The sequence below is a fragment of the Cavia porcellus genome, unplaced genomic scaffold, assembly GCF_034190915.1.
Source record: "Cavia porcellus strain 051 isolate PalLab524CR breed Dunkin Hartley unplaced genomic scaffold, mCavPor4.1 scaffold_1, whole genome shotgun sequence".
Classification (NCBI taxonomy): Eukaryota; Metazoa; Chordata; class Mammalia; order Rodentia; family Caviidae; genus Cavia; species Cavia porcellus.
This window is the reverse complement of record NW_026947484.1, coordinates 18,578,943-18,651,031: the sequence shown is the minus strand read 5'-3', so window position 1 is coordinate 18,651,031 and position 72,089 is coordinate 18,578,943.

Genomic DNA, 72,089 nt, shown 5'->3' with positions numbered 1-72,089 from the left:
ACAAGATAAAAAATTGAGTTTTTTTTATTATTTAAAGAGAAGAAAGGAAATTAAAAAACCAAAGCAGTAAAAGGGTACAAGTAATACAGAATTTCAAGAAAAAAAATATACAGTAAGAAATCACTAGTTAATAGGTTACATATTGTCGTCTTAGAAACAGTTGTCCAAATTATAAATTTAAAGCATATAAAGTATACATTCATACAGTGAGATTGCAGACAGTTCTATTCAAAGATCCAACAAAAGCTCAGTAATATGGTTTTCCATCCTACACATTCAAACATACATGCAGTTATATCCCTTAGACCACCTTCCTTTCCTCTCTTTTTTTACAATAACAATTACACTTTTTAGGTTTTATTACTCCCACAGTTCTTATTACTTTATTTTTGAAGAGAATAAAACCAAACGTGACTAAACAAAACAGAGTCAGTTAGAACAGAAGGATGGGCATAGTACATGATGCAAAAATAGAATACCAGGGGATCAAAAGTGGTTACCATTGTGCCTCTTGCTATTTTTAAAAAGAGTTGCCTATATCATCAGGTATAATAGAATTGACCAAAACAGTACAGAACAAGACCAGTAAAACCTACACTGGAGACCTTACAGGACTTCAAAAGAAGATAATAGTTAAATCATAATGGGCATCATAGTAAATCTTATTGTCATCAAAGTGGTTGCCTATACCCTCAAACTTGATACTATCAAACAAAATAGAATATAGTAAAGTCAGACAGAACAAGATGGGGAGAGCGATACTGGGGTTCAAATCAGGTTAATAGGAAAACAAAAAAGTTACTATAATATATCCCACTATTTTTTAATTTAGTTTTCCCTTAATTGAAAAAAAATAAGAAAAAATAGATTAATTAAAAAAGGGGGATATTGAGATAAAAGAGGATATTATATAAACAAAAATCGAGTTTTTACAAAATGTTATCTACAGTGTCTAACAACTCACAAAATGTTACTTAAAATATGCAAAGAAACAGCAGGAGAACAAGCAAAAAAAAAAAATAGTCAATGGAAAATGATCCTGTGGTGTAGTGCACTTTAGATCTAGCAGACAAGAATTATATCTTTAAAAGCAACTGTAATTCCTGTGTTTAAAATTTTAAAGGAAGCTAATAAGTGAACAGTTATCATCACTGTAAAGAAGTGGAAATTATAGAGAAACCCCATGAAAATTTTATAATTTTTTTCATTTGTGATGTGAAAAATTGACTGGACAGATAAAACTTTAGATTACAAATTGCAGAACCAAAGAATCACTTGCCCAATTGTACAAACTAAATGAAATCAGAAATAAATTGTTTTAGTTAAGAGAGTCAACTGTTCTAATATCAAAGGATCTTATTGTGTGTGTGTGTATAGTTGGAATACTAGTAGAGGAGCAATAGAATGGAGAAGAAAAGAAATTATGATTGCAATACAATGGCTGAATATCTTAATCCCATAAAAATATCTTAAAATAATATGTTTAAAAATCTCAGAAAACCCCAACTGGATTAGGAACAGTTAAAACCATATCTGGGCAAATAGGTGTCATGCTGCTGAAGTTAAGTGATAATGAGAAAATCTTGAAAATAATAATAGAAGAAAAGAAACATTACAAACAGTGAAACAGTGGTAAGAATGTGGCTGATCTCATTACAAACAGAGATAGACAAAAGTCAATGGAAAAATAGATGTAAAAATTACAGACACAGAATTCATGATGTGGAAATAATTCATAGCTAAATGTCAATAAAGACATTTTCAGATAAACAGAGAATTCATGGTCAATACACACATTCACATTACGAATACGCCAAAAAGTGTTACTTAGACAGAATAGAAATAACACCAAGTAGAAGCTTAGAAATACATAAATAAATGAGGAACATAAACCATAAATATGGGAGAAAATCAAGAATATTTTTCTTTTTTTTTTTGGTCTTTTTCTTTTTATCGGTACCAGGGATCGAACTCACGACTGCCTGCTTGCAAGGCAGGCGCTTACGCCGCTGAGCTAAATCCCCAAGAATATTTTTCTTTTCAAATTTTTCCAAAAGGAAGTTGCATGTTTTTTGCAAATATTATTAATATTGTGTTTGATGTTTATACCAAATGTTGGTTTAAAATGACAAAATATCTTAAATTATGGTGAAGAAGTTAGAATGGATTATGCTTCTGCAAGAGTTTTTATGTGATGTGCTAATATTCATTTTAAGCAGAATATGATAAATTACCAATGCTTAAATTTAAACCTTAGAGCAAGCAATGTAAAAAAAAAATAACAAACAGTTGTTGCTAAAAATCATTAAAAATACAATAGTAAGAAATGCCCAACTGAGTCATAAGAAGATTGTGAAAGTGTAATAAAAGGAAAAATGGTAGTTTGGACTAATAGAAAACAAGGATCTGGGTGTTAGACTTAAATCCAGTGTATCAATATTTTGATTAAACAACTCAGTTATTCTCCTTAAAAGGCAGAGATCATCAGAAAAATTGAACAATCTAATATATACTTGTATGTTGTGGATTTCAGCTCCACATTGTCTCTGAGTCTGTTCTGCTGTAAGTTAGACTTGTGTGAGCAGCAGAGTTCAGTCAAACCTGAAACAGGGCCAGTTGTCTGCCTTCTCCTGGCGTCTCAGTGCGGTCAGGCTAAGTATCCGTGTCACGCACTGCCTCCTGGTCACCACCTCCCCAGAACACAGTTGCATCCGGCCAACTTGACTTGTCCTGCTGATCCACACGCTGCGGGACCGCACAGGTACATCGCAGTGTCCACCCCGCAGTCAGTGGAACCCATGGCTGCTTGCTAGGGTCTGTCAATTACATTTCTCCCTAAAACTGTTGAGTGACACCCCGGGTTGCAGTAAAAGCCTCAGCCCACAGACCCTTCTGTCTTTTGCTGCCTGCATCCGGGTTGAGTGTTTGTGGCCCCATCAGCTTCTCTTGACCCTATGAGGTGTGCTGTCCTCTGTCCAGGGTCTGTGAGTCACACACTGCTTCATTTCCTGTGTTCTGTCTCACCTGGCCAATACCGGTAAGCCCGACTTCTTCCCTCTCCTAACCAGAGAGCTGTTTTGAGAATAGGGATAAACTGGACACACGTCAGACAAAAGCCACAGGGCATGTGTAGTTTACCCAAGAGAGGAATACCTGGGAAAAGGTCAGACCCAAGCCTCGGCTGTCTCTCAGCATACGGAAGCATTCCGGGAAAAACACACTTCAGATACCCATGACCAAATAATTCTGAGCCATCCAGCTAGGGCTGGAGTTCATAGACACTCTTGTGAGACAGATGTCAAGATCAAATTAGAAGAACCACATAGCACTGTCTTTGAAAAAAATGCACTTGAAATATAAGGATGCAAACAGGTTAAAATTAAACGGGTGAAAATTGATATTCCATATAAAAATAAACATCAAATAGCTCGGATTGCTCTATTCATTTCAAACAGAATAAACGTTAGAATGAGGAATATTATCACAGATAGAATGGTATCAGTGACAAAAGGATAATGCATCAGACAGAAAATCATCCTAAATGTGCTTGTGGCAGTGACATAGCTTCAAATACAGAAAGAAAAGTGATAAAACTAAAGGGAGGAAAAAATTCACAGTAATTGTAGATTTTTAACAATTGTGAATCATAAAATAGGAGAAAAATCAGTCAAGATACAGAAAGAACATTTTACTGGCTTTAATGGAGCAATGGGAACTGAACTCACAGCGCCTTACACAATTAGAAAACTTCACAAAAGCCATCAACCAACTGCCTTTAGAAACTGAGCAACCGGAAGACCAGGACTGTGACACGGGACTTCTGTGTGGCCAGCTGCATCTTCCTCGTGGTTTTCTGCCTGGAGGGTTTTCTGAACTGTTCAAGGTAGACTATCTGCAGCAGAGCTGAGGGTCTCATTCAGTAGAGGAGAGGAACTGTAGTCCAAGGAACCTAAGCTGATTGAAATTTGTTGAACAAAACCATATAGAAAAAGAGCTTAGATATTTGCAAAAGGTTATCCTTGAGTCTGTTGCTAACTGCTGAGTCTGCACAGGCAAAGAGTGAAATAATCTGAATTCAGGCAAAAACTGACAAGGGAGCTACTGAGCGAACTGTTTCTAGAACTCAGTCTTGTCTAGCAGATCTCTGAGTTGTGACTGGTTTGTCACTGCGCTTCAGGGCTCTTTCTGGAGACACCAGAAAGCTTTTATTTGTACAACAGCCACAATTCCTTCAGGTAAAAGCTGATCTAAGACCCACTCTAACAAAGCTAAAATTCAAAACTTGAAATATTCAAGCTAATTGACAAGAAACCTATTGCTTGCAAGAACAAAAGTCTGATGGCCAATACTCTGGAAGGACATCCAGCAATAATGAAAGGAATACAAGACAGAAAACCAGTCAATAATTGTGACAAACCCAGAAATACGATGTACAGAGAGATAATGGAAGTATAAGACGAAGATTTTTAAATGTTTATTGTGAGTGTGCAACAAGAACTATAGAAAGCAAGAAGATAATGAGAAAGAAAGAAACGAGAAGTAATCAAATGGAAATACTAAACATGAAAAGACCATGTCTGAAATATATTAAAATCACTTGGTTCAGGGCAACATTCTTGATAAAAATCTTTCAGTGGATTTGGAATAAAAGTTATTTTCTTAGCCTTACACAGTGCTATAAAAATACATAGCTAAGCCCTGAGCTCAGTGCCATAAGTGGCCTGCCTGGCAAGTGTGAGGTTGTGACTTTGATCTTTGGTACAGAAAAAAAATATACCTATATAAGAATATATCTATATCTGTATATCTATATATCTATACATATATATCACTAACATATTTTTTGCTGAAGGACCAAATTTTGGCCCCATTAAAATTAAAATAAAGCAAATCCACCAATTGTCACCACTTCTCTTCAATACATTTGGACAACTGAGAATGCAAAATAGAGCCAGAAAAAAAGAAAAGAGCATTATGAACTCAAAAGAAAAAGAAAACCCTATATTTATTTGCACAAGATATGATTATATTTGTAGAAAATCCCAAGGAATGCACAAAAACAAGACATAGACAAACTACTGGAACTCTAAATAAGTTTAGAAAATTTATAAGGCAACAGGTCAATATGAACAATTAACTGTGTTTATATACAATTAAAAATTAAGCTAATTTATGATTGTATTGAATAGACAAAAACACATAAATTTTGAAATGCTTAATATATTTACACTGATAATCTTTTAAAAATTGATGAGAAAAATAGGTAGTGACAAAATAGAGAAAAATATCTTTTGGAGTTGGGAGAGTCACTATCTCTAAATTGATTTATAAATCATTCAACAATTCCTAACTAGATGACAAAGGAATTGTTTTTAGATTTTAACAAGTTGACTCCAAAATAGGTATGGAAATATAAGTAACCTAAAGTAGGCAAAATAATATTTAAAAAAGAACAAAGGCAAGAGACTCACATTGTCAAATTTTAAAAGTTACTATAGTGCTATAGTAATCAAAACAGACATTGATACAGAATAGAGAAATAACAGTGGAATGGAATGAGACCTCACAATAACCCACTAATATACGACTACTGGATTCTCAACAGTATCACAATGATAATACAAGGGAGGAGAGAAAAGTCTTTGAAACAAATATTAGGATAGTTGGGTAGGTACCTAAAGAAAAATGAAAGTTAACCCTTATTCCACACCATTTAAAAAGTCCATGTAGAACAGAGTTATTTAGAAATGCTACATTATAAATCTTCTAGAAGAAAACAGAATAGTTCAAGGAGTTCGAATAGTATAAACTGTACTTTCTGAAAAACTTCACATCGTAAGTTAAAAGGGAAATGAATATATAAAGTTTATTTATCGTATTATTTAAGGCCTAGACTACTAATAAAAACAAATTACTATTACAAAGCGTGATTGGAAAATACGATGAATGCTTAAATTTAAAAAGTATTACAGAAAAAGACACACTATCACTAATTTCCCCTTCATTTCAAATACATTTATCTCAGCAACCTTGCCACGTTCTGAAGCAGTTCTGAAGTTCTCTGCCTTTAGTGTCGTTAGTTGTACTGTCATAGCTGTCTTGTTTGATGCAAAGTGTTTACTTTTCATGTCATTTTGCCTTTGGGGAAGAGCCAGAAATTATGGGGCATGGTGCCATTGCGACGAATAAGGTGGATGAGAAGACAGCATAATTTTCTTGTTTGTTTTTACGAGTCTGCTTCCCATTGAGTGACACTCAGAAATGGCATTCACTACATTTTTAAATCATAGTTTGTAAAGACACTCACAAAAACTTGCAGGACTGCTTCAGAAAGTGACGGGAATGATGGCATAAATGTACTCAGAGTGAGGGAGACTATTTTAAGGAGGAAGATTAAAAATTTGTCTTTCATTGTAATAAATTGATTACATTTAAACATTTAGTGAATGTTTTGATCACCCCTGTAGTACATGATGACACGGAGGAATAACATATCTTATGCCATATGAAAAAACCAACAACAAAAATATTTATGTTTTATTGAAATTATATAGAATTGTAAAAAACACAATCCAATCTACAGGGTCAGAAAGCAGATTAGTAAAATGCCATGGATAAAAATAAAGATGAAACTGCATAGATCACAGGTTCTGGGCATGATGGGAGTGTTCTATAGTTAAACCAAGTTTACACATTTTTCGAAATACTTACCGTGCATTTTAAATGGGTTGTTTATAGCACGTAAATTGTACCTCAGTGAAGCTGATTAAAGAAAATCCAAGGAGATGAAAATACTGACCACAACCTAGAAAAGAGTATTCATAAAGTATATCTGAAAAAGGAATGAATACAAAATTATCATGAACTCCTCAAACTAATACCAATTTTAAAATAGGAAAAAAATCAAAATCAATGTACAAAAGAAGACATTAATAGCCATTAGGGACATTAACAAGTGCTTAACATTAGTCATTCAGGAAAAACAAATTACATTTTAATGAGATGTTACTTTATTCCCACAATGGCTATCATTAAAATAAATTTGGCAATCCTATGTGTTCGGCACACGTTTCTGATAGAAGTGTAAAATGGATAAGCATTTCACAGAGCTGTAATTAAATTCAATATACATAACTCCAAGATCCAAATTCCACAGCCATGCTTTTTTCCCCAGAGAAATGAAAACACACGTCCCCACAAACACTTGTGTACTTATGTTCATGGCAGCTGTATTCACAATAATGAAAACTAAAGCCACCACATGATTGTTGAAATGAGAATAGACAAATAACCTGCGGTATGTTAACAAAGTTAAATGGTATTCAGAACAGAAAAACAAAGAACCAGAGATCGTAAAAGAACAGTGATTTCATTTGTACCGAGGTCCAGCGCGTGTGAGACACCGTCCTAAAGGAAGCAGGGATGTGGCGGTAGGGGCAGGAGGAGAGGACCTGGAGAGGAATGAGAGAGGAATTCCTGAGACAGCCATCTTCCCTGTAGACCGTCAAATCACTGGCCCCTGCATTTCATTCCATTTCTTTGCCTTGCCTGAACTCACATCCTCGACCTCTCTGCAGTATTAACCCCTCTGTGAATGCCTTTCCAATGGCCATTTGATTTCTCTTCCTTTTATGAAGTGTACTTAATCATAACGAGAACAGCATCATTACCAGTTTGTCTTTTCCAATTTGTTAACTCTGTCTCCTCACTGGGTAGAAGCTTCCTTGAAAGCAGCAGTTTTCCTTGCGCCTCTGTTTCTCTCACAGAGCTGAGCAGTTGGTGTTTGTTTTGTTATTGTTTTTGCTGCACAAACCTCTTCCTCATCTACCGAAACTGCAGGTTTGGGTGGTGCAGTCCTCCATACAAGCAAGGATCTTCCTTGAATATGATAATACACTATTTCCTCTCCCATTGTTTCTTCTTTCCTCCTGCAGTCCATTAAAAAGTAAATTAATATGGAACAAAAAAGCTGGTTTTCTAGGCTCATGGAGTGGGGCGTGTCTTAGGGCTTATTCATATATTTCGTGGATAGCAGGATCTAGGATTTAATTATTGTTCTAACCGGTCGCTTAGTAAATATTAAAAAGTAGTAGGGTGTTCAGTTTAGATATGGAGGCTCTGAAATCTAGGTTTCTCCTCCAGTGTATACCGAGACTACAATATGCTCTGTGCCCCAAAGAGACAGCTAGAGAGACTGTTGCAAACACGATAATGAAGTTCTTATTGCTTTTGTCTCAACCTCGGTGCTGCCTCCCCATCCTCACTCTCCCCTGTTCTTCCTGAGCATCCACTTCCTTCAGGAGCCTGAGATTTTGAAAGGAGGCAGGGGTGGGGGCGTGGGGATGGTGGTGACTCTTGCATACAAAGGAGAATTTTGAAATAAAAAAGGAGAATTTTGAGTCTGCAATCACAAAATTTTTTCTGAGGAACCAGGCTTCACAGAAAGAAAAAACATGTTCAAATTCCTTCAGCTGCCATTAACATAACGGGAGCTGAGACCGACTGTTTAAATCACAGAGTCTTCCACAGTGTGGAGACGAGAAGGATTCCTCCGCTCAGCCTGCACTGTGCAGCCTGCTGCTCCCAGGAAGATGGATGGGACCGGTCTGTGCTTAAGCACCATGCACGACAGAGGAGGAAATGAAAACCGGTCCCTTCTTACCGAGGACGTGCAGAAAGAGAAAGGAGACAATAAGAGAAGAATTAGATTTTGCTCCCGAAGCCACCTCATAATCTACTGTCTTCAAACAGTCACCACTTACTCTTTTTTGCAGATTCTGTGGATCATCTATTTGGGTTTGCCTTGCTGAGGTACTTTAGGGCAGGCTCATTCTTTGTCTCAAACATATGACTACGGAGATGTTGGAGGGACTGTTGGCCTGCTGACCGAGATGGCCTCAGCTGGTTTGACCCACTGGCCTCTTTTTTATTGTGTTGGCATCCTTCAGCCAGCCACTGTCCAGGACTTGTTCAGGCCAGGGAGCAGTGTGCCAAGAGAGAGGAGCGAGGTACACAAGGTCTTACAAGGTGAGAGGCACAAAGACACAGCATCAGTTCTGATACTTTTTATTGCTCAGTCAAGTCATAAATCAGCCAGATTTAAGGGGTAGAGAGAGCTCACCTCCTGATTGGAAGGACTTCAAAGCCATGCTGCCAAAAGAATAAACAAGTAACGGTGGACATTTTTGTAAACATTTTTACCCCAAGGGTCATGATCTCCCACTGCTTTGGACCTCTTCCTTCTGATATTGGAGGGTGATGTTAAATAGAACAAGAGGATTATGGAAGCCACAAGACTCATGGTTTGGTGTCGATTTTATTTTATTTGTATTTTTTTATTTTAAAGAGAAAAAAAAAAGCCCAGAAAATTAAAAGGCAATCAAACAAACAAAAGCCAAATGACAAGAATAACAACAGCAATAATGAAAAATGACAGCAACAAAACAATAGTGACACAGAATCTCAAAATAAGATGTAGGAGTTTAACAGTGGTTGCTGTATCACATTTTGTTACTTTTTCCCTAGCACTGAGCTGGGGGGACCAGTGGTATGAGATTCTCTGGGGAAAAAGGATGTTCTGCGTCTAAGCTCTGAGCTTTCTTGATGATGACTGTGGATAGTGTCCAAAAGGGTCAGCCTGACCTCTGGAGAGATGACCAGGACAGGTCACGTTCTAGACAGAAACCCTCCAGGTCATTGTGCTGGCCTCAAAATGCATCTGTGCTGAAGTCTGCAAGATGAGAACTTGGGCCAGGCATCAACTAAGCATCACAACCAGACCTCAGGGTGACGCCATCACAGGGGTCCAGCTGGGCTGGGTCAGCAGGGACATCACGGTACCCAGCCATAGGAGAAGCCAAAGCACAAGCTCTCTGCTGCAGCTATAACCAGTAGTCTGGAAGACTCCATGTCTGCAGACACTGGCAAGGACGCAGGAAGGGCTTTCTTCCTCAGAAAGTCACAGGGAGCTTCCTGTCCACACATCCAAGGAAGGTGGGAAGGAAGGCTCTACATTCACCTGAAAGACCTTGCTCAGACCAGGAGAGGTGGAGATTTTACTTAAGTTTCTGCCTTGTGCAACTCAGAAGAAGCTATGGGAGAAGACTAGATCAGAAAACTTTTGAAATCTACATTTTCTTTGTATAATTACTTTAACAAAAAGCCTGAAGTGGAAGAATATTGATAATATTTAATCAATTTTCCTTTGCTACCCTCAACTGTGCTCAGGTGAATTGATCTTTTAGGTAAAGCCCACACTTGTCACTTTCAGTTAATAAAAAGTCTAATCCAAATAGCTTCATTGTCTTGGAGGGAGAAAGTTTTCTTAAAGAATCTATGAAGCATATTAATCATAAAAGAAAAATATCAATAAATTAGATTCTATTGAACATAACTTTTTTCATCAAGAGCCGTTATTTAAACTGCTGATCATTTATTTTTATTTCTAGTGACTTGTGTGTATGCTAAGGCACTCACTATTCAGAACAGCAGTGTTAGATTAGAACTGCGCAGTATCCAGCCTCACTGGTACCTCCAAGAGCTGGGTGAGGCAGGAGTTGTGGGACCCTTCGGTGGCCACCATTCCATTCCATACCCTGCTTTTCAGCCAGTGACCACTGCATCCTTAGTTTGCCTCCCCAGGCTGTCACCCAATTCACCATCTAGGATACAAATCTGGGGGTGAGGGCGCGTAACCCAGCTTCAATCCATACCCCAGGCTTCATTTGGAAGATTCTAACCCCTACCCTCACTGTGCCTTTGAATTTCTGAGGCAAGAATCAGTTTGCTTATTGTTGTTATTCTTTGGACTGCTAAATCAGTTATGATTCATCCCTCTATTCCCCAGCCTTCAAATTTCTGTTGATAATCTGACCTGCCTTCATCTCCTCTGTTCTCTTGTGTTTGGACAGAGGCACCAAATTATCCCTTTACTGTTATTGAAAGGGGTTCAGGATGGAGAAGAAATAAACATATGTGATGCATCTGCCTTACTCATCTACACATATTCTTTCTTGCCTTCTTGAAAAGCCTTAAGTTATATAAAAAACTTACCTGCAAAAATCAGTGAGCACATAACAATTCTACTTCTCAATAAAAAACAAGTCATTTCTTCCATTTTGAACTCTTCAGAAATGACCATAATCTAATGTGATTCAATGGACTAAAAAGCTTTTTGTGCTCCCAGTAGTAATTTAGTTAAAATAGCAAGTGTGTCCTCCAATGGGGTCAGTTAGCAGCACCTGGTTGCCATGGTTACAGCATTATAAAAATGGAGTAAATAAGTAATGAAATGATCCATCCTTCTCAGCAGCAGACACTTAAAATATTCACGTATTTACAGGTATTGCCGACGCACTGAGTTTTCAAGAATATCAAAATAGATCTTTTTTCCTAAAGAGCACAGCTTTGCTTCTGGCAGTTGAAAAGACTTAAATAAATCAAATTCTTGCTTTGACAAGCAGATTCTAAAAGAAAACTAAAGTATGACTTTCCAAGACTTGATTTTAGTTTGTTCTCCAAAATCATTCACTGCAACCCCCCAAAATTTTGACTTTTTAAAAAAATGTTATTAGTTACAAATTGTTTGGTGAATGTGTCCTAACACTTTTTCTCTATTTACATTTAATATTAATGACTATTAGTGTCCACAGGAGACTTATCTCATGCTACTACAGATGGAGACTCATTTGAAATACCCGGGATCTAAGCGATATATATAGCTTTCATCAGCCAGCCGATCCTTTTCCTCCAAAATCCTCTGTACTTCAACTCAAAAGGCCTAGAAAGTTCTGATGCTTCATCAGAAATACATAGTAAAATTTAAAACAGAGCATACGAGAAGAGAATGAATTTTGAAGTCTCAGAGAGATACATAAAGAAAATATAAGCAGATTCATTTGTTTTCCTTTCCTTTTCAAATGGAGGAAATTAACTAATTGGAGAAAAATTCCTTGCCTGATTAAAGCAGTTGCTATCCAAGACAATTAGAAAGGTTCAGATCTAAGTAAATATTCCACCAGGGACTCACCTGGGATACCAGGTGAAAAATCTATATTTTAAAACCGAAATTAGAGATCATGACTTCGCAGTCTGTTGGTCCCTACATGAAAGGGATATAGGCGCGCCCTCTGGTGGTGAATTTAACAATGATACTAATTTAACAGGTAGTATAGTTGAGCCCAAAGCCCTGGCTAAATTTAAAGGATGATTCAATTTCAGCAAAAAGCATCCTCCAAGTTACCATTCAGCGTCTTTCCAGGCTACAGAGAAGGTATCAGGCCAAGAAAAAATATTTATCCATTTTTTCCAGAGTCACTGGGAGCCTGAAGCAAGAGGGTGATTCACAAATCCGGTGATAATTTTTCACTCACACACTCTCTGAGTCCCCATGGAGGGAGATGGCAGGGGATCTGGCAGGGGAAGCTTTGCCCTGAGGAGCCCACCTTGTCTCTACCATCTCCATGGCCCTCAGGAGCAAGCGGAACCTCCTGTCCCTGTGCACAGTCTCTCTTCCCCTGCATGCAGCTAGTGTGATTTTGTTTTGTTCTCTTAGCTCTGTATAAGGCTCACAGTTGTGCGCATGATGTGTACTTACCCTTTTCGAAGGGAAGCAGAGGACAGAAAAGAGAAAAAACGTGGGCAAACAGGTGGCCTTGTGTGTCTTCTCCCATTTTAATTCACAATACATTTTTAAAGACAATATCACAAAATGGCCCAGCTTTTTTGCACATCTTATATTTTGCCTTGGAAGGCATGACACTGAAAACTGAGCAGACTGCCTATGGTAAATTCTCCCTCGTACAGTTTTTATTTCATAGTTCAAGATTTACACTCGTTTAAGATCTAGTCTAGTTTGTATATCATACAAAATTAGGATGAAGATCAAATTCCTTGTTACTCAAGAATCAATCCTTCAACAGCCCCTTGGGTCAAATTATTTAATTTATCCTGAATGTAGTTACTAAAATAATTTCTGTAGGGCATCATTGAAAGGGAAAAAGGAAACATTTTAAAGCTTCAATGTTTTTCTGAAGTAGCCAGAGATTTAGCTCAGTGGCATAAGCACGTGCCTGACAAGTGTGAGGTCATGAGTTCAATCCCCAGTACCAAAACAAACAAAGGAAATAAACAAAATAAAATTTAATTGGGAAGCATATAGTATCTTGCAAAATGATTGTGTGCAATGCTAGGCGCCAATAAATGATCCCATTACATTTTAGATTCTAATAGTAAAATATTCTGAATTGCCTTGATTTTTTTCTTCTCAAAATATTTTAAAAATTACAGTTGGTTCCTGTCTATAGAAATCAATCAAGCAAGCAAAAAAGCACCTGTGTTTGATATTATTATGACTTGAGGACTTAATAAGGTCGATTCTATCAAACTAAGATAGACACATATGGAATCATATTCTGTCAGAACCAGAGAAAGACAAGAAAGTTGTTTTGATGAGAATTGAAATGTAATCTTCCGCTTATTCTCCACCTTGTCAGAAAGGGAAGAAACTGAGAAGCATATAATTTAAAATTCTGCCTTTCACCTCATCTATAGCAGAACTGTAAAAGATCAGGGATGGAAGTCAAAGTTGGTGTTTCCAGGAGACAGTGGCGCATCAGAATAACCCTCAGCGCTGGCTAGAAATCAGGTCTGTGCAGCTAAGCCAGCCTGGTGACTCAGCCCTCCAGTTTCCCGTGTCTCAAGTCACTTGTGCTTTCCTGATTCCCACCTGAAAGGAAGAAAGAGCCAGAAAGCCAATCATTAGCCATGCAATACTTTAGCTGGCCACAGACATGGTCATTCCACTCATATGGGATTGGCCAGAACTAGTTAAATGACTCCGAATGACTTCAAGAGAGCAGAGAGGTAGAACTACGCATATTCAGAGTCACAGGAAAACTGCCCATGAGAAATATTTATCATATGGTGCTTTTTCACTTATAGCCCTCCTGTTATTGTAATAATGTCATGCATTTATTTGCTTTCTCAGTTCTTGTCAATCTTTACCCCAAATTGTAGTCTCTGAGATCAGGATTTTTGTTCTGTTTTTTCACCAGTGGTAGTTACTGTGCTTGGCTTACAGTGTACACTGAAAAACTGTCCATGAATGAATGAATGAAGATAGAGGGCTATCTCATAGTTTTCAGACAGTGAGAGATTTAAATTAGGTTAATGGCAAAAAACCTAGACACAGTAGTTGTTTATTCCTCTAGCTTGGGAAAGTTAGATGATTAAACATTTATGTAGCACCTGTATTTTTCAAGGCTCACAAAACTGATTGCATCCATATAATCACACCTCAGGTTTGCAGTATCTGCCTGTACAGAAGATTAAAAACTACTAGAATTTTGTCATCTAATGATAAACCGAGGTGATTATCTGCTTTATGGAAGGTTCATTTTTTTTTCCAAGACAGTGCACACTAGGACTCCTCTCAAAAGCAGTCTCTCCAGGAGAACTTAAAATATGATTTAATTTACACACAAGCCTTTAGGAATTCAGCTACAGAGTCAACCGTGGTTACAGTAATTCTTTAGCTCAGTAGAGATTCTCAGCAGGAGGGAGGAAATCCAGTCATAAAAGTCTCAGAAACCATCTTGCTTCTTTACCGTATCTCATCTCACTTCTAAACTCCCTCTAGTGACCAAAAAGTAAAGCCCACTGATATTGTTAGAGAATAATACAACCGTCAATTCGAGAGGTGCACACGAAACATTTTGAATATTATTTTTAAAAAGGAGTCATAATTGCATTAAGTTGAAAATGATTTCTAAGTTTTTTTTCCAAACACAGTATGGTATCTGACAGGAAATAAACCCAAATGATTTATTTATTCACTATAGAAATTTTGCTAATACATAAGGGGAAAAAATGAACACAATATAGACACACAGTCGATAGTCAAACAGTACTATAAGACATATAGTCCATGGAAAGATTCCCGCTTCTATGCTGTCAGTCAAAGTCTTCTCAGTGCTTTTTAAAGGTCCAACTGCTTAATTTTGAGAAAAGCAGATAAACAGAGTTGTATATATACATCTTCCAGAGTGCATATACATAAAAATAATGGCAGAGAGGCCACAACGAATGGAGTAGAGAACAAAATGAAGAAGACAAACTGACAGCTACTGACAGAAAAAGAGCTCAACAGAAATGAGGCAGAGAAGATTGGATGATAGGAACAGCTATTTTGGAGAAAATGACATCTTAATAGGTAATACTGATTTAGTATCATCTTGTTTTGAAGTCTCATCTAGCTTTTGTCCTTCTGTCTCCAATGGTCTAAATAGGCTGTATCTTATTGGATTTTATTATGTACGATAGTATAAGCAAAAACCTTTTAAAGACAAGGAGATTATACAGAAACCATTGTTCATTTTCTGTTAGTCGATTTTAAATACTCTGTAATGCTGTCATTCTCTTGAATGGTTTTACATTGTTTTGATATACTTAATGCTACAGTATACGAAGTTGTACTCAAGGATTTCAAAGAAAGAGACAATATGGTAACTACTTTTAGGTTAGGATTATCTGATGGTGAAACACTATTCTGCTTAAATGGTTATGTTTTGATCTGCCCTGTTTCGCTGTTATGCCCTCTTTTTTCTCAATCTCCACTCCATTATTTACTTTTTTACTTTTATCCGTTTAATTAAAGGGAAAAAATAGCAGTATATAATATAGTAACCCACTTTGACTTTCTATTATCTCGATTTGAAGCCTTGTATTACTCTCACCATCTTGTTTTTGAGTGATGTTCCCCTATTCTGTTTTGCTGGATAGTATCAGGTTCGAAAATTTAGGCATCAGCTGAGAAGATAATGAGATTCATTATAACACCCATTCTCGTTGACTTTTATCTACTTTTGAAGACCTACAATGTCTCCAATGTTTTGGTTTTGTCGGTTTTGTTCTTTACTGTTTTGTTCAATTGTATTACAACTAATGATATAGGCAATTCTATTAGAGATAGCGGGAGGCATTATGGTAACCATTGTTGATCACCTTGTATTATGTTTTTATATTATCTATTATGTCCACCCTTTTGACTTGACCGATTCTGTTCTGTTATGTCACATTTGGTTTTACTCTCTTCCAAAAAAGCAATAAGAACCGTGGGAGCAATGAAACCCAAAATGTGTAATAGTCATTGTACAAAAGAGAGGAAAAGAAAGTGCTCTAAACTATATAACTGCATGTATATTTAAGTGTATAAGATAGAAAATGATATCACAGAGTTTTATTGGATCATTGAACAGAACTGTTTGCAGTATCATTGTTGGAATGTCCACTCTACAAGCTTTAATTTTGTGACTTGAACAATTATTTTTAAGATGGCAATATGTAATCCATTAACTAGTGATTTCCTACTGCGCATTTTTTTCTTCTGTAAATCTGTATAACTTGTACCCCTTTAATGTTTTTTTTCTTTTCTCCTTAAATAAAAAATAAAAAAAATAAAATTTTGTGTAAGACACCATAGAGCAGTGGTAGTGAACCTGTGTATGATATGTGTGCTGTTTATATCACTGAAACCTCTGATACTGTGTTTTGTTTTTAATATATGAGCTGCTTTTGCCTTGAATTGAAATGCTGGCACTTTGAAACAAATAAATGGGTTTTGAGTTGCAGTTTAGGCTCTCGGTTTCTAAAAAGTTCACCATCATTCCCATAGAATGATTACAGGTGACATTAATATACTTTATATTTTAAAAGCTAAAGTTTTAAAATTTTTCTATAAAGAGGTAGTAAATATTTGAGGAGCTAGATATACTTAATCTTGATTTAAATATTGCACTATTATGAATGCATCACTTGATTTAAATATTGTACACTGTTTAAATATAATACAACATCATGTTACCGATTAATCTGTACACTTTTATGTCCTCATATGGTTCACTTCAGATAATTAACTAAAACATATTTAGTGGAGTGTTAAAATTATATGAAAGTGATCAAATTATGTTCTATAATTTGCCTTTTGCAGTTGGTCTTAGGAATACTCTCATATCTGCCTCTCTCTGTATACCTATTCTTCCATTTGATTGAACTCTAATTTATCTTTATATTCTCATTGATAGATTTTTAATAGTAAAAATAATGTTACATTGAACAATCTTTTTTAGGGGGAGTACTGGAAATCAAACTCAGACCTCATGCTTGCCAGGTAGATGTTGCACTACTGAGCTAAATCCCCAGTCCTACATTGAACACTCTTATATACACAAAAGCTGATAAAAATGTAGTACATTTAAATTTTTAAAAATTAATGAACTAAAAGACACATTGTAGTTAACCCCCTCGTAGTACCCCTTTTACTTGGAACACACTAATCCTATCATTCTTGCCTCTTTCTGAAAATTTGTTAGTTCTTTGTGAGTATCTTTACAAGGTGTAATTAAAAATATTTGATGAGTCAAGTGTTATTGTCAAGTGTTATCTAAGGGAAAGGGATGCTTGTAAAAGCATTATTGTGAGTCTTCATTTTATTCATTTATCCAATATGGTCCCACAAGACTTCTAGCTCTTCTCCAAAGTCAAAATGGTCAAAAAGGTAAATACTTTGAATTGATTCAGGACAAAGAATCAGTCATGACAGAGAATCTAAAGACATGAAAGAAGACTTCCAGAATTGCTTCAGAAAGTACAAAAAATTCTGGAATAAATGTTTTTAAAATGAGGGACAGTGTTTGGATGGGAATTAATGGCAATGTGTCTTTTAACATAATAAATATTTGAAATTAAATACTCACCATAGGTTTTGATCACATCACATATATTTCTTGACAGAATAATTGGGTATACTCATTGGTAAATAGAAATTTCTGAATCAAAGGATACAACATTTGTATGTGGTTATTAAAATATTGTTAAATTCTTCAAGATAGGTATATCAGTTATTTTTGTAAGTATTAGCTTTTTATTACCAACTTTTGAATATTATTAATGAGACCAGTAATGAGAGAGAAATAAAGAAACATCTAGCTAATTTAGAACAAGTCCTGATTTTTTAACTTATAATAGGTTTTACCTAAGATTCTGAGAGACCATTTGTTTAATGTAGGTACTTTAGCCTAACACAATTCTGGGTGGACCATAGGTTAAAAAAAAAAAAGGTGTACAGTTGCCTTTGATATACAAAGGTAAAGGAGATTCTTAAACCTTTCAATAAATAAAAGCTCTGACATTAATTTAATCAAATCTATGGTCAAGTAGTGATAAGAAACAGAATTTGAAATAAAATAAATTTTTTGTTCTGCATTTTACATGAGACATTGAAATATTCCTATTAATACTAGCAATGTACTCACTGGAAATTTTTAACTACATGTTACATATACAGTAATACCTCAGTTCATGAATGTTTCACTTCACAAACAATTTGGTTGTAAACTGAAGCATTAGGCAAAATTTTGCTCCTGTTTGCAAACTCTGAGTCACATGATGAACATGACTGAAGTCATCTCTCCCAGAATCATGGAACAAATTAAGTTCATGAACCAAGGGCCTACTGTGCTTTGGAAAAAAAATCTTCATTTAGTAAAAACAATTTATTTAATTGTCACCAAGATTTCAGAAGGGCATACCAATTTTAGTTCATACCTATTTGGTTTATATCTGAAAGATACTGTTGTTAGATAGTTACTGTCATTTATACTTATTGTATGCTTTTGTTTTATTTTTGTTAAAATCAAGCAGTGATGTAAACTATCTCATTACTACATTACTAAAACAGCTATGAAGATTCACAAATGAAATGGAACTAAGTTTTATTTCAAGAACCTATACGTAATATTTATTCATAATATCAACAGAGGCTCACCTACTTGTCTGCTGCATACATTAGAATTCAGTCCCTAAAAGCAGAATATTAGCTAGTTTTGGAATGTTACAGAAAATGCCCACATATTTGTACTCATAGTCAACCAAAACTGTCAGGTAAAATTAATTGACCTTTATTTAGAAGTTTTCTGAGAAACCCATTTTCATAATCTTCCTCTTTTAAAATGAAATATTTAAAAACATATAAGACATTGACCCATGGATCTGTCCCCTGCTCCCTCCCGAGCTCTATCAACTCTATCAGCCTGCTTGGGTTGTCCATTAAACAATGGATATGGATTTTCTCAGAGTATGGGTTACCACAGTCTGAGATCAAGAGGTTATCAGGTTTAGATTTTCTCCAAGCCTCTCTCTTTGGCTTGCAGATGGCTGTCTTCTCACTGTATTTACTCATGGCCTTTCACTGTGAGCACCTCCCTGACATCTCTGTCTGTCCCAGTCTCTTTTTTTATAAGGACACTAGCTAGATCAGATTTGGGCTCAATTAATCTTAATGACCTCCTTAAATATCCCCTATCCCTCATCATATTCTAAAGTACTGAGGGTTATGATTTCAACACTTCAATGTTTCTTAAAATAATCCACAGTATTATGGATCATCTGGGGAAAAAAGAATTTTCCTAGGCCTGATGTTTAGCAAAAGTCTGTAAACACAAGCAAGCAAGTATGTGGACAGCATGGAATAGAAATTGTCATCTTTCAAAGCCAGCCCAGCCCCTGAATGCATGCAGGGTACCATCTGGACTCTCCCACAGGCAGACAGAGCAGGCTGGGAGAACCAGTCAACCACACCCTGGAGAAGCTGCGAGTGTCTGGAGAAGTCTGCCCTGCACCCCAAGCCTCCTGGGGAACCTGGATTAGTAAAAACCTAGATGCCTGGCCATCCCCACACACTGTGGATGGGAAACCAGTGCAGGAAGTGCCTGCACCCCACAATTTGCTCATCCAGAGGAATCCAGCAAAATGTCAAGATGAGGAAGCAAAAGGCAACCTCTGGCCTCCAGCCCAAACAGAACAAGTTCGTTTCCTCATGGAGGAAAGTGGAAGTTACACACCTGAAATTTCTGGTATGATGGCAACTGAAGTAAAGAAACTACTTCATGAGACTGTAAAAGAAATCAGGTCAGAAATAGTATCTCAGGTAAAAGAAGAAATCACAAGCATAATAAAAAGGCTGCTGAGAACATCTAAAAAACAAATAGGTTTAAAAAAAGTGGAGCATAGGAGGATGAGGGAAACCTTGAATGAACAACATAGAGAAGAATTGGAATGGTTGAAACAGACTCAAAGAGATAACCAGGAAATTAAAAACTCCACTGAAGGCTGGCAATATTGCTTGAAGGAAACTAAAGATAGACTTTCAGACCTTAAAGGCAGGATGGCAGCTAGCAAAAGGAAAGATTTCTTTAAAATAACAATGAACCAGGAAATAATAATTCTATGACTACAAGACGATACAAAGAAAAATTTTTAAGAATGATAGGTGTCAGTGAAAAAGCAAGAATCAACACAAATGACATAAAGAGTCTATGGACAGAAGTAATAGCAGAGAACTTCTTAAGTATGGGCAGAGGACCTGACATATAGATAAGTCCATTAAACAATGGCATCTTGAATTACAACTAGTCCTAACCAAAATAAATCTATACCCGGACATATAGTAATCAAGATCCCAGAAATTCAGCACAAGAACAGAATATTAAAAGCTGTTAGAGAATAGAAACAGATCACCTATAAAGGAAAACCCATCAGAATCATGACAGAGTTCTCAACACAAATTATTAAGTCAAGAAGAGCTTGGAATAAAGTATTTCAAGTTCTGAAAAAAAACAATTTCCAACCCAGATTAATCTACCTTGCAGAACTCTCTTTTAAAATTAATGGAGAAATAAGATATTTCCTGACAAAGAACAACTGAAGGAATTCATGACCACCAAATCAACCCTAACAAGAATAATGAAGAATATTCTAGAGAAAGATAAAAATGACCACAGTCCCAGGAACAGAAGCAGAAGCAGAGTGGGATCACCAAATGGGGCAGACAATTGAATGGAGAGGAAAAATAGTGAGCTAATGGTGGGAAAAAAGCATGGTAGAGATGAACCAGTGCATGTGGACCATAATGACTAATGTAGCTGGCCTCAACTCACAAATAAAAAGGAACACAGGCAGAGTGGATCAAGAAATAAGATCTATCAATATGCAGTATACAAGAAACACATTAACATGAAAGGAAATTCATAGGCTGAAAGTCACAGGAGAAAAAGCAATACTTCATGTGATAGGGAAACCAGAAAAAAGCAGGGGTAGCTTGCATATCAACCAAAGAATGGATAAGAAAGATGTGGCATTTTTGTACAATGGAAAACTACTCAGCTATAAAGAAGGATAATCATGAGGCTCTTGTAGGTAACGGGATGCAACTTGTGATCATGCTTTTGGGTGGAATGGTCTGGGCTCACATGTGTGAACATCATGTTGTCTCCCTAATAGAAAAACCTAAGGAGTTAGTGGTATCCCAAATGCACAATAGATATTGTGAAAGTAAGAGGAGGAAACAGTTAAAAAGGGAAGATGATAGCCATTGTTAATTCCGTATTATTTTGTTTTAAAATCTTATATCACTTTCACTGTTTTATTTTGATTGGCTTTATTCTGTTTTATTTTGTTTAGTTTTATTCTCTTAAAAATAAAATTAAGACTCCAGTCACCATTGAGAACCACCACACTGCCCTGGGACCTTGGCCTATACAGCCACATGCTTCCTGTGTGACTCCAGCTGCCACTGAGGAGTGCCACGCCTCCCTGGGACCTTGGCACATGCTCAGCAGATGCTTGCATCCAGGGGATACTCCCTATCTCCTGGATCTAATACTGCTGTTGATCTTTAGCTCACACCTTTCCCCCAGAACCTTGGACTACAGTGGAATAACTGTGCTTGCTTGAAGGGAGATTCAGGAACTGCCTCACCCAAACAAAGGATCTCAGCAGGCTCCAGTCAGTGTGGTGAGTATGCTCCTAAAATAGAGGTGCACAGTGGGTGAGTAGGACCAATAGTAAAGCTCCCTCCAACTAACTGTAAGACATTGGTGAGTCTGACAAGAGTATGGGTGACTCCTTCCTGCACACAGAGAACATCAGGCAGGGTAAGGAGTGTGCCAATAAGGACTCCCCCAACTTGGAGAAAATCAAAAGGCCTTATGAGACACACAGGCACACAATAGGGACAAAATGGGGCCTCAGCCGACACACACACTATAAATAGGGAGATTTGGTGACCTGAAATAACCTTAAGATAAAGTAATAGCAGGAACTAAAAGTTGACCTACATCAATACTACTAGGCTTGTCAGCCCAGGAAGAATATAGGACTCACCCAACAGGCCCTGCAGTGGGAAGCCAGGTGACTGGCCCACCTATTCATTGAGGACCCAACAATTGGACCAACATCAACCTTACATTAGGACCACTAGCAGGATTGAAGGACCAAATATTAACTCGAAAGGGGAAAATGGCAAAACAAAAAAGCAAAATTCAATCCCAAACATCTAGTCCACCAGGAGCAAGTACAGGAGACATTGAAATATAGGACTTCAAAAGTAACACACCAGAAATCTCTGAGAAGATAGCAAGTGAAATTAAAAAAAACCTCCATGAAGCTATAGAGGAAATAAAATTAGAAGTACTCTCCCATGTAAAGATAGAAATAATAACCTTAGTAAAGGAGTTGCTGAGCACAGCTAAGGAAGAAATAGAGAATAAAAGTATAGGAATGTGGGAAACTGATTGAAACCTTAAATGAGCCATATAAAAAACAGGCGGAATGCATGAAACAAACTCCAAGAGACATCCAAGAAACAAAACTCTATTCAAAGCTGGAAAAACCATTTAAGTGAAGCTGAGGATAGGATTTTGGACCTTGAGGACCGGATTGAAATTAATAGTCATGAAAGGATGGAACTTTTAAAAACAACAAAGCAGCATGAAATGACAATCCAGCAGCTTCAAGATGATTCCAAGAGCAACAATATAGGCTAAATAGGCATCAGTGAAGATGAAGGAGTCACTGCAAATGATATAACTAAAATATTCACAGAAGTAAAGCAGAAAATTTCCCAAACATGGGGGAAAATCTGATATGCAGGCAAGCGAGGCATATGGAATGCCAAACAGTTGCAACCAACATAAATCTACACCTAGACATATAATAATTAAGATCTCAGACATGCAGCATAAAAACATAATATTAAAAGCTGTTAGAGAAAAGACACAACTCACCAATCAAGGAAAGCCCATTAGAATCATAGCAGACTTTTCAGCACAAACCCCCCAGGCAAGATGCACTTGGAGTGAGGTATTTTAAGCCCCAAAAGAAAACACCTTTCAACCCAGACTAGTGTACCCAGAAAAACTTTCATTCAAATTTAACGGAGAAACAAGATACTTCCATGACAAAGAACAATTGAAGAAATTCACATCGACCAAACCAACCCTAGAAAGAGAATTGAAAGACACACTAGGTAGAGATAAAAATGACTACAATCCCCAGAACAAAAACAGAAAGAAATCACCAGATAGGACAAGCAGTTAAATAAGGGGCAAAGCAGAAAGCAAACAACTGGAACATCACATGGCAAAGTCAAGCCAGTACATATCAGTTATATCCATAAATGTAAATGCCTCAATTCACCTAACAAAAGAAATAGGCTGACAGAATTGATCAAGAAGCCTGATCCCACAATATGCTTTATAAGAAACACATCTGACCCAAAATGAAATTCATAGATTAAAAGTCAAAGGATGGAAAACAGTATTCCATGCAGCAGGAATCTCCCAAAAAAGCAGGGGTAACTATTCTAATTGCAGACAATGTGAACTTCAAACCTAAAATGATTAAAAGAGATAAAGAATGTCACTACATACTCATTAGTGGAAAATTTCAAGAAGAAGAACTAACAATTACAAATATATGTGCACCAAATACAGGAGCAACCAATATATAAGACAAATACTAATGGACATGAAAAACCAAATACACAAGAACACAATTGTAACAGGGGACCTTAATATCCCATTGTCACAATGAGATAGATCAACTAGACAAAAAATAAGCAAATAAATAATAGAACTGAATCATACCTGTGAGCAGTTGGACTTACCCAACCACATCAGAATACACATTCTTCTCAGCTGCACATAGGACATTCTCCAAAATAGATAATATATTATCTCAAAAAACATTCTTAAGTAACTGCAAAGGTATTGCAATTATCCCATGCATAATATCTGACCATAGCACACTGAAATTGGAAATTAATGGCAAAAGAAATTGCAAAACCTGCATAAATACATGGAAATTAAATAACAACCTTTTGAACAAACAGGGGGTTGTTCAAACCCAACCAGATGAAATTAAAGAAGAAATAAAGCAATACCTACAATTCAATGAAAATGCAGAAGCAACATACTGTAATCTGTGGGATGCCATGAAAGCATTCTTAAGAGGGAAATATATAGCAATAATTTGTGATATCAAGAAAACAGAACGAGCACAAACAAACAACCTACTGCTTCATCTAAAGCTTCTAGAAAAAGAAGAGCAAGTTAAACCCAAAGCTCATGGAAGAGAGGAAATTGTAAAGATTAAAGTAGAAATCAATGCAATTGAAACTAAAAAATTAATGAATCAAAAAGCTGGATTTTGAGAGAATAAACAAAATTGACAAACCTCTAGATAACCTTATAAAGAAAGGAAAAAAACCCAAATTCACACAATAAGGACTGAAAAGGGGGAAATTACTGCAGATCCCATGCAAATTCAAAAGATCATGAATACCTATTTTGGAAATCTCTACTCACATAGAGTGGAAACACAGAAGAAATGGACAGATTTCTAGAAACATATGAACTACCAACGCTCAACCAAGAAGATACCGTGATTTTGAATAACCGAATATCAGCCATTGAAATTGAAAATGTAATTAAAAACTTACCAACAAAAAAGCCCAGGTCCTGATGGATTTTTGCTGGATTCTACAAGAAATTTAGAGAAGATTTGATGCTAATACTCCTCAAACTCTTCAATGAAACTGAAAAGGAAGCAATCCTCCCTAAATCATTCCTGGAGGTAAGTATTACTCTGACACCAAAACCAAAGACCCAACCAATCTCACTAATGAGCATTGATGCAATGATTCTCAATAAAATACTGACAAATAGAATGCAGCAAATCATCAAGAAGATTGTACATCTTGACCAAGTGGGATTCATCCCAGGAATGCAAGGATGGCTTAACATATGCAAATCAATAAATATAACACACCACATCACCAGACCCAAAAACAAAAAGCCACATGGTCATCTCAATAGATGCAGAAAAAGTTTTGATAAAGTCCAACACATGTTCATGATAAAAACCTTTCAGAAACTCTGAATACATGGTGTGTACCTGAATCTTACAAAGGCTATTTATGGCAAACCAACAGCCCATTATACTAAATGGACAAAAATTGAAAGATTTCATGTTAAAATCAGGAGCAAGACAAGGATGCCTACTATCACTACTGCTATTCAATATAGTTCTGGAAACACTAGCCAGGGCAAGAGGGAGAAATAAAAGAAATAAAGATAGCAAAGGAAGCCGTTAAATTATCACTATTTGCAGATGACATGATACTATAGATAGAAGACCCCAAAAATCCATTAAAGGAATAATAGAGGTAATAAATTCAGCAGTGTAGCTGGATACAAAGTCAAAGCTCAACAATCAATAGCATTCCTGAACACAAACAAAAAACTCACCGAGAGAAATTATGGAAATATCGCCCTTCACAATAGCATCTAAAAAACTGAAATATTTAGGAATCAGCCTAATAATTTAAAAGACCTACAGGCTGAAAATTATGCTATACTAAAAAAGGAGATTGAAGAAGATATTAACAATGGAAGGATATTCTTTGCTCTTGGCTAGGAAGAGCCAACATTGTGAAAATGGCCATATTCCCAAAACTGTTATACAGATTTAACACAATCCCACTCAAAATACCATTAACGTACCCTCCCAGATCTAGAGAAAATGCTCCTAAAATTCATTTTGAAACAGAAGAAACCTAAACTAGCAAAGGCAATTTTGGTCAACAAAGGCAAGACAGAAGGCTTCTCAATTCCTGACCTGAAACTATACTACAAAACCACAGTGATAAAATCAGCATGGTACTGGCAAAGAAATAGACCTGAAAATCAATGGAATAGATTAGAAGATGCAAGAACAACAACAAAGACACTCAGCCACTTGATATTTGACAAAGACATAAACATGTTCACTGGAAGAATGATTGCCTCTTTAATAAATGGTGTTGGCAAAATTGGCCTCCACTTGCCAAAGACTGAAACTAGTTCCATACCCATATGTACAAAACTGAAGTCTAAATAGATCAAAGATTCTATTAAAACAGAAACACTAAATCTGCTGGAAGACAAAGTAGGCAGAAGTCTTGGAGACACAGGGGAAGGCAGAGAATTCATGAACAAAATGCAAACTGCATGGAAACACTTCAGAGAATCAACAACTAGAATCTCATATTACTGAAAAGTTTCTGCACTTCAAAAGAAATCACCAACAGAGTGGAAAGAAAACCCAAAAAATGGGAAAGAATTTTCGCCAGCAACCCCACAAAGGACTTGTATCTAGAATGTATAAAGAGTTGAAAAACGTCAAGCCCCCAAAATTCAAAGACTGTCTCCAAAAATGGGCATCTGAGATGAAAACACAGTTGTCAGATGAAGATGTACAAATGGCAAATAAATGCACGAAGAAATGTTCACCGTCACTGGTCATATGAGAAATGCAAATTGAAACAGCACTGAGATTTCATCTCACTCCAGAAAGAACAGATGCCATCAAGAAATCAACTGATAACAAATGTTAGTGAGTCTGTGGGGGGAAAAGGAACACTGCTCCACTGTTGTTGGGAGTGTAAACTGGTGCAACCACTATGGAAATCAGTATAGAGAATTCTCAGAAGACTAGAATTGGAAGTTCCGTTAAATCCAGCTATTCACCTCTTGAGTGCTTTCCCTGGAAAACTGAAAAAATCATATCACAGTGATGTATGTGTATCCATGTTCATAGCAGCACAATTTGCAATAGCTAAATCTTGGAAACAATCAAGATGCCCATCAACTGCAGAGTGAATGAAAAAGATATGGTATTTTTATACAATGGAATATTATTAGCTATAAAAATGGATGATCTTGAGGCCTTCATAGGTAAATGGAGACAATTTGAGACTATCCTTATTAATGAAATAAATAAGAATCATATTTATAAATATCACATTGTGTCTCTAGTGTAAAAAGTAATAAGAACTGTAGGAATAATAAAACTCAAAATGTGTAATTGCTATTGTAAAAAAAAGAGGAAAAGAAAATACTCTAAAGGATATAACTGCATGTATGTTGAAGTGTGTAGGATTGATAACCATATTACTAGATTTTTGTTGGATACTTGAACAGAACTGTTTGCAGTCTTGCTGTTTGAATGCCCACTTTGTATGATTTACTTTTGTAACCTGAACAACTATTTTTAAGAGAACAATATGTCATTTATCAACTAGTGATTTTTTATTGTTTATTTTTTGAATTATGTATTATGTGTACTCTTTTTCTGTTTTTTCTCTTTAAATAAAATTAAAAAATATATATATAGGTTAAAATGTCACCAGGATGTAATGTTCTTATTACTGAAAATAGTCTTTGTACTTTTTCTAAACAAGTCTCTAGAAATCTAAAAGTATTTTTAAGAAAGTTTTTTTGATCAAAAATAAAATAAAATTATAAAAGAATGATTTGGATATACAGATATGGTTGTACTACATTGTGAAGGTATGAATACTACAGAATTGTTCACTTTAAAATGGTTATTTGAATTTTGGCCGAATTCATCAGATGTTAACAACAACAACAACAACAAAAATAAATTGTCATTTTTGTCCTAAAGTCTATGATATGCATAATATCACACACTAATGTGAGTACTGTATGAATCTTTATTCTGTGATTTATTAACTTAGATTCTAGTCCAAATACCAAACTCACCTTTTTGGTCTTAATCTACTCACTTTTAAAATGAGAATACAAATTTTGTCTCCCTCATTTGGATTACTCAGGATCAAATGAAAAAAAAATGTATATATGAAATGTTTAAATGCCCAGCATATGATGTTGTATGAGTCTCTGTTGTTTCTGTTGCTGTTAAGATTAAGTTAATCTATATTGGATAAAAGAATATTTCTATCAAGTGAGAATTAGCAAAAAATGGTGAGGAGGATGGTGTATACAGTGGTGCCTTAGACTGCAAACTTAATTTGTTTTGCTATTTTGGGGAAGAAGGCTGCATTTTGTTTGAGTGGAGAAGACAACCATGGTTGTGTTTGTCTCCCAGTGCCAACTTTGTGAATTGAAGTAAAAATTTGCAGAATGCTTTGGTTTGAAAACCAAATTATTTGCAAATAGAAGCATTTGTGAACTGAGGTATTACTGTGTAAGACCAAGGTGGTAGCAGGCAAGGTGAGTTTTGTTTTCATTAGGAACACAGTGATATTTCAGGGGCAGGAGAGGGACATTGAAGCAGCGGCTTGCAGTAGGACAATTTGACCAGATCATTGTGACATGACATTTTGACAGAGATGACATGTTGATTTATCATATTATCATAACCATATAAAACAGCTGCTTCATAATGTAAAACTCCATCTTTTCTAAGGTGTACAAAGCAGATGTGCCTGACTGCTTCCCAATTCAGAGGAGCATTACTTCTTGATTCTCCTTTTCCTGCCCTATGCCTAGCACATGCATTTCAGTGTTGGGACATTTTTACTCTTTATCATTTAACTAATTATAAGTGCTTTTGACATTTTGTTGAAAAACAGAAGGAATTGTTAAAAATTCTTGTCATGCTTTCTATTGCAGTCTTCATGCATGGCTAGGTGTGTGATGGCTCCCTCACCACCTATAACCCTTCAAAACCCTTCAAAGAAGCCATGGCAGGTGAGCTAGTTTAGTGCAACTGCATTAAGGTCCTGAACCAAGATTAATTCTGGACTAGCCATGAATCAAAGGTAAAGACAATTCTCCTCAACCCCTGGACAAGGCACAGTTATGGATCATTGGCTGCCTTTCCTCCTTACTGCCCCCTCTGGAGCTGGGGCGAATTGTTGTCTGCCCCTTCCCCTTGACCTTCAGAACTAGGAATTGTTGGCTGCCCCTCTCCTTTGACCCTCAGACCTAGGAAAGCCCTGGATTATTGGCTGCCCCTCCACCTTGTCCCCTAGACCTGGGACAGCCATGGATTGTCAGCTGCCCCACCCCCTTGACCCTTGGATGGAGGAAGGCCCTGGATTGTTGGCTGATCCTCCTCCTCCTCACCCCAGACATAGGACAGCAGAAGATCACTGGCTGCCCCCTCTTCCCCCTGAGACCTCAGATGGCCATGGATCATCAGTTGTCCCTCCTCCTCCTCGACACCCAGACCTTGGGCAGCAGTGGTTTAACTTTTCTGGGCTGATGGGAGACTCAGTAACCCTCATCCACCAAGAGGACCTCAGTGGGCTTGCAACAGTGTGGTGAGCTTTGCCCTCAAATAGAGGACCTCAGTGGGAAAACAGGAGCAACATCAAAGTCCCCACCCCCCAGATGTAGGACCCTGGCAAGGCCAGCAAGGGTGTGAGTGAGTCCTTCCTACATGCAGAGAACATCAAGTGGGTTGAGGAGAGTGCCAATAAAGCCTCCTCCAACCTAGAGGAAATCAAAAGGGCTTGCAAGATGCCCAGTGAGACAGTAGGGTCCCAGCTGAGGCAAATACTATAGCCAGGTGGATCTGGGGAGCTGAAACAACTTGAGGCCATGCAGCGATGGTTTAACATATGAGAATCAGTAAATGTAATACACCACATTGAAAGAGCTATAGGCAAAAATTACATGATCTCAGTAGAAGCAGAAAAAGCTTTTGATAAAGTCCAACACTTGTTCATAATAAAAACCCCACAGAAACTCAGAATACATAGTATCTACCTCAATTTGATAGCTCATCTATGACAACCAATAGCCAGCATCATATTAAATGATCAAAAAAGACAGCTTTTCTTTTTCACTCTAAAGTCAGGAATAAGACAAGGATGTCCACTATCACTGCTCCTATTTAATATAGTTCTGGAAACATTAATCAGAGCAATTAGACAAGAGAGAGAAATAAAAGGAATAAGGATAGCAAAGGAAGAAGTTAAATGATCGCTATTTGCAGATAATATGATAGTGTACATAGATGACCCTAAAAACTTCATCAAAAGATTACTAGAGTTAATAAACAAATTCAGTAGTGTAGATGGATACAAAGTCAACATTCAAAAGTCAATAGCATTCCTGTACACAAACAAAAAACTCACTGAGAGAGAAATTATGGAAAGAACACTTTTCACAATAGCATCCAAAAATATGAAATACTTAGGAATCAACCGAATGAAGAATGTAAAAGACTTATGTGATGAAAATTATGCTATGCTAAAAAAGGAGACTGAAGAGATATTTAAAAAATTGAAAAATATCCCTTGTTTTTGGTTAGAAAGAACCAACATTGTCAAAATGGCCATACTTCCAAAATTGTTGCACAGATTTAATGCAATCCCAATCAAAATTCCATTAATATACCTTACAGTTCTAGAGAAAACATTTTAAAATTCATTTCAAAACCTAGAATGGCAAAGGTAATTCTGGGCCACAAAAGCAAGATAGGAGGCATCTCAATCCCTGATGAAATTATACTACAAAGCTACAGTAATAAAATTAGCATGGTACTGACAAATAAATAGGCCTGAGGATGGATGGAACAGATTAGAAGATTCAAACACAATTATAAAGACACCCAGCCACCTGATATTTGACAAAGGGGGTAAGCATGTTCACTGGAAGAAGGAATAGCCTCTTTAATAATGGTGCTGGTAAAACTGGCTTTCCCCATGCCAAAAACTTAAACTAGACCCAAGTCTATCATCGTGCACTAAACTAAAGTCAAAATGAATCAATGATCTAAATATTAAAACAGAAACACTAAATACACTGGAAGACAAGGTAAGCAGAAATCTTGAAGACATAGGGGCAGGCAAAGAGGTCATGAACCAAAGGCAAACTATACAGAAAGTACTTCAAAGAATCAACAACTGGGATCTCATATTATTAAAAAGTTTTTGCACTCCAAAAGAAATTACCAACAAAGTGAAAAGAAAACCCACAGAATGGGAAAGAATTTTAGCCAGCATTTCCTCAGACAAAAGGCTTATATCCAGAACATATAAAGAACTGAAAATCATCAAGCCCCTAAAATTCAAAGACTCATTCCAAAAATGGGTGTCTGAGATGAACACACATTTCTCAGATGAAGATATACAAATGGCAAATAAATACATGAAGAAATGTTCACCATCACTGATCATTTGGGAAATACAGATTAAAACAGTATTGAGATTCCATCTCACTCCACAAAGAATGGCTGCCATCAAGAAGTCAACCAATAACAAATGCTGGTGAGGCTCTTGTGGAAAAGGGAACACTGTTCCACTGTTGACTGGAGTGTGGACTGGTGCAGCCACTGTGGAAATCAGTATGGAGATTCCTCAAAAAACTAGGATTGGAAACGTCATTAAATCCAGCTATTTCCCTCTTGGGTATTTTCTCAGAAAAATTGAAAATGTCCTGTCACAGTGATATATGTGCACCCTTGTTTATAGCAGTGCAATCTGTAATAGCTCAGTTTTGGAGACAACCCAAATGCCCATCAACTGCAGAATGGATGAAAATGATGTGGTATTTTTATACAGTGGAATACTCAGCTATAAAAAGGATGATCTTGAGACTTTTATAAGTAAATGGAGGCAATTTGAGACTACCCTCATAAGTGAAATAAATCAGACTCACATTTGTAAATATCATATTGCCTCTGTAGTGTAAAAAATAAATAATAATACTAAAAAACTGAAAGAGTAATGTCTAAAATGTATAATAGATATTGTAATAATGAAAGGGAAAGAAAGTGCTAAAGAACAACTTGTAGGTGTATGTATATAACTATGTATTTTTAAATGTGCAAGATGTATAACTACACTAATAATTCTGTTAGTTTACCAAAAAGAATAATTTGTGCTATCACTGCTTGATTATCTGTTTAGTTTTTATGCTTTGATTTTGTAAATTGAATGACTATATCTATGATTACAATGTGTAATATATTAACTAATGTTGATTTTTTACTGTTATTTTGGAAATTCTGTATTATTTCTACCATTTTTTCTATTTTGATTTTTAAAAATAATAAAAAACAAAACAAAACACAAAAGAATAAGGATAAAGTGGATACCTTTTCACAACAAACTGTCATTTTCAAATTGGCACTACCAATATCATTAAATCATTATCTAGCCTCCAAAGAAAACATAATAAAACACACCTTTGGTAAATGATACTCATTATAAATTTGAAAAAGTGTTGATGGGTAGAGTTTCATCAATGAGCTGTAGGAGAGCTATCATCACTCATTTTTTTTTATAACAAAACATATACACACTTGGGTATTGTGTACACATAGGAACGCATTTTGGGAGTCATTTTCTGCAAACCTTTATCTTCTGCATTCAAGTTCTGTCCTTTTGTAGTGTTGCTTTAAGACATAATAGACATATAACTGTACGTATTTATGGAGTATGATGTATTATAGCAGCATAGACATGATGTACAATGATTAGATATAACTGATATGTCTATTACCTTAAGCAATTCCATTTGTGTGCTCTGGGAACATTTAAAATGCTCTGTTCTAGCTATTTTGAAATATGAAATAAGTTACTGTTGACTATAGTTACCTTACTGTGCTAAAGAATATGGAAGTTCTTCCTATCCAGTTGCAAATTTATCTTTTAACCATCCTTTTCCGCTCTCCCTTGTCAAACTCTGACAATCACTATTCCAGCTACTTCTATATGACTGATGTTAGCTTCCCCTTACAAGTGAAAAGATGCAGTATTTGTCTTACTGTGCCTGACACATTTTATATAATGTCCTCGAGGTCCATGCGTGTTGCCCCAAATGACAAGATTTCATTGTTTTTCTGTGTGGGTTCTGAACAGGACAAATCTAAGAGGCAGTGAGTATAGGAAAACTGCACATCTATACGTTAATGAGAATCTTTGATGCCAAAATTTTTCTTGTATGTTCTTAACCAAATGGGAAATATTTTAAAACTTAAGAAAAAAATGCTAAGTCAGTGTTATTTAATTGGTAATTTAAAAATCAGTTGATTTCAGGGCAAATTTATGACACAAAAGTCAACGATAAGGGGCTGAAAATTTGAAATACTCCTCTGAGTACTTGTTTCTGTTTTTGGAAAGTGGAGAAAGCAAAGGTAGAGACAGGAGTGTTAAGCTATAATGACGAGCTTTACTTTCCACACACCTGAGGAGAAGCAGGGTCACACACAGAGGCTGTGTTTGTTGGCTAAAGAAAGTGCATCACTCTGTCACTGCAATGTCAGGTCACCCCCTCTTTGATCTTTAAATGTTTTTGGGTTGAGCTTCTCTGAACCTAATTTAATGGTCCAGAAAAAAGTCCCTCCCTAAAGTGTTTCCCAACTTCTTCTGCGAGGCAGTCCCTACCTGCCACAGGGCTCAGGGAGAATGAGCTCATTGCTGCATCTCTGATCAATACTGTCTCCCAGAACTCTCAGGAGCTCAGGGAGAGGCTTTTCGAAGGTGATCAGACCATGAGATCTGCATTGCTCTCTGTGATGGTAGGAGGTGGGACCTGGTTGGAAAGGGCAGTCACGGGGGGTGGTCTGGGAGGGTGTACCTCTCTCTCTTCAGCATCTCCCTTCTTCTGTCTCCTGACTGCCAAGAATGGTCAGCTTTCCTTCACTCAGGCCTACTCACCACACCCTTTTTCTGTAGGTACCTGCTGACCAAAGACTGAAAATAGTAGTCTAATGAGTCTCTCTTCTTTAGACTTCAGGTGTAACATATTTTGTGCCTGTGATGAGAAAACTGACTGAGGCACTTGTCTTTCCCTGCTCAGCCCTATCGTCCTGCCCCAGTGGCACCTATACGCTTTGTTCACAAGGGACCACTGTCTGTGCCAATAATTGTATGGATTCTTCCATGGCAGCTGCTGAAGCATTGGGCTAGTCTCTCTAATCTTTCCAATCCCGGGTAAAGCTAGGCATAGCGCTGAGCAAGACTTTCTGGAAGCTTGAAGAAAAGGAAAGAGTGGAGAAGTTTAGAGGGGTCTATTTCTCAACTATCAGTTCTCAAAAAAAAAAAAAAAAAAGACGAGGCGTGAAAATATTATCTATATGTTAGGGCATCAAAATGTCTTAATAACAAATAATCCAATATTACATGGACACTTTTCTCTAAATGTAATAAAATATATTTAGAAATCAGAAATGAACAGAAAATTTTAAGTATATATTTATAGTCTCAGGGAAAAACCAATAATCACTACCAAAGTTGTGAAATATATATATAACACTAAATGAATAACAACAAAACAAATGTGTTTCAAAACATAGGCACTGTAGCCAAATGAATCCTTATAATTTGCTCAAGGAAAAAAAAAATAATGAACTGTCTCAGTGTATGAGGAGATGGCCAAATGCCGCCATTTCATTGGGAAAGTAGTCAGGATTTCTGCTGATGTGTTTTACCAGTCCTGGAACTGATAAAACTTGATTTAGGCAAATTGTTTGTAAAATCAGTACAGGTGGTATTTCAATTAAGATAATGTGTACAGCGTTGATCAAAATATATAGTGAATGCCTAAAGTAAAATATATTTACAGATTACCTCTGCAAAGTCACAGTTCAGAGTTCACAGCATCAATGGTTTGAGGTTTGAGGATTTTTTCTTAGGACCTCACAATTGTACAGTTTCGTGGAAACTGTAAATACACTCTGCTATTGTTTTTTGGAGGCGGTTTGAAAGTAGCCAATCCGAAAGGGTTATTCAGTTCTCCTTGCTGCTGATTGGCTGCTGCCTTGGCTGCTGCCTTGTAACCCAGCGGATGTACTGGTATTCCGCACCATAACAGGTTGCTGTATTGCCTGCCACTACCTCCACTATTTCTGGTTTTGTTCTTTTTAAAGCTCTAAGATCCTTAAGATGCTGCCAAAATGCCTTGCATCTTTTAATGCTTTATTAAGTCTTTTTTAAAAAATTAGATTATATAACTGAGGAAGACAGAACATATTTAGGGTTTAAATATAAAAATAGGCATTTTTCTGGCCATCTCTGAAATTCTGTTTTTCATAGTTTTTGGTTGCTCTAGGAACATAATCCCTGCGAATTTCAGGAATCCATTGTGTTATTGTAAAGGACATACGCTATTGTCATTAATTCCCTCTCTAAATACTTACTTTCCTTTGCTTTAAACACACTTAGCTCATCAGACTTGCTACTTTCTGAAGCAGTTTTGGAATTCCTCTTTCACAGCTTCTTTAGATGTGGTCAAAATTGTGGTGAATATCGCTGACAAATATTGTCCAAGCAAAGGTGGGCTGATGAAAACATGGCACATCCTCATTCACCTAACTCACCAAACCTGGTGTCCTGCAACTTCTGACTCATCTCCAAAGTCAAAATGACCAGGAAAGGTGAATGTTTTGGACCAATTCAATATCAAGGCAACCACAATTACACAACTAAAGAAACTCACTAAGGAGAACTTCTAGAACCACTTCAGAAAGTGGCAAGAATGGCAGGATAAGTGTGCTTGAGGCCAGAGAAAATATTTTGAGAAGGATTAATGGCCAAGTGTCTTTTACTGTAACTAATATTTTTAACTTAAATGCTCACTGTATTTTTGGATCACATTTCATATGTTCGTCTACATTTGTATGTTTCTCCCATAATCTCCTTTTTCTTGTAATATATTTCTCTTTTTTAAAGTCCTAAATTGTTTTCTATTCTTAAATATTGCTTTTTGGTTTGGTAGAGCGTTCCTCCCGAGTTAGTCACAAGACAGCAGAACTAGGGAGACACTGCAGTGGCAGGCAGTAGCTTTCTTGGTCTGTTGTCATGGAGTATCTTCCTGTCAACATTCTTTACCAGGGATTTGAACTTGCCCCCAAGTGGGTGGTTTTCCTGGTTCAAATTCAATTTCCACGTGTGACTGGCTCTGCCCAGCCGCATGGCACCCACTTTTCTTCACTCTCTGTGAAGCAGTCGGCCAGCTCACTGTGAAGATGTCCTCTTTCTGTAGTCCTATTTCTCCTGCCCATCTTGAGATTACAACAGTGTTCTAGGAAGTTTGCACAGCCTGCCCATGGTCCAGGATGAAGGCAGAATTCTCCAAAACACAATGGCAGATGGCCGGCTCCCTCACACTCTGACTCAGTTTTAAATGCACTTAGCCACCTGTCTTCAGCTTCGTAAGTTATTTCATTGTTTTCTATTCTTTTAGTTGCTTTTGGTTGGATCCAGAGAAGAAAAGGAGATGCCTTTCTACCACTCTCTAGAAATGGGAGATCCCATCCTTGTTTTAGTAATCCAAAAGTCTAAGGCATAAGAATTTTCCAGTGCACACATCCATTTGTTATAGGGAGTGAGTATCAGAAATTTCAACTTTGAAGTGTTTAAGAAAATAAAATAATAAGAGTTAGAGTCCAGTATATGTTAATACTAACACATGTGTGTACACACGAGCACACACGCACACAATGTTTTTAAAGCCAGCTCAAAATATTTTCATGTCTAGATCATAAACAGCTTCATCACAATGTCATTGACATTAAAGCCATTGCATCAAAACACAGAAACTTCAAAATGTTACACACCCACTGGTAGAGGTAAGACTGTGAAAGAATGTGTCTTGTTCTTTAGTGGGCCCAAGTACTTTATGCCAAAGATTTGGCTAACGAATCTTAAAAGGTTGTATATCACACATTGCAAATGCCTCCAGGTTTACATAGGGCTTGGAAGAATATCTACTCTGCTTGTGGTTCACTGTGGGTTAGTGGAAACTCAAGTTTGTCCTGAACAGTCATAAAGATGCTTAGAAGTACTTTTAGCTTTCCTATTGTACTTCTGCTATGGACAGGTTGAAGAAGTGTTTTGCAGAATTCATTTGGGATGGGATTAAGTACATTTCACCTGAGGAGGGATGGTTAGCTACCAATTTGGAAATCAGAGCCCAATTTAGAGGGCACATTACTTTTGAACATAAATAATATGAGATACTTTACTTTTAATGTGTGCAAAGAACCTCTTACATGAGTCAAAATCACTTCCTTACTCAACTTCTTCCTGTTCCCAGTAGCCCTAAACTGCGCATTCCTTTAATTATAGGCATTGGAAGGGTTTCTTGTGCTTAAGAAAAGGCAAGATACTCAGTGAAAAGGAGAAGAGCTTGATCTCACAGTAAGGCAGTTCTGAATTTTAATCCTGGTGCTGTTCCTTACTAATTAATCCATCTCAATGAGATACTTCTTTGAGCCTCAGTTTCTCTGTGTAGTGTACTAATATTAACAGCTACGTTATGGAGCAGCCACGAAAAATAACATAAAGCATCTAAACGAGCATGTAGCCAAGAAATCACTGCTTCAAAATTTGAAATGCCGAGGTCAGCACGTTAAGCTACATGAATAATGTCACACCCCTACTTCCTGGCTGTTTTAAAAATACTTCCAGAGACACTTTGATGAAACAAAGTTTTAAAGACAGAGGAGGGAGGAAAAAAACAATGGGATTCCTTAAAAAAAAAAAAAAAAAGAAACTTCTGATCTTCCAGAAAGATGGGACTGTTCTGGCATCAATTCTAATAATTATGCTCAATAAATACCAGTTTTATGAATGTGACTCTGTGACTCTATACATTCAAAATTATTTTAAAATGCAGGGGTTTTTTTGCCAGTGATTCAAAATATTCTCACCATAACCTAGGCTTAAAAAAGAACTCTAATAAAGTCAAGGCTTTTATAGGTAAGCAGATGCAACTAGAGACCATATTCATAAGTGAATAAATCAGACTCACTTGTGTAAACATTATATCATCCCCCTCATGCAAGAAACTGAAAAAGTAAATAAGAGCCAAAAGGTACAATAGATACTGTGAAATGAATGAAACTGCTCAAAAGGAAAGAACAATTGGGATGGGGAAAAATTAAGGAAGGGTTATATATGTATATATATATATATATATATGCACACACAAGATAGTTGTATTACTGATTCTATTAGTTTTTTGAAAGAAACTGTGATTGCTTATATTGCTTGATCTGTTTTGCATGCCTTTATCCTGTAATCTGAACAACTATTTTGAAGATAACAATACACAATATAGTGACTATTCTTATCAGCTTGCTTTGAAATTCTACAGTTTCTATTATTTTGTCATATTTTTATTGTTTTCTTTTAATCTCTTTAAAATAGAAAAAGTAACTCCAGTCAAATGATTTTTCTTCCATCATAACTGTCCATGTCTTTATCTCTAAAATAAGGTATTATCCCACGTTCAGCTCGTGCACTCACCAAGGCTGGACTGCATGGATGGTTATGCATGTTCATTATGGTTTGCAAGAAATGCATACACACAGTCACCTATCTATATAGTTGAGAACATAGCCTTGATGTTGCTATGGCAATACCAAGGACACTTCCACAGCAAGGTCCACGCAAGGTAACATAACCATATTTAGAAATCACTTCAGCACAATTGCACTTTGAATACATCCAGTTGATGTCTGAAATTTCAAGTAAAAGCATTTTTTAAAAAATGAAGATGTATCATTTCCATCAGAAGTGCAAATGCTTCTCTTACTGTTCCTCTGGGAAGATGAGAAATTATCCGTACCCTCTTTTCAGCACATTGTGACACTGTGCCTTTTTGAAGTTTGGTTAGAACGATCTTTTAAAAAAAGTATAGGAGCCAAAGGGTGAAATTATGAAGCCTGAAAGAAGGCTTTCAGAAAAGTCACCTTTCTCTATAATTAACCTCCTCTGACCCAAGTTTCCTTGCCAGATACAGTTTCTTTCCTTCAACAGGCTTATATCAATATTGACAGGAATATGCAGTTCTGGGCATCTTTGCCGTAACAGGGATAATACTTGGTACTTCTTGGGTATTTTGTAAATGTTATTCTCCTACTTTAGAGAATGGAATCTTCTTTTATCTTATTTGCATCTTCTGGATGAAATTTTTGAATATCATTAAAAATATAATTAAGAAATTCATTGTTTGAGATATGTAATTTAGTTACATGTCTAAAGATTAACATAGGCTATGAAGGAATTTCTAACATATCTACATTAACATCTTAGCAAAACAATAGTGTAAAGTTAATTGACTTTTAAAATGGAATTAAAATTTTATCATAGAATATTTCTCAGGCCACAGGGCATCTTTAAAAATCTTCCCACCATACTTGATAGAAGATGAGAGAATTAATATGCACTCAAGTAAGAAAATAATGTTCAATGAAATCAGTTTAAAAAAATAATATCCTATATTTTTTCCTCAGTTTTAAAAATCATAGGCTGAAGATGTAGTTTAGGTTTTATAGTGCTTGGCTAGCATGTATGGGGCCTTGGGTTTAAACTCTAGCACCACAAAAATTATGATGTACAAATAAAATTAATAATTTGAAGCCTCTGATTAATTGGTTTTAGTTAAATGATGTTTCACCATGTCATAAAAAAGTATCTGTCTTCTCAGTAAGGCATGACGATATGCACTAGAAATGCTAACTCAATCTAAAATAAATTTGGCTTTCAGTCATCAGACATATTTATTAAATATTTATTGTATTTTCTGAAAAAGAAACCAGCTTTGATATACAGAAAACAGTGTTTCATCAGCTTATTTATTTTGTTATTGACTGACTTTTATATGAATGGTAGAACTTACAGGTAAATAGGAAATGAAAATTGACCGAGTCTGTCTAAATAATCTAAATGCTATTTATAAATTCACTCCTGGGACTCAAAGTCAACAGTAAAGCAGATCTTTAATGAACACACACACACACACACACACACACACACACACACCGTTAAGGATCGGAAGGATGAAAAAGCCACGTCACTAATTATTGGGAAAAAATCCAGTTATTTTTGCACATAAGATTTAGGAATATTGGTCATCTTCTGTCAGAGGATGTGTATGGATTGGAAATATTCTAGTTATAAATGAGTATGTTGCAAAACTACAGAAATACCATAGGGTATTTCAGTAAACATGCCAGCAACCCAATTTATGTAAGATATTTAGAGAAAGAATAATTACAAAATATAAATGGGAACTTCATTAGAATGAAGGATATTTTCATTAGAAACAATGATTCATCAAAACTATTTTCTGTCTCATCGAAGGAGGCAAAGATAGCTTCATCAATTAAAATTCTTAATCTGCTGGATTTAGCCCTGGTGGGGAGTGAGCTAAAGTGAGGACCTTAGCACCTCACCATGTGTCACGTGTCTAATAACATCAGCTATCTAAAGAAACTCTTGAAGTAGGAAATGCATTTTGAAATTCCATCGGGCAAGAAATTAAAATTAAAACAGAAATCACTAAATCCTTTGCTCCGATGAATGAGAATAATCCTTTTAATATAAGAAAAGACCTGCAGAACTCATATCCTCGATTTGAGGGAAATTCTAACAAGCTTTGTGCTAGGCCCCATAGGAATTTCAGTGATTAAATGCAATTATTTAACTTACGATGCGATTAATACAGCAAAATGATGTTGATGATGCCTCTGTTGACGGTGGTGATGCTTTTTTCTTCCTTAATCTACTCAAAGTTGGGAAAACAGAATACTGGAAAGCTGGTTCCCACCCCATGTCACATAACCAAGTATCCGTGGAACACTTTTTTACATACTTGGATTATATCAATGAGCAAATCTCTGCTCTCAAAGAGCTTATTTTTTGGGGAAAACAGAGGAAAAATATAATGACAACAAATACATTTTTGGTATGATAGAAGGTAGTATTCAGCATGCAAAACCCGTAGCCCTTTTGATAGATTTGTATTTAAGTATTTTCTTTTTAGTTTAATTTTAATTTTATCGTTATTTTATCACAATACATTTTAAATTCAGTTCCCATTGTTTATTGGTTACCTTTTTCTGTTGACTTTGTACCTTTCAGTTATGCTTCACTCACCCACTAGTTCTAGCAATGTTTCTGTGGACTGCTTTATGATTCTCTATGAAGAAAATCAAGTCACCCATAAATAGTGGTCAGTATATAGAGATACAGTAGTTTAACTTTTGTTCTCTGATCCAATAGCTTTCTTTGCTTACCTTGCCTTTATAGACTTTAAATTAATCAAACAATAACCAAGCTAACTGAGCCATGTTTATTAACCATGGTCATTGAATCTTAAATAAGCAAGACACTAACCTAAGACACGGGGGCCATAAAGATGAAACAGACTCGGCTGGTACTCTGAAATGATTCATAACAGCAGTGCGAGAACTTAATGTGCAGAACTTAAGATTACATGCTGCCTATGAAAGTGTTTAAGCAGAAGAATAAATAAAATGCCAAAATACAATTATTGTCAGGAAATTAAAGACGAGATAACATTGGAAAAGTGTGCCAGAAGGACTGATTATGAAACTGAAGTAGATAGAGTGATGGGAGAGTTGGAGTGCAGAGAAAAGAGGAAAGAAAACAGTGAGAAATATGGATAAGCAAATCAAGCTCAACACATTTTTAGGCGCATTTGTGGAGGATGGATGTACTTTGAAATAAAAAAGTAGGGTGAAGAAATGGCACATTCTTTTGTTTCTATTAAAAAATAAAATAAAATCAGTCCTGTGCCTCCCAAACTTACTTGTCAAAAAGCAGTTGAATCTGTGGGCTTCTGCCTGCCTTAGAGTGGGGATGAACCCAGAGCCCCAGTGCAAATGAGGGCATTTACAGGTGGGTTATCTGGACTTCAGTACACACTGCCCAGTGCTGCAGCGCCGGGATCCTGATCTGTGTGACCCTAGAAGAGGTGTTTGCTAATCTTACCCTTAAACATCTTTATTTCTGGCTCTTTCATTAGTGTTAGGGACTCCAAACCCTCCAGGCCATGTTCTGGAAGTCTGGCCATTTATCTGTGGGCTCATCATTAGTGGCCAAGGGGCTCAGAGATCCTGGTACCCAAGAAAAAAGTTCAGGGTCACTGCTGTCTTTTCTGTGGTGGAGAAAATAGCTACTCTTAGACTCAGCCACACCTCAATCTGAGCACCCTGCTGTATTTTCTCTCTCTTTGGTATGATGCTTCAGGATATCCTCTTAGTAAGATCTTAGAAATCTTTACTGGACTCTTTTCTGGAAGTCAGGGTGGGAAAAACAGTTACCAACACTATTAAACTTTTGTTTTTTCCAACTTACCTTGTTATAAAGAAACAATTTGACTCTGTCTTCTGTAATATCAAGGAAAATGGCGACAATTTCCCTTTTACCACTTGGCCTGGTGGCTCTTTGGGATGTACTTCAGCATTTTCCTAGATTCGTCAGTGCCAGGTTTTGTGGGACAAAAGACAATGATATCATTCTCCATGTCTGCAGGCTGGTAGCAGAACAACATGTTTCTGTGCAGTGCGTTTAAATTTTGTTTTAAGATTCAACACTTAAACCAGAATCTGAATTCCAGAAAGCAGGTTGAATAACTTTGAACTCTTCACTGTAGGAAATAGCCAGGTTAAGCAACTCCAAGTTCATGGTGAAAGTTCACTGAATCACCCGTCATACGGGTCCAGCATGAGTGCTGGTCTTACACTGTTTAGTTCTTTTAATTGGTTTCCATTTTCCTCATTAGAAGATACAGAGAGGGTGGAGGAGGTCATAATTAATATCCAAAGGCTTCTGACTTATTTACTAACTCAGAAAAATGGCTGTGATCACAGGAGAGTAAACATAAACTCACAAAGCTTAAAACCTTGTTCTGCTTTTGATTAAATAGTAGCTGCTAAGTCACCAATGTGTCAGCGACTGAAATTTCTCTTTGTAGCCTAAATTTCTATGCTTAATTCAAGATTAGATATAAATTTCCAACCTTCATTCCCATTGGTACATCCTGGGGACATCACAATTGGAAATATCCAAAACAGAACTCCTTGCCATTCCTCCAGACAGATTTGCTGTCTCAGAGAAAGAGCGTGAGGTTTCTTAGGCAGGATAGAATATTAACTTCTGCCTGTGTTTAAGACCTTCACTATTAATATTAGTCATTTCAGAGAAGCAGCCAAATGTGTTTCACCTTTCTGGCTCCATGACTTGAATTAGTGTTGTAGTCAGGGGTTGTGAGGAGAACAGTTAAAAATAGGACATGGAATTTATATTTTATGATGGTCATCCAGAGTTAACACAAGAAACTGCAGGAAACCTACCCAAAAAACTAAAGACATAGAATATTTAGCCAAGGGCCTGAATCCCACAGCAATGCCCTACATGAGTGCAGATGAAGACCTAGAGCTCATGACAGTGCCTCTCATGAGTCCAACTGGAGGTCTAGAGCCCACAAGAACTACTCACACCAGTCTTTTATGGATTTGTGCTGAGAAGGCCCAAAGGTCAGCAGTGGAAGCTAGAAAGTCTATGCCAGCAGGGTGAAGGAGCTGTGCTGGTAGGTTGAGGGTTCTATGCTGGAACCAAGAAGTCACACTCACAATAAAGACCAGGGCTGTCCTGAAAAGCACCAGAGCCATCTTCAGTGACATGGAGGCCCCAAGCTTCCTGATGATAAGCACAGTTGAGAACATGCCAGGAAGCCAGTGTGACGAGTTCATCCTGGAGACCAAGTGGCGCACATCTTCCTCTCTGGAGCCAGGAAACAATGCTCGATGTAAGGAATAGAGCTTCTCTAGGAGAACCAATGGCTCAAACAAAACCCACAATGCCTCAATGCCTCAACGCCTCAATGTCTTTCTTTTCCCACATCTCTATTTATGCTGGCAACTTTCCTCAGGTGAAACATTTTTGCTCAGCACCATGGTGATTTAATTCAGCTGGTGTTAAGTTGACTACCAGCTCTTAATCCATAACAATTAGTGTCTTGCTTATTTCAAAACTTAATAAACATGTTCTTGTTTGTCTAATTGTCTATAGGCAAGAAATGAATACTAGAAATCTGAAACCAAAAATACATCACCATAGTTAAAGTAATTAATAAATGAGACACATGTGTGTTCATTAATTAGATGTTCCAACAAAGAAGATATCAATGGTCTTCAAATTTATCTATAGGTTTAATGCAATTTCTATAAAAATTACAGGAGGATTCATTGCAGATATCAACAAGATGACTCTAAAGTTTACAAGTAAGTGGTAAAGAAAAAGAGTAGAAAAATAAGGTTAAAGTGTAGAAAAGTAAATGGCCACAGTAATCAAGTCAGTGTAGTATGGGTAGACTAGACATATAATACAATATGGAACAGGCCCAAGAAATTACTAGCAGATGGTAATTGACAAAGATATAAAAGCAATCCAATGAAAAAATCTTTTTTATAGCTGACATTGGAACAACTGGACAATGAAAGCCATAATTATCCTTGATTTAAATCTGACACCCTATGCAAAAGGTAACTCAAATCCAATAACAAATATAAATGTAAACATAAAACCATAAAATTTTATAAATAAATCTTTTTTACTAACAGCTAGACTTAGAATGACACTGAAAGCCAAATTCATAAAAGAAAATTTGGTAAATTAAACCTCATCAGAATCACAATAGACTTCTTGACACAAACCATTAATGGAGAAACAAGATGTTTCCTTAACAAAGAGGAACTGAGGGAGTTCATGACCACCAATTCAAAAAATACTGAAGGACATTCTAAAGAGAGAAAAAACCATGGTTTCAGGAACAGCAGCAGAGGGGGCTCACTGAACGGGGCAGACAGTGGAATGAAGGGGAAAGTAGACAACCAATGGAAGAAAAATAACAGGGCAGAGATGAGGCAGAAAAGGTTGGCCATAATTACTAATATAGATGGCCTTAATTCCCCAATAATAAGAAACACAGGCAGAGTGGATCAGGAGATAGGGTCCATAAATATGCTTTATATAAGAAATACATTTAACCAGAAAGGGGATTTATAGACTGAAAGTCAAAAATGAGAAAACAATGCTCTATGTGACAGGGAACCAGAAAACAGTAGAGGTAGCTTGCCCATCAGCTGCAGATTGGTTAAAAAGCCATGACACTTTTATACAATGGAAAAATACTCCTCTATAAAGAAAGAAAAACTTGAGGCTTTTGTAGGCAAATGGATACAACTTGAGATCAAGCTCAGGTAAAAAGGTTCAGAATCACTTAGGTGAATAACGAATTGCCTCCCTAAACTAAAGGAGTTAGTGGGATCCAAAATGTATAATACAGCCTGTGAAAGTGAAAGGGAAGTGTCTAAAAAGGGAAGCCAGTGGCCATTGTTAATCTATTATCATGATTTGAAACCCATATTGTTTTCATTGTTCTGTCTAGCTTGGTTTTATTCTGTTTCAGTTTGTCTCCTTGTATTAGATTTGATGGCATGGACAGCTATTCCAAAGATAGCAGGATATATTATGGTAACCATTTTTGATTTACTATTAGCTTGATTTGAAGCCCTGTATTGCTTTCACTGTTTTGTCTTGTCTGATTTTATTCTGTTCTGTTTTATTTGATAGTATCAAGTCTGAAGGTATAGGCAACTACTTTGAAGACAATAAGATACACTACGATACCCATTCTGATTGAGCTATTATCTTCTTCTGAAGTCCTATAATGTCTTCAATGTTTTGTTTTTATTAATTTTGTTCTGTACTGTTTTGTTCAATTTTGCTGTGCCTAATGATACAAGAAATTCTTTTGAAGACAACAAGAGGCATTATGGAAGCCATTATTGATCTCCTTGCATTTTGTTTTTAAGTCATGTACCATATTGATCCTTTAGTTTTGACTGACTCTATTTTATTTTGTCTCTCTCTCTTTCTTTTTAGTACAGAGAATTGAACCCACGACCGTGTGCTTGCCAGTGAGGTGCTTATGCCACTGAGCTAAATCCCTGGCCCTCATTTGGTTTTATTCTCTTAAAAAAAAAAAAACTACATCAAGCTTAAAAACTTTCATTTTGAAAAGGAAGTTATTAAGAAGGTGAAAAGAAAAGCCAGAGAATGAGAGAAAATATTTATAAATCATGTACCTGCCAAAATATTTGTTTATATTTTATATGTGAATACACACATACACATACATATTACATACACACAATGTAAGAAAGCAAAAAGTTGAATTAGATAATGGACCACTAATTTGCACAAATGCTTAACAAGTGGTGATATAAACAGTAAGTGAAATGTCTTCAGTACTAGTAGCCATGGAGGAATGACTCAGAAAAAATTAAAATTTAAAAAAAAAAGTGTCTGTTTTCAGTATCATTGATGGAATGTCCACTTTACAAGCTTTAATTTTGTGACTTGAACAATTATTTCTAAGATGACAATATGTAATCCATTAATTAGTGATTTCCTACTGTTCATTTTTTTCTGCAAATCTGTATAACTTGTACCCTTTCTCTGCTTTTTTTTTCTTTTCTCCTTAAATAAAATTTAAAAAAAAACCTAAAAAAAAAAGTGTCAAATATTGGTAGGAAACTGCATCACTTGACCATTGCTGGTAGGGATATACGTGACATCCCCATCCTGGAAAACAGTTTGGTAATTTCTTGAAAAGTAAACATATAGAAACCAGTACTCATATTGCTGAAGCCTTATCCTGAAGAAATGAAAGTTTATATTCACACACACACACACACACACACACACACACACACACATACAAAGTATACATGAATGTTTATAGCAGTCCCATTTATAACAGCTAAAATCATAAAACTAGTTAAACGCTCTTCAAGAGTGAACAAATACATTTTGCTATGGAATGAAATGCTATTCAGTAATAAAAATGAGAAACTGTTAATACACATAAAACTTGGATGGACCTCAAGGGAATCATAATGATGCAGGAGAGATCAGTGGTTTTCAGGTGTGAGAACTATGGAAGGATTACTGATATTAAAGAGGCAATATGAAGGGGTGTGTGTGTGTGTGTGTGTGTGTGGCGATCAGATTGTTCTGTATCCCACTTGTCTTGAAGGTTAGTTAAGTCAATACACACAATATAATTTCCTGGAACTACACACAAAAACAGTAATGTTCAAAAACTTGTGAAATAAGGTCTGCATTAAAATTAACAGTATTATACCAACATCAGTGTCTGGGTTTTGACAAGGCACTATGATTATAATTATGTAAGATGTTATCATTAGGACAAAAAGGATAAAAGGAATGTAAGAACACTTTTCTATAATTTTTACAACTCTTCATGGATCTTAAAATATTTTAAAATAAAACTGTTGTAGTCAGGGGTTGTACACAGAGAACAATTCAGGTCAGGCCATGGAGTTTATAATATTTTTATAATGGTCACTGAAAGTTAACACAGGAGAATGCAGGAAATCTATCTGCAACGACATAGATTATTTAAGTCAACAGCCTAAACCCCACGGCAATGTCCCACATGAGTCCAGATAAAAACCCAGAGCTCAGGACAATGCCTCCACAAGTCCAACTGGAAGTCCAGGGCCCACAAGGACTCATGCCAGTCTCTTTTATGGATTCGTGACGGGAAGACCCAAGGGTCAGTGGTGGAAGCCAGAAAGTCCATGCCAGCAGGAAGAAGGAGCTGTGCTAGTGGGATGAGGGTTCTACACTGGAGCTGAGAAGTCACACTCACAACAAAGAATGGGGCTGTCCTGAAAGGAACCACAACTGTCCTCAGCGACACAGAGGCCCCGAGCTCCTCTGACGACAAGCACAAAGTCAGGAATGTGCCAGGAAGCAGCGTGACGAGTTCACCCTGGAGACCAGGCAGCACATGTCTTCCCCTCCGGAGCCAGGAAGCAATGCTCGATGTGAAGACCAAAGCTTCTCCAGGAGAACCAACAGCTCAGACAGCAACTTGTAGGAGAACTAACAATGCCTCCATAATGCCTCAACCCTCCCAACACCTCTCTTTTTCTCCACCTATTTATCCTGGCAACCCTCCTCAGGTGGAGCATCTTCTCTCAATGCATGCTGATGTAATCCAGCTGGCGTTAAGTTGACCACTAGTTATCAAACCATAACAAAAACCTTCCAAAAAATTCAAAAATTCTCTTATTTTTCTTGTCAATATTACTATGAACCTAAAACTATTCTAAAAAAAACTTTAAAGGAGTAAAATAAGGTAAAAATAAAATTTTAGCAACAATGAAAAAGTTTATGAAGGCCCTTCCCACATGGTAAATATTGATAGCAATATATTTCTTACATTGTTTCAAAAGAGGCTCAAACCATACAAGAATATTTCCCCAAAATAAATGATTGCCTCTTAATAGCAGCCCACCATGCATGAGTATAACACTCTTGTTAATAGGCAGAGTTCTATTTCGAAACTATATGTTCACAAATTCCTGCAGGTTGATTCAACCATCAGCTTCTGCTTATGTTACAAATTTAATGATGCAGTATATTGATCACTGAGTCCAAATAAGCCTTGAGAATGGATGGCTTCAAATCCAAGCGAAGAGTACAGCAGAAGAGTTGGTGTGGTCATTCATATAACCTCCCATTAGGACCCAGAGAAAGGGCCATAATCACAGAGTGAAACTATGATTCTAACAAATAATGGTTCCTTTTTACAATATTTCCTCAAGAAGCTTTAGATATTCATGCATTTTTTCTAGAATACATATAGTGATCACAGGGCCACTGGTGTTAGCAGCTGTTTTGCAAGTGCTCATTTTGGCTTCTTACCAAAAGTTTTCTCTAGTTAATGCAGAGGCAATTAAAAAGCCTCTTGGCAAAGATCTTTAGTTGTCTTGAGACAGCTATACTGTTATAGAAGGCAATCCACCCACATCCCAAAAAACCTGTCAAAGTATCTCAGATCTAAAAGTAAAATTCCACCTGGACTCAGCCAGTGAATCAATTTATTTGAAAGCTGAACCATAACTTCACCTAGAGGACAAAATCTTGAAGAAAAATTAAACCATGTTTATCACGAAGGGTGTCCTTGAGTTCTTACACAAATCCAAGCTGTTACACAAATCATACTGGCACTGAGGCTTAGTTTTAAAGAGAAACTTTGAGGCAACTACTGAAAACCACACTCATATAAATCTTCACAATCAATACTTGACTGGGAAGAAAGACTTTTAAAAATTTAACATTCCCCATGCTTGACAGCAGTTGGGGTTTGAAATGACTGCTTTGCACTTTCATGAGAAAGTAACCTATCAAATAACAAGAAAAGAGAAGCATGTTTAGCTCTCAAATTTCCAGCACATTAAGTAGAACCTGCACTCAAAGATCTGGGTAGAATAGTACTCACCAGATTAAGAAAGCCCTGCAAAAGGCTGGGGATTTAGCTCAGTGGCACAAGCGCCTGCCTGGCAAGCGCAAAGTCTTGAGTTTGATCTCTGGTACCAAAAATGAAAAAGAAAGACCTTCAGAAACAGTACATGTTACCTTTATAAATTAAGCTTATTTTTTAAAAAAGATAAATATAAAATCAAAACTTATAGTGTCAACTTGTTTGGCTGTTAGAGTGTTGCTGGAGCAATGTTCATCTACAAATAGTCTATGACCTTCCTAAGGTTACACAATGTGCCTCATGCTTTTGTTCTTTCTTTTTTGACTCAAAATAATATTTACTCAAGTACAACCTTGTCTGCTAAAAAATGCTGTTTTTTACTCTGGTGCTCACCCATGGATATTTCCCCTCAAATTCTAAGTTCCTGGTGCTTTTCTTAGAACTGAAAAGTGTTGTTGATTTCCAAATTTGTACCATCATGTTACAATAGCTTAAGCTCCTCTTCCAGAGTTGTGATGCTTCTTCCCCTTAGCATATCACCACATTTGCCAGGTGAAATCGAGGTACCATCTCTCTCAATTGTGTATACATAGCCACTATGTAGGGCCAAAGAAGCCCTTGATATTACAGGAGCCATAATTCATTATTATCTGTCTTTCCACATCTTCACAATCTATTTCACTTTCAATATCTTTCTTCAAAAGCAATCATGATTCCATTATTTTAACATTATCATCAGTGTAATTTGGGAGTCTTTCATGTTCATAATTATGCTTAAGTACACAAATTTTTTTTGTCTTTTTCATTTTTGTCGGTACCAGAGATCGAACTCATGACTGCCTGCTTTCAAGGCAGGCACTTATGCCACCGAGCTAAATCCCCAGCCCCTTAAGTACACAATTTTAAAATAGCTGTTAGCCTTGTAGATATTTTGTTTAATTGGGGCTATTGCCACTGAAAATAATGACCTGACTCTTTAGTTGATAGAGTTCAATGATTATTTTCTTAGGTTCATGGGTCAAGTTAGATGTGGAGGGAGTATCCAGTTTTTGGTAATAACATTTCTTTAGGAATCAAATAAAAATATAAACTGTTGCTATATTAGAAAAGTTGACATAAGGCAAATGTGTTGTAATGAAGTTTTTGTGTTTAATTTATACATCAGCATCTTACTGGACACTGCACATTTGGGAACTGTGGTGACACAGATGAATGTTTAGTATAAAACATGATCTAAAGATGTTTCAGAGCTTCCTGATGTTTATCATAAATTACGGTAGAAACAGTATTTTACCTTTTGACTATATCATAATTTAATTAATAATTTTAATTTAACTAAAATAGAATACTATGTTAATTTAAAATAATAAAATAAATTTTCATCTATTAAGTCAACTTATTTCTAAAAATTATGATACCCAATTTTTTATGTTGAGGTTATAAAAGTATTTTCATAATTTTGTGGAAGGCAACTTACAAATGCTTGTCAAATTTTAAAAATGCTCATAGCAGCCTCTGACTTCTGGTAGCTGCCTCCAGAAGGCCCCTTCCTCTGCACACCCAGCATGGGCAGAGAGACCCAGGAGAAGGCCCAACTCTGCCTGCTGGAGGCCATTGCCTGAAGGCCCTTTCCTCCACACATCTAGCATGGGCCAAAGAAAACAGACAGATCCACCTCCGTCCACTGTGCACTGCCACCAAAAGGCCACATCTTACAGGTGACTAGTGTGGGCAGAGAGAAACAGTAGATCCACCTTCACCTTCAGGGAACTGTCACTGGAAGGCTCCTTCCTACAGTCAGGTGGCAGGAGCAGGGACACTCAGCCAGGTAAGCCCTGGGCATTTGTAGACCACCACTGGAGGCCCTTGTTTCCTTCAGACAGTCATCATCCACTAGCAGAATCAGGCAAACACACCCCTGTGTGTCTGCCAGTATCATGGGAGTCCCAGTATAGACACACAGGCTGAGAGAAGCAGCCCCACCTACATGCACCCCTGATCATCAATGAAGCCCCAGTGCAGCTGCATAGCTCTGAAGAAGCCCCCTCTACTCCCTACTACCTCCCTGTAAATCTGGAATAAGAGGAACCCAAGTGCATGTGCCTACACTGCTTAGGGGTACTGGGACCCTGCAACAAGTTTGCTGGGAGGAATTCAGGAGAATGTCAAGACAAAGGAGCAAAAGGCAAACTCAGACCTCTAGCCCACACACCATAAGCCTGGGAGATATGGTCATGGAAGAAAACAAAAGTCACACACCTAAAATCTTTGAAAGGATAGCAACTGAAGTAAGGGAACAACTTCATGAGATTGTAAAAGCAGTCAAGTCAGAAATAATGTCTCAGGTAAAAGAAGAAAGCACAAACATAGAATTGTTCAGCAGGTCTAAAGAAGACATAGACAATAAAGAGGAACATAGGAAAATGATGGAAACCTTGAATGAATGTAGAAAGGAATTACAGTACATGAAACAGATTTGAAGAGAGATACAGGAAATTAAAAATGCAATCAAAAGTTGGCAAAATTGTACAAAAGAGACTGATGATAGACATTCAAACCTTGAAGACAGGATTGCAGCTAATGATTATGAAAGGAAAGATCTCTTAAAAATAACATGGATCAGGAAGTAACAAACCAACAGCTGCAAGATGATGCAAAGAAGCATAACTTAAGAGTGATAGGTGTAGGTGAAGAAGCAGGGGTCAACACAAATTAAACTAAAAGGATATTCACAGAAGTAATAGAAGAAAACTTCCCAAACATGGGAAATGGATCTGGCATGCAGATAAATGAGGCATATAGGACTCCAACTAGTCATAACTAAAGTAAATCTATACCCAGACATATAATAATCAAGATCCTAGAAATTCAGCACAAGAACAGAATATTAAAAGCTGTAGAGCAAAGAAACAGATTACCTATAAAGGAAAACAAGTCAGAATCATGGCAGACTTGTCAACACAAACCATCAAGAAGAGTTTGGACTGATGTGTTTCAAATCCTGAAAGAAAACAACGTTCAATCCAGATTGATCTACCCAGCAAAACTATCTTTCAAAGTTGATGGGAAAATAAGATACTTCCATGATAAGTAACAACTGAAGGAATTCATGACTAACAAACCAATCCTACAGAGAATGTTAAAGAATATTCTAGAGAGAGATAAAGATGACCATGGTTCCAGGAACAGCAGCAGACGAGGATCACCAATCAAGACAGGCAATTGAATGAAAGGGAAAAATAGAGGACCAACAACAGGTCTTCTGGTTGTATGCTGGTTGTAACCATTGATGTAGATGTCCTCAGGTAAGCAATAAAAACAAACATAGGGAGAGTGGATCAAGAAACAAGATCCATCGATATACTGTATACAAGAAACACATCTAACTGGAAAAGAGATTCATAGACTGAAAATCAAAGGAGATAAAACAATTGTCCCATGTTACAGGAGACAAAAAAAATCAAGAGTAATTTGCCCATCAACTGCAGAATGGATAAGAAAGATATAGTATTTTTATGCAGTGGAAAGCTATCCAGCTAGAAAGTAGAATAATCTTAAGGTTCCTGCAGGTAAACAGATGCAACTGGTGATCATGTTCATGGTTGAAACAGTTTGAACTCATATGCATGAACCCTAGCATAAGACACAAAAAGTTAATGGGATCCAAAAGCAAAATAGTTAATATAAGAGCAAAGGAGAGGAAACAACTGGGAGGGAAATGTGGAAACTACTGTCAATTAATTATTGTCTTATCTTGAACTCTTGCATTGTTCACACAATTTTATTAGGTTTGACTTTGTTCTGTCTTATTTTGTTAGATTTTATGCTGTCAGATGGTAGGGGCAGCTATTTTGAATATAATGGGATATTTTATGGTAATCACGGTTTCCTATTATATTGTTTTGAAGTCTTATAATGCTTTCATTCATTGATTTGATTGATTTTATTCTGTTTTGTTCAATTTTATTATGTGTGATGATATGAACAGCTATTTTGAAGAAAACAAGACATTATGGCAGCCATTGCTGATTTACTTTCATCTTGTTTGAAGTCCTACCATGCTTTTGTTCTTCTGTTTTGATTCTTTCTTGTTGTGTTTTATTTGATTCTATTATGTGAGATGCTATAAGCAAATTTTTTGAGGAAAACGAGATATTATAGTAGTCATTGTTCATTTCCTGTTATTTGGTTTTGAATACTTTCATTCTTTTGAATGGTTTTATAATATTTTGCTATGTTTGATATTATTGTGTGTGAAGATATGCTCAACTATTTCAAAGACGGAGACATTATGGTAGCTGCTGTTGACAACCAGTTGTCTTGCTGTGAAGTGCTATGTTGCTTCACTGTTCTGTTTTGATTTGCTTTGTTCTATTTTCTTTAAAATAAAAAAATTAAAAATGATCATAGCCTCTATGCTAATAATTTATTCTAATATAATAATTGAAGTGCATAAACTGTCTGACCAATAATATAACTGTGCCTCCTTGCTTCTTAACTCTCTTTCTTCCATTATTACTGGAATGCTTATGTAGGTCTCAACAATGGTTGCTATGATTCTAATTATCTAACTAGATTACCTAGACATACTAAGTGTTTCACATAAGTACTAATATACTTGCAGGTATATCATGGGAATCTAAATTTAAATTATTAGAAAAAATGTCCTAAAAGCATTCTTTCTATATTTCTTAGGAATTTCAGTGGGTACTAGTTTACATGCATTGCAGGGAAAAATCTAAAAGCCACTTTAGAAATCTACAAGATTGGCTTGACATTTTGGGAATGTCAATTTAAGATTATACTTTTACTGAAGAATTTTCTCATGCTATCTCAAAAGTCAGTGTCTTCAAAGTTGTACTGCATGCATTCATTTAAACAAATAATACAATAATTATGTTTTTAAATACCAATTTGAAATGCTCTAAAATGTTGTATTCCCAGAAGCAACACTGTCCTAAACTTTAATGAATATGTCAAATCTATAAAGCAAAGAAACACTTTTATGGAAAGACCTTAATACACTTTATACTATTTGACTGACTTAGAGAAACAAGTAGAGTGTGCCATTTAATCAATGATTTGAATTGCAGGGTACATTAGATCTATATTTGTTTTCTCTAAACAAAAATATAATTGAAGATTTGGAAAATTCCAACAGAAGAACAACACTAGCTTAAAAACACAAACTAGTATATATATTTGAATGACACAGGTTGATAAAAGAGGAATAAAAGTAAAAATAAGGAAATATAGAGCAAATATACACAAAAATGGAATAGATGTGTACTGCACTTAGGAAATTAAACTTTAAGAATCACTTGCTGCCCTATAGTTGAAAAACTCAAAACTGTAAAACCTTTCCTTTTTCTATTTATTCCAGATAACCTGGATTAACAAAGCTAATAGTATAAACATGTGTGTATGTGTGTTGTGTGTGTGTGGAGGAGAGAATACTTGATTCATAGAAGGTCCTTGCACAGCTGTTCTGATTCTTGTTAGTCTTCCTTATCTTGTCCACATTTGAAGGGCTCTCTTTTGAGTTTAAGGTTTGGTCAATACTGATTTATTTTTATAAGGCTGAAATTGTGTTCCCATTTTTAACTTTAAACATCATCAGGATCATGTGCTATAACTGAACCCTAACTTTTTGGGCACAGATAGAAAAACTGTTACTGGCCTCTTGAAAGTGTATATGGTGAGAGGACAGTTCACAAAAGCAACTTTTAAACCAAACTGTAGAGATCAAGAGAACAGATCTCAAAATTGCCAAATGATCACAATTTACAGAGCATTGTGGTGGAACTAGTTAACACTTAGAGCTTTTGGTATATAATTACTATTTTCGATGGACTGATTAATATTTCAAAGGGTTGTGTTTTTAAATTTTGGATTTTTTAACTGCCTCAGAATATATTTAGTAGTCTAAATTTCTTCACTTTATTATCTCATTGAAGTCTAAAAACTTCGGTCTTTGATATTTATTTTCACCTTTTCTAATTACTTATAAAATACCCTTTTGTTGACTTCTGTTTTATCATTATGTAGCATATTACATTTTTTATAGTTTTTGTTCAATTGAAACTACATTAACTTTGATTTGTATTACTGATTTTTTTAAATAAACTGTTTCCATATCAATGCTCACTCCTTAACCAATAATTCATATTCTTTTTCTTTCAGTCCAATAAACAGAATAAGTAACTGACAAAAAAGAATACACTTATTTGCTTCACATTTTCCTCAGGTATAATAATCGAGAGGACTCCTAAATATCTGTAAAACAAGCACGGAGAAATCAGGTAAATTAATCTATAAGAATGACAGGATTGTTTTTAGAAAGCTCAGTATCTAATATTTTCAGACTTTATAACTCCCATTTTCAAAACTTTGCAGGACCTCTGAATGGACAACTCCCAAGAGATCATGACTTATCTCCAAGTCATTTGTTCAGCTCCTATTTTCCAAGCTCTCCTATCCTCCTACTGATTTCAACAATAGGGTAAAGAAATATCTTCCAGCAGAGTGCTGAAACATCTGAATATCTTTCAGAGTAAACAAGGGCTTCAACCTCTACTCACAGAGCGACTAATCCAAGATGAATCAGAGTCTTAGAGGTAAACACAAATTACAAAGCTTCTCAAAGAAACTTCCTGAAAGCAAATTTCAGAAACAAAACTAAAAAAACAGGAGAGATTCTCTGAAATCTTGGCAAAAACAGACATAGACAGATAACAAATGCTCTGAGCATATAAGAATTGAAAAAAGTGTACTTTGCAATAAATGCAAAAACCTGATTAGCTAAGGACTATTAAGAAAACGAAATGGTGGAGTCCTGGGGCCCTGTGCTGGAGGAGGCCACAGAGAGGACCATGCACCTGGGCACCAAAGCCGGGTGCTATGCAGTTTCCTGAAGATGCTGATCTAGACTTGGGAAAAACCACATCAAGCTAGAATCTATCTCTGTGGAGGAAGGAAAAATATGAGTGGAGGGCTGGAGCTCTGCATGCTCACTGACACCAGTCTGCGCTGTACTAGGAGCACCATGGAGTCAGGCAATTCAAGGTCAAGCTGAAGTCATGGCCATGGATACCAGGAATTATTGGGTCCTGAGTCCTTAGCAGGAGGACACAGTGCAGCATGGAGTGGAGCCAAGAGGTAAAACTGCATTGATTCCCAGTGAGTGCTGGGGATTGGGTCCCACGGCTGCTGTTGCTGGCTGGAGGACAGCAGAGCCCAGTGTTGGGCAGAGCCCAACGCCTTAGAGTTGGGCAGAGCCCAGTGCCACATCGGCATCAGTCAGCTGCCCCTGGCACAGAGAGGAGTGGGCTCAGCTGGGGCTGAGCTATGCCTCTGGTTGGGACCCAATAGCCAGGGACAAAAAGGTCATGACTCTGTGATGTCCACAAGGTACAGCCTAAGTCGCTGAAGGAAATTGCTGGTCAACTATCTCAAAGGCTGGAGGCTAGCCTGCACCATCGCTGCATCCCTGCGTGTACCTCAGATAACAGCAAATTTGGGAGGGCAGTAAAACCCCAGTCAGCATGCTTTGGAAAGACCGTAAGCAATACAGAGAGGGCCAGAGACTCCAACGAAACAACTGTCTGAAAGAAATTAGAAACATGACAAGAGATAGAAATTTTTAAAAAACCCTCCAGCCACTAACCCTGGGAAAATAAGCCCAGGAGAGGTAAATACAGAAGAGAACCAGTGCAGTACTCATGCAATATTAGACACAGCATCAGTGGACATAAAGAAATACCTTTGTGACCTCATAGATGAATTTAAAACTGTACTTCTGATCCAAGTGAGGCAAGATATAAAAAGATTAATTAAAGAAATGATAAGCCCCTCCCAAGATCACACAGATGGAAGAACGGAGGAACTCATAAAAGGAAGAGAAACCTTTGATGAAAAATATAAACAAAACCTAGAATACATGAAACAGATTGAAAGAGATTACCAGGAAACTAAAAACTTCATTGAAAGCTGGCAAAATGTCTTGACAGAAACTAAAGTTAGCCTTTCAAAACTTGGAGATTTATGATGTGTGATTGTGAAAGAAAAGATCTCTTAAAAATAACAAGGAACCAGGAAGAAACAATTCAAAGGCTAGAAGATGACAAGAGGATTTATAACTTAAGAATAAAAAACGTGAGTGAAAAAGCAGGAGTAACCACAAATGAACTACAAAGACTATTCACAAATACAATTAAGGAAAACTTCCCAAGCATAGGAAAAAGAAATGATATTCAGATAAATGAGGCATACAGAACTCCAGCCAACTACAAGCAAAGTAAGTCTACACCCAGACATATAATAATGAAGATTCCAGAAATCCACCACAAGAACAGAATATTAAAAGCAGCCAGAGAAAAGAAGGACAAACCATCAAAATAAAGACAGACTTATCAACACAAACTCTCAAATCGAGAAGAGCCTGGGGGGAAATAGTCCAAGCCCTGCAAGAAAATAATGTCCAACCAAGGCTGATGTACCCAGCAAAACTCTCTCTCAAAATTAATGGAGAAACAAGATATTTCCAAGACAAGAGGAACTGTGGGAGTTCATGGCCACCCACCCAACCCTACAAAAAATACTGAAGGACATTCCAGAGAGAGAGAGGAAAAAAATACCAGGATTCCAGCAACAGTGACAGACAGGCCTCAATGAATGGGGCAGACAGTGGAATGGAGTAAAGTGGACAATTTATAGCAGAAGAATAGAATAGCAGAGATGAGGCAGAGGCAGTAAGATATAATCTTTAATATAGATAACCTTGGTACACTAACAAAAAAGAAACACAGGCAAAGTAGATTAGGAGGCAGGATCCATCGAGATGCTCTGAATAGGAAATACACTCAACCTGAAAGAGGGTTAATAAACTGAGAGTCAAAGATGAGAAAACAATGCTCTATGTGACAGGGAACCAGAGAGAAATAGGGACAACTTGTCCAGCAGCTGCAGCTAGGTTGGAAAGTTAGGACACTTATGCAGAGTAGAACTACACAGCTGGAAGGAAAGAAAACCTTTGTGGTTTTAGTAAGTAAAGGAGCACAGCTCAAGATTAAGCTCTGGGGTAAAAAGGCTCAGCAACACTCAGATAGATAACAGGTTGACCTCGTGTCATGGTTTATGTCTGTGTCCCCCAGGCCTCATGAGTTTGCATTGTGTACTTGTGATTGGTTCATTGTTTAGTGCTTGGATTAATGGTGTCAGTGCTCCACCCACAAAAGGGTGGAGCCAGGATGTGATGTAATGGCAGGAAAAAGATATGCGTTGCTCCTTGCCGGTTCCTGCCTGCTGTTTGTAGCTTCCATGAAAGGCGGCCCAGCCATGCCCGCCTGCCTGGGAGCCAACTGAGTGTGGACTGAAACCTCCAAAAACTGTAAGAAATAAACCTTTCCTTTCCCAACTTGGGCATCAGGTATTTTGTCTCAGTGATGAGCATAAAGTAACTAAGACACCTCCCTAGTCTAAAACCTAAAGGAGCTAGTGGGACCCAAAATATGCAAAGCATCCCGAGAAGGGGAAAGGTGAGGAATTGCCTAAAGAATGAAGGCAGAGGACATTGTTAAAAGTGTATCAGGATTTAAAAGCCACAGTAGTCTTATTGCTCTGTTTAGTTTGATTATATTTTGTTCCAATCTGTCTACTCATATGAGATTTGAGGGCACAGACAACTAACCCCAAAATAACAGGTTATATCATGGTAACTACTCTTAATTTCCTATTAACTTAAACTGAAGCCCTGTATTACTTACATTGTCTTACTATGACTGATCTTATTTGAAGCTAGTTTGTTAGATCACTTGACTGATTTTATTCGAATTTGGTATACTTGATAGTATCAAGTCTAAGAGTAGAGGCAACTACTCTGAAGATAACAAGATGTAAAAGATGTCCATTCCAGTTTTGATTATTAACTTCTTTCAGGTCCTACAATGTTTTCAAAGTTGTGTTTTTATAAAAAATAGCTATGTAATGCTATGCTTAACTATATAATACCTGATGATGTGGACAATTCTATTGAAAATGACAGGAGAAAGCATAGTGCCTACTGTAGATTACCTAATATTGTGGTCTTATGTGTCTTTTTCATTTCATGTTTTTCTTGTCTTGTTTTGATCTGTTTTTCCCTAAAATACAGAAAGGATAGATACACATGTAGAGATTCACACATGGGAAGAATTTCTAAATTATTTATGGGAACAGATTATATAATACACAATGCAATGAACAGATGCTCTGAAGAAGAGACACTAAGAAACCCAATGCTAATTCTGTAGCATTATGACATAAAATCTGTAAATACTGTTATTCACTGTTCAGAGTGATATTAGTCTAGTCTCTTATGTTCAATTTCATCATATGTAAAGATAAAGACAGCTACTTTGAAGAGAATGAGAGACATTATGGTAGTCATTATTGACTTCCCCAAAATCAGGTCTTGAATACCTAAAAAGCCTTCATCATCCTATAATGATTTGATTAGTTCTATAATGCTCAGTATATATTTAATGTGTGTGAAGATGGGGACAACTATTTGTAAGAGAACTAGAGACAATAAGATAGACAGTGAAGATCTCCATTGGACTTGCTTTGAAATCTGTGTTTCTTTAGTTTCCTTATGAACTATTTTGTTCTGTTTTGACATTTTTAATCTTACCCTCTTTAAAATAAAAAACAAGTGTGTAGGACTGATAACCATATTACTAAGTTTTGTTGAATAATTGAGCAGAATTGTTTGCAGTGTCATTATTTGAATATCACTTTGTATGCTTTAATTTTTAACTTGAACAACTATTATTTCTAAGATGACAACATGTAATGTATCAACTAGTGATTTCTTATTTTTCTGAAAGTCTGTAGTATTTCCACCCTTTTTTTTCTGTTTTTTTCTCTTTAAATAAAAAAAACGAAAATGAAAAGGTGAGACACTAACAAGAAAAACACCAACACAAAACAAAACAAAATAAAACAAAAACTCCTCCTAGCACGTCTATCTTTGAAAAACATATACAGAATCTGTTGAGAACTCTTCAACTCAAGAGTTTTATTACAACAGCAAGCTCCTCATAAAGTAAATCTGTGAGTGGCTAAAAAGTACATGAAAAAAACTCCCACATTATTAGACTTGAGAAAACAGAATATTGAAACAGTAATGAGCACATCACACGTGGCAGAGCAGATAATTCCTAAGGGCTGCCCAAACATCCAGTGGTAAAGAGGTGGAACATCTGGAAGCATCATTCCTGGCAGGAGGACAAATAGTACAATTGTTTTGAGAGAACTGTACTCTATTCTCGTAAAGTTAGCATATGTTACCTATGGTCCAGCTTTTCTACCTCTAGGCATTCATCCAAGAGAAATGAAAATATGTCCATAGGAAGACTGCCACATGAATGTTAATTGTAAATTTGTTTATTATAGCCTTAAACTAGAACTAAGTTAAAATTGTCATTAGCAGTGAATGAACAGACAAATCGTGGCATAGTCACATAGTCTCAGTATATAAAGACATAAATTACAGATACATGAAACATGGATAAATTTCACAGACATTATGTTGAGCTAAAGAAGCCAAACAGTAAACACACACTGTACAGTTTCATTTTTATGTAGTAATGAGGTAGGTAAAGTAATCTGCAGCATAGTGATTATATTATACAAAATTGCACGAATGATTCCTGGGGTAGGGAATGAAGACGAGGAAATAATTAATTGCAAAGCGTCATGAGAAGACTTTCTGAATAATGTAAATATTCTGTATGTTGTCTGGGTTGGTGACTACATTACATATTCAAATTTCTGATTTCAGTAAACCTTACACTCAAAGCATTAACAAAGTGTTATATGTAAATTATTGAACCCTAATATAGTTTATTAATAAAAGGAAATAAAAATTAAATCATATCCAACACAATACTTGACACATTGTGTTAAATATTTATTTGAATGTTTTTGTTAAGGGCTTGGGTGATACAAAGAAGGAAAAATACCAATCTACCCTTGTTTTATGATTCAAGTTTTTTCAGTTCCAAATACTTTAAGCATGTAATGTCATACATTCTATGTTGTATTCTCACAAAGTAGAGAGCTACACAGACCAAAAGAAACAGGCACCAGGTAACCTAAATTTTCTTTAAAAAATTTTTCACCTCTGTTTTCCTGGCAAAGGTCATAGAGTTCAGTCTATAAGGACACTTAAAACTATTCAGTAGCTAGACAGATGGGTGGATGGATGGATGATGAAATAATCCATGAAGCTAATATTAACTTCTTTTCTAGTAAAGTAAAGTTAGTTAGGAGTAGTTGTCAAACACTTCTGGGGCTTGTATCCAAGTCCTAAATCCATTTGGTTATACTCTTTACAGTTTTTTGTCTGTGGCAATACCTAAGCAAAGGAAAGGAGACCTATTTTTTCCTTTTGTGGGTTGTTATGGCCTATTTCATCTGGTACCTACAGGGTATTAATATATCAAATTTCATCCTGTGCTTAGCTTGCTCTAAATAATAAACTTTCAGGATTATAAAAGACCTCAGAGCTTTATTCAACAGACTTACTTTTAGATTTAAAAATTCTTGGTTTGCAAAAGTGCATTGCTTCCACAGAATGTTGGCAGAAAATATAACTCTGTTGAGTTTCTAGTTTTGTATTTTAGTAGCCTAAAACTCTCCCTAATTTAGAAAAAAGATGTTTGACTATGATCTGAAAAGGGAGATGAGAGAGAGAGAGAGAGAGAGAGAGAGAGAGAGAGAGAGAGAGAGAGGAGGAAAAGAAAGAAGGAAGAAAGGGAGGGGAGGAGGAGAGAGAAGGGAAGGAAAGAGAAGGAAGAAAGAGAGAAAGAAAGAAAGAGAGAAAGAAAGAAGAGAATAAGAGAGGGAAGGAAGAAAGGAAGGAGAGAAATAAAAGGAGGAAAATAAGGGAGAGAGGGAGAAGGGAGTAAGTACAGAAAGAAGGAAAGAAAAAGGAAGAAAGGGTAGAGACATGAAGACAGGAGAAAGAGAAAGAGAATAAACAAATGTATCCTTCCTTAGCTTTTCAAACCCTAGAACAGATAGAAGCAAAGGTCCAGGCCATGAAAGCGGCAGTGGCTACGTGAAAGTCTAGTTTTCAGATGCTTTCTTTCAGGACAGTTCAAATATCTTTCAGGTCTGTGTGTCTGTGCTAATTACTTGTTAAATTTTGCATTCTAACTTTTTAGCCATTAAAAATCTGTGGGGCTGGAAGCCAAAAACAAAACAAAACAAAACAAAAAAAACAAAACAGTGGTGAAATATTCAAAAGCCCTTAAGCCTGGAGCACAGGGTGGTCAGCAGCAGGAGGCAGAAGGATAATTCCCCCAGGTACTGCATGGAGAAGTGAAGGGCACTGAGCGGGCAGCACTCCTGTGGAAGCTTCATCTGACCTGTTTCCATTTCAAAGCTCACACCTCAGAGAATCAAGGCCCACTGGTCAACACCATTCTGGACTGTCCACCTTCTCGAATGTTCTCCAGGTACCCTGAAAATGATGCATTCGTAAGCAAATGAAGCCAAGCTTCAATAGTGAGAGGAGGCGAACATCTTGGGGGAGAAACAGTTAACAATCACTCTGCGCACAGATAAATTGCAATCAAATCCAAGAAAGGGCAACTAAATAGGCCCCAATGTGGCCACTCTGAAAACCACAGTAAATATTACTAAATGACAACAGATTGAGTTGGATTCAGTAAGTAGGCATTTGTCTTATTCATTTGCCTTACTGGTTGTAAGCTGTAGATTAGAGAAAATTTGGGCAGAGGGAGACACAGAAACTTACTTAACAAAGTTTCACTTTTTGTTCTCACAGATTCACATGTATTGAAAATTGTATTGGGATCTAAAGGAGATATTTCAATAACATTAAAATGTTGAGTGCGGTGAATCATTGTACTGTGCAATCATCAAAAACTAGTGGGTGGAAGTTTACAACGTACTCTCGCCAGAGACAAATAATTTAGAAGAGAGAACTTCGTATGCTCCATTTGTTCTAGGAAGAAGGGGGGAAATAGTACAAAGTTCCCCAAGTAGAACGAACAATGTTCCTCAAAATGGTTTGCTATGAGAATTTTAATTTCTCCTTTGACAATACCCCTCTAATCACATCCTGAGTGCAGTTTACTTTTCAAACATGGATGTGTTTGGAGACATTGCAATAGAAGGGTTCAGTCTTTTATGGAACAAATATACCCAAAACTACAAGCTTCCAGGATATGTTTTAGAGAAAAAGTGTCATATTGGAAGCATATAAATGCTAGTCTCCAGGTCCTATATAGCTAGGTTTTTATTAAGCCCACCATGTGATACATGCTTTGTCATATGAAGTATGCTGGGCACTGTTTCAGGTGTTTTATAAAAGATACCCTTTATCAGCCCTACGGGGCAAAAACTGCTATCATTTCCCCACGAGAGTGAATTGAGTATTATTGGTAATTCCTCCCTTAAGATATACAGCTACATAGTAAGAGTCAGAATTGGGATTCAGACTCACCCTGACTAATACTAGTGTCCATATTCATAGCATGACACCTTCTTGAGCCACCATCATAGATTAGGAAGGTAGGTGGGGAAGAAAGAAACTCCTTTTGATCCTGGCTACTCATGTCTAGACATTCAGTTCTGTTTTCTCACCACTGACCAAATCAAAGGAGGTCATTTATTTAGGTGAAAAGGAAATAGGCTTTATTAAAAGCTGGTTCCACTGAGACAGAGGGGCTTGGTTGCCTCAAGTCACATCTCCCAGTGCACAGCTGTGCAAGGGACTTTCACGGTAAAGAACAGAGAAAGGAAAGAACGCAACGAGACTCTAGACATCTGCAGGCTTCCATACCTGCTTCTGGCCAGCTTGCATTCCCTTCCCTCTAGAAGGGAAACTCGATCCATCCTCTTGAAAGCTACATCTGCATATTGTTGATTTATTTAAGTTCAAGAGAGGAAGGGGAAATGGCTTAATTCTAGGTCTGAAGAAGATTCGAGAAGCTGCTCTTCTCTAAAAAAAGAACCTAACTTTTAACGTTTCATTTTGCAGTGTTGGTTGCATTTTCATGGACAAGATTTGACCTCAAACTTCCAATGATGTCAAGTGACCTGTAGAATCACTCATATGGTTCTGGATGACTCAATGGTTGTGCTTATGTTCACTCTTTCATAAAACAGCAGTGCCTGTGCTGTAAGATTACGGGGATGAGTAAATAGCTTCATGTGGATGTACAGTGCCTGGAACCTAAAGATTACGGGGATGAGTAAATAGCTTCATGTGGATGTACAGTGCCTGGAACCTAACTTACCAAATTGTTAAGCTTTTCATATCTGCTACAAGCTGCAAGAAGTACAAAGAGAAGAAAGACACAGGCCCTGGGGCCTTTGTTCCAAGTATGGTTTTCAGACCAGCACCACCAGGGCCTTGTTGGAAACTCTCAGATGTGACAGAACATGCATCTGATTCACTACTTGCTGTTCAGCTCCCCTTCTCTGTGTAAACTTGTGTACAGAGACCGTCCAAACTGTGTTCTTCAGAAATGTCCTAATTTCAGATATGACTTCCTCTCATCAGACTATGAATACATCACACCGTGTGTTTTGGTCTTGGGTTTGGAAAAAATGATCTGTGTATATGTTTCTATGTCTCCACATTTTCCTATTTTTCTATGCTACAAAAATGTCTTTAATCTTAACTAGTAATTCCATCATCTGTTTTGTCTGTCTGGGTTCTGGCTGTCCACATTCCTGAGGGGCTGCTCCCAGGGCAGGCTATGGACAAAGTGCCAGATCTCACAGTGCAGTTACACAATGCAGCTCTGCGTCTCTCTCTGAGCCCCTCAAAGGAGAAGGGAAGCTTAGAATCAAATGTGCATAGAACTTTGAGACTTAATTATAAAAAGCAAGTGAAAACAACAATAATAACAAAAAGCTGAAAAAAAGCGAAATTTAAAAAACTAAACATTTGTTTAAGGGGTTTAAGGGTAGAAAAATAAGCCACAGAAATAGAACATGGGATGAGAATCTTAGGAGAGAGAGAGATCTTAGGAGAGAGAGAGATCTTAGGAGAGAGAGAGATCTTAGGACAGAGAGAGTGTGAGAGAGAGAGAGCTTCTTGAAGAAGAAATTTCTCAGAGAAGGAAAAAATATTGTTTTTTGATGGATGATGTTATGATTCTGAGCATAATGAAAACCACAAGATATTTCTTAGAGGTAAAATTATCCCATGTATGAGATTGCACTTGGAATAACTTAATAATTAAGTGATACCTGCAAGCTGTACTTGGCAATGGATTACAATGAATGGCGTGCCCATATAGCAGTGTACCAACTCCTGCAGTCTAGAATGTCATATTTCTCCTTTCCTATATCTTTAAAATGCATACATATCTATGCTACATCCTCTGCTTCCTCGAGTCTTTATAGTGTTATAAAACTTGGAAGGTTGATTTGGGAGTCAGAACACTGATTCATTCATGTCTGCCTTCAACTGTCTTTTAGCTTCTCTGTGTTATCCTCATTTCTTAAATGTACCAGTTTGACAAGTCAGTCTCCAAGAACCTTCCAATTGTAAGATTCTCAGGTTTAATTTTCCCTACTTTATTTCCTCCTTGATTACAGACACATAGCTTAAGAGAGAGAAGTGGTTAGAAGTGTTGGTAATGATGCTGCTCAAAGCAGAGCAGACTGGCTTCTCACCTCTCATGGAGATGGTCCATTTTGCTTTTGAAGTGAACACCAATTTCCCAAGAGGATTTGCTGTTTGTATTTGATATCTTGACCAGGCCTTGCTGCTACCAAAGGAGAGTTCACAGTTATTTTTTAAAAAGAGCTTATCTCATACGGTTTGACACAAGAGCAGCTTTTTAGTCGAGCCCAAAACCTCAATCGATTGCAGGGAGACTGGTTTATTGGCAGAGTGCTTCCTGCTGTACTTTCTAGAAGCAGAAATTCAGCTGAAAACAAGATGCGACAGCATCGATCAAATCAGCAAGTAGCAAAGAAACTGAAGAATTATGGAGGAGCCGCGATCTGAGTTCCAGCTCATGCTTTGGCATAAAGTTTTTGTTCGCTTTTGAGAAAGCCAAACTCTGAGAGCATTGGTTTTCACACAAACAGGAGGAAAACCATCACTACTTATTTCTCTAAGACTGTGACAGATTTCCAGAAGTCTTTTCAGAAATGCACATTATTTTTGTACCTTCGAATTTCTCTGTCCCGAGATTCCCCATCAGATAAGAAGAAATACTTTTTCTCTCATTTTGGAAAAGGTTTTAAAATTGTTATGGGACATTTTTCAGATAGAATATTGGCTTTTTTTTTTTTTTGTCTTTTTATCGGTACCGGGGATTGAAATCACAACTGCCTGCTTGCAAGGCAGGAGCTTATGCTGCTGAGCTAAATCCCCAGCCCCTTGGCTTTTTTTTTTTTTTAAATCAAGGAAATGACAGAACCAGGATGTATCCAGTGGAATTTTCAGTTGGATAAGGATTTTGTAGATGTGTAGGCACTTCTAAAATATTTAAACTTCATTTTCTTTTAGTCATTATTTTCATAACTTCATTTAAAAATTCTTTTTATGTTCCTTTTTTATTTTCAGACTGAATGCAGCAGAAGGATATTAAGCAGAAGTCTGGGAAACTTGGAACCCTCACTCCTCAGGTTTTTTTTTTTTTAATACATCTCGTAAATAAAGTGGGAAGAGATCATAGAGAATACTTTTCCTCAACATCTTCATTTTTTTACAGTGTAGGGCCAAATTAACTGTCTGTAGTTACTTGAATAACTAGTGGCAGGATTGAAGTTCTTTCTCATGGAAAAGTTTCGTTTTTGCTAGTGAGAAACTGATGCTTCCTTTGATAACTCTAAGATGGACTGGAGATCATCATGTTATACCTGATTATTGACATCCTCCAGGAGTAAATTGTAGGTTACAATAGATTGGTATGGGATAAGACTGAAGGCAAATTGTCTAAAAGTGCAGAAGACTTTAGTAGGAAAATCTGCCATGGGTCTTTTTCTCACTGCCTCCTGTTCCTTCTCACCCTACACTTGCCAACAGCCTGAGGACCTCTGATTTCTGTTCCCTTGATACATAAATGCCTTTTAAAACTGATTTCTTCCTAATTCTCTAGATCTTCCAACAAATCTAAGAGTTTGCTAGAATCAGACCCTTGCTGGTCACCTTTCTGGGAGAAATTATTTTAGAATAATGACAAGCAGACTGTCAGAAGTCTGTATTTGGCTGGAGGAAAACATGCTATTTTGGCCCACATTCACTAGAAGTGTAGCTTATTCTCGGAGCACCCTTCTATCTTTGCTCTGACATTTCTAAACAGCTTCTTGCCCTTAGATAGCTCCCATCCATGGTGGAAATACCTTTATCGGTGTTCCCCAACTCTATGTCAAACTCTGATCAGTTCTCCTGAGGGTTTCTCTCTTGCTCTTGCTTAGTTTAAGCTAGAAGAGATGCATAGACTCCTCTCCCGGGGATGAGATGGCCTAGCCAACAAGAAACTTATCAATGAACTCTTTATTGTAGGCCATTGTTACTTTTCCGTGACTTATTTGAGCTCATGAATTACAATATCATCGGATTTGTAGAATTATTACAAGGATTACATGAGATTAGTAATCTGACAGTGCTTTAAAAACCAATGTGCTATATGCATTTTAATTTATTATTAGAATATTAATACTCAATATATGTGCATACAAATATTCAGTTGGTTTTAAATTAAAAATAGGGACAATATTTTGTGCCAAGTCACTCTATATCTCTTTATTGACTTTCTTCATTCTCATTTCTTCTCTAGACTCCAGTCCCATCTGTACGGGAAGTAAGGAGATGGATGTACACAGTTTATCTTTTGCAAATCCCTGCATAGATCTCTGATTTCAGGGTTTCCAATGAAGCCAACAAAATTAGCATATTTATTTGGAACTGTCAGACTCAGTCTGGGACTAATCATTTCCCTCTTCTTTATATAATTGATGTGCTTTGAGAATAGAAAAAAGTTAATATGATTTCATTTGTTGAAGATTTTGCTTTTTTTTTTCACTCTTTCAAAAGAGCTTTGGTTTTGGAGTAGAAAACAATACCACACTATCCAACATGGCATGATCAAGAGGAAACCTAGTAAGATTCATGTGCTCTGCCCCATGAGTCAAAGAGGAGACCACGAAAACTGAGGAGGAAAATGAACAGTTACATAATGCACTGATGGTTTGTTTTAAGACAAAAACATTTGTTTATATTTAGAGCCATAGTCCAACAGGATTTGAACTATGGATTGTTTAAAATGTAATAGAATTAAAATATGCATTGGATGTCCTTAATTTTTCCATTAAATTCAACAAAGTAATGTATAAAGTAGCTTCTATTTAATTTCGGTTTCATTGTGGAATCAAGTGAGTCTTATTGCCTGATAGGTGGCCAGAGTTTTTTCATTCAGCTTTGGATAGTGATTAAAAGCAGGATCTTTAACACAAATTGCCTGACTCAGATCTTGCTTTACAACCTCAGTAACTTCAGGCAAATTCTTTAACCTCTTGGCACCTCCACATCAAACTGGGGAAGAGCATTTCAGTGACCACTAAACTAAATTAAGGAATTTGAAGCACTAATTAAGTGCTTGATACACAGTAACTGCTCATTAAGTGTTATTTACTATGACTACATGAATACCAAACACTTACTATAGCTCAGTGTTGGATTTACATGAGTGTAAAATGATGGAAGACAAAACAGAGCCAGAGGAAAACAGGCGCAGCTCTCCCGGTACTTACAAAGCAGTGCGGGTAAGACATGAAGACTCCTGTATTACTATAAAACATTTCACGGTGCATCTGATATGTGAAATAGACACCCAAGGGAGATAACCAAGACAGGGAGGGTGGGACGACATCTTTTGAGTGATGATGATGTAAGAGTCAAAAATAGAGAACATCCTAGGCAGAAAGAACAGCATGTGCTGTGATTAACTTGTAGGGAAAAATGTAACCATCCAGGTGACCCATCATGGGCTAAGGTGAGGAAGAGAGACAGAGAGGGAGAGAAATCAGTTTTGGGTTGGACCTTTAGAGGTAAGATTTAGACTTGGAATGGCTGAGCTGTAAAAAGAGGACTTTTTTCTAAGGTTCCAAAATATAACCGAGCTGAATGGTGATACCATTCACAAGAAGGCAGAAGGTGATCCCTAGGATTTTTCACTATTAGGTGTTTTAACATTTTTTTTTATTTTAAAGAGGATAAAACATAATAACACTAATCAAAATAAACCAGTGTAAAAGATACTAGACTTCAAAACTATTGTGTTCTCACATGTGTATGGGGACACTCCCAGTTAAATACCTTCATTCATACTGACAAGGAGAAGAGACTAACTTCATTTGAACTTCTTTCTGCAGCTCAGGGGCCATGTGTACTAAACACACAGGAATGCTACAGCTCTGAAAAACAAAGTCTGACAAATAGTTTACTGGAAAGTGTTGTTAAATCTCACATAAGTCCTGAGATAATTAGTGTACGTTGACTCTAGCTACACAAAATTGAATATCAAGGAATAAGGTTCTTTTTACTTTTTTTGCTGTACAGTACCATTTATACTAAATTATGTCATGCCCATGGTTCCAAAGTGACTGCTCACATCCAGGAATGATGGTGCATGCCTGAAATCCCAGAACTTGGGATGCTGGGGCAGGGAACTGCTGAAAGTTTCAGGTCAGCCTGGACTATTTAGGGAGTTCCAGCCCAGCCTGAACTACAGAGTGAGACACTGTTTCAAAAAAAACAACCAACCAAACAAACAAAATGGCTGCTCAACCGCTACGCACAACAGTTTACTCCAGAAGAAGAAAAAATGGGGAGGACAAAAGCTCATTTTAATCAGCGAGGGAGCCTTTCCCTGGATGCTCCCAGGTATAACCCGCAGAAAGGGGGAAGACAGATAGAAGAAGATTTGGAAGGGCTTCTGTTGTACCCACCAAGGTCTCTGAGAAGGTTCTTCTACATTTTTATTTAACTAAATCTTTAATATTTTCCACATACATACTTGGAAACTGAGCCTTAGCGATTTTAAGAAAAAATTTCTTGAATTCCACCAGCAAAATAAAATAAGTCACAGCATCTGGGTCCAAACCTAACACTGCTCAATATTCAGGTCCACACATTTGCAATCATTTTACTCTGTGTTTTCTTGCACCTTAAAGGACTTTAAAATAGGTTAGTTAAAGAAAAAGAGAGATAAGCTTCTACACCACAGTGTATTGGAGACTGTGTGAAGATATAATCTCTGAATTATGTGAATTTTTTCATGGCCTAAATACTCACTGTGTAAAAGGCATCTATTAAGCAAAATGTGTCACCACATCCTAAAATCTCAGCTCTCCCATAGGTGAACAAGATTTAAGGCTTCTTAGTTTTGGTTTTATCCCCTAGGCCAAAAAAAAAAACCATTGTGAACAAACCAAGATAGTAGCCAGAGATAAAATATGGCAGCTATTTCAAGACTGATGGACAACTTTTTGAGGAACATAATGTATCTTTCTGTTTAAAAAAAAATAAAATGTGTGAGACATGAGAGTTTTAAAAGAAAATGTAATTCTCCAAGCAGGAGGATAAGTACATATGTACTCCACACGTTCTGTGTTTTTCCAGGATACATTTTTCCTTTTAGCTATATAGAAACTAGGAATCGCATTTAGGTTCTTTTGTAAAATTTGAAAAGTGCAAATCAAACTGTCAAGCTAATGCCTGATTTGAATATATATTTTGAAAACTAAAATTATCAACTGCATTCTCTACCTGTCTCTAGCCATAGTTTGATCGAGGGAGAATATTCTGCTCATTTATCCCAGCAGTTGAGCACTACCATCTTTAACAGAGGAAGAAACCTTTATTGTCAAGAACAGCCTGACTTGCTTTGCTTCTATTTTTTTTTAATAAATGAAAGGGTTATGAGACAGAAAACAGGATAGGACAGGATACTTGCTGGTTGCTACTGGAAGTCAGTGTGACCCACTTGGTATAGATTATTTGCTTTCTAATCTGTGGACGTGTTGAGCTCAGTCTAGGCAGAAGGTTGCCTGAGGCTTCATTCCATGCAGACAGGGCTGCTGTAAATAAAAATGAAAACTTCTTGTATGTGGCAAAAGATGTCAATAGGTAGAATTCTGATACAAAAAATATCACAGTGAAAAGAATTCTGATAGTAAATTACTTTTTTCCAATTAGTTTGGCTTATAAAAGGAGGCATGTGAGATAGATGATAACGTATTGTTTAGCTACATCTCTGGCTAGTCCAACTCTGGTCTATCCTTGTTTTGCAGATAAGAAAATCCAGACTTTCTGATTCATCAATAAAGTGTTGAGAATTGAACTAAAGTTTAGAAGACTGTAAACTATGGTAGCTGCCCAAAAGAGTTCTCAGCTAGTTGACGTTAGAAGAGCTAGAGGAGCTGAAGCCCTATGGGTAAAGATGAATACCATTGTAATGCAGGAAAGATAGTAATTTGCCCAGAGGCTGGTGGTGAACATTGCTTGGGCAGAGATGAGGGAAGTAGACAGCTCTAAGTACTGTTGAAGTTCATTCTTTACTTCATTTCTCTCCTTCATCTGTTGACACTTTTGTTCAATTTCATAGTGACAGCTCTTGTTATTGTTTACATTCTTCTCATTTTATCTGCATAGATAATAAGCTTACAGATACAGACAACTTGGTGCATAAGTATAGATAAATACAGGTATTTGGGTGACAACAAAAAGGTATAGTGGATATGGAGTCAAACTTGTAGTTGATGCTGAATCTGTAAGTTATA